This window comes from Diadema antillarum, unplaced genomic scaffold (genome assembly GCF_040938485.1).
Source record: "Diadema antillarum isolate AM-2024a unplaced genomic scaffold, OU_Dant_1.0 seq00000947_RagTag, whole genome shotgun sequence".
NCBI classification, from domain to species: Eukaryota; Metazoa; Echinodermata; class Echinoidea; order Diadematoida; family Diadematidae; genus Diadema; species Diadema antillarum.
In genome coordinates, this window is record NW_027271796.1 from 57,870 (window position 1) to 129,958 (window position 72,089).

At 39.1% G+C, this 72,089-nt stretch overlaps 2 protein-coding genes across 2 annotated transcripts; one reads left to right on the forward strand and one right to left on the reverse strand.

Moving 5' to 3' along the window:
- Positions 1-7,700: 7,700 nt before the first annotated feature.
- LOC139741723 (uncharacterized) lies at positions 7,701-19,421 on the reverse strand. The gene is made up of 4 exons (XM_071652309.1): positions 19,407-19,421; positions 17,430-17,567; positions 8,765-9,353; positions 7,701-8,095 (listed from the first exon to the last, which is right to left on the reverse strand). Exons 1-4 carry the CDS (start codon positions 19,419-19,421, stop codon positions 7,701-7,703), a joined length of 1,137 nt encoding a protein of 378 aa, XP_071508410.1.
- Positions 19,422-25,637: 6,216 nt separating this feature from the next.
- On the forward strand, positions 25,638-35,013 carry LOC139741724 (uncharacterized). The gene is made up of 9 exons (XM_071652310.1): positions 25,638-25,643; positions 26,260-26,469; positions 27,520-27,662; positions 28,521-28,787; positions 29,653-30,315; positions 30,791-31,103; positions 32,820-33,036; positions 33,842-34,009; positions 34,529-35,013. Exons 1-9 carry the CDS (start codon positions 25,638-25,640, stop codon positions 35,011-35,013), a joined length of 2,472 nt encoding a protein of 823 aa, XP_071508411.1.
- The last annotated feature ends 37,076 nt before the right edge of the window (positions 35,014-72,089 follow it).

Below are 72,089 nucleotides of genomic sequence, written 5' to 3' on the forward strand. Positions count from 1 at the left end.
CCCCCATTGGTTAAAGTGAGATCGTATTATCCGAGAGATGTTATCTGCCAAGTTTGCTGAAAATCTATTGAAGGGTTTTATAGATGAAGCTGAAAATGTAAACATTTTGCTCGATCCCCCCCCCGCAATGTTCACCCCAGGATCCGCCATAGGCAAACTTGACATTAAGTCATGAATGTCTTCATAGCACTACCTTAGCTCTATGCTTCATCATATGTATGGAATACATTCCATAGATATGAGACCCTGTGGCACCCCCGGGGAGGGGGATGCTCAATGAAATAAACTGAGATGTTATTACCCTTGAAAATGATACCTGCTGTAAAAGCTAAGAGAAAATCTGTCGAGGGGTTTTCTAATACAGTCAAACCTGTCTGTAGCGGCTACCCAAAGGAGACGAAAAAAAGTGACCATTATAGACAGGTGACCGCTGTAGACAGGTTCTTTAGCATGCATTTTTCGATCGGAGGGAATTTCTTTTTCTTTATGTCCTTCGAGGGACTTTATTTCATTCCATTTCTCTTTAAAAATCACAAAAAATTACAGGGAGAAACATGTAAGAACATAACAATAAGGGTATGAACAATTACTTACTTACTTATCCCTCGACCTCTGCGATCGTTGGGGAGGCATGGGGAATAGTAAGCGGTCGACCGTTTCCATCCGGCTCTATCTTGGGCTGCTATGAGGAGGTCTGCCAAGGGTAGAGCTGTCCATTCCTTCACATTGTCCAACCAGCTCTTTCTCTGTCTGCCACGGGAGCGTCCACCTTCTACAGTGCCCTGCATCACAGTCTTTGAGAGGCAGTCATGCCGAGTAACATGACCAAACCAGGCCAGCTTGCGTCTCTTGACCATTTGTAGGAGAGTCACTTGAGGTCCCACGAGGCTGGTGACCTTGTTTCGGACAAACTCGTTGGTTTTGCGTTCCCAGTAGTGTATGCCAAGCAGTCTTCTCAGGCATTTGCACTCAAAGGCTTGGATTCGCTTTTCTGACTCGGCCAGTATTGTCCAAGTCTCGCAGCCATAGAGGAGAATGGAGGTGATGAGAGACCTGAATAGCATGTACTTTGTTTTGAAGCATATGTTGCTCTTCCATATTCTGTTGAGTCTAGCCATCGCTGCTGTTGCTGCGGCTATCCTGGTTCGAATTTCCCCCGTACAGGTGCCGTCTTTGTAGATAGTTGATCCCAGGTATTCGAAGCTTGTTACCTCGTCTAAGGTCTCTCCATTCATAGTGATGTTTGCACTGATGTTGTTTGGGCTATTGACCATCACTTTGGACTTTTCTGTGCTCACTTCCATGCCATATGCCTCTGCTCTGTCCACTAGTCTGTTGGTGAGGTCCTGTAATTCTCTGTTGGTGCCCCCTATGAGGTCGATGTCATCTGCGAATCGAAGATTACTGACGGGTCTACCACCAATTGAGATTGAAGTACAGTGGTTCTGTAGAGTTTCCTGCATGATCTTCTCCAGGAACAGATTGAATAAGACAGGAGAGAGTAAACAACCCTGCCTCACGCCAACCGTTGTCTTGAAGAACTCTCCCAACTGGCCGTTCAAAAGCACTGAACTGCTAGAGTTAGCATAGAGAGCCTGAATAACCTGTACCAGTTCAGTTCAGTTCAGTTCAGTTTTTATTTCTGCATTTCAAAATCAATACAAATCAACAAATCAACAAAATACTTACATAGTCATTTACACAGCTAATATTCGTAACGTTTGGATCTTACATACATTTTCTTTTTTCAAGAACGAATATCATATATGAAAGGAAGCAATAGGAAATGATAAAAATGAAATGCAGGGGACCATCATCATAAGCTAAGCTTGACGAGGAAGATGGCCCCAGGTAAAGAGATACATAAAGAAAATCTTGCCACTCACTGAGTGGGGGGTAATTGTGCGAAGGGCACAATAAAGAGATACATAAAGAAAATCTTGCCACTCACTGAGTGGGAAGTAATTGTGCGAAGGACGTGCGGTGCAGTGCGGTGTGCATTGTGTTGGGATGAATCTTGGTTTGTACGTTGAGTGTTATTTTGTGTATCAGTGTGATGAGGTGAATGTTACTTCAGTTATGGCCGTGAACTCATTGTTTAGGGTGTTTGTTGACCAGGTGGTATGAATATTTATGTGTCAGAAGTATACTGGATTATGAGGGTGTTTTCCTTTTAGTTCTCGTTTGAAAATGTTCAACGACGTACATTGTTTTAAATTAGGGGGTAAAGAATTCCAAATATCTGGTCCATTATGTTTTAATGATTTTTGAGCTAAAATGATTCTGGGTTTTCGAGATGGTAATCGGACGACTGACGTGTTGGATATGAATGAACGGTGGAATTTGGAGTAAAGAAGCCATCAAAAATTTTTGGAAGACAATTAAATGTATATTTATACATAAAAACAGCAGTTTGAAAGGTGTGAAGATCCTCAATTTTCAATGTTTTTAGTTGACGAAATAGGGGATTGGATGGGGATAAGTAACGGGAATTGGTAATCAAACGTACAGCACGTTTTTGGAGGGTAAGAATTGGATTAATTTTAGTTGAGCCACAGTTTCCCCAAACGATATTGCAGTATGTGATATGTGGTAAGATCAATGCATTGTATAGAATAGTCAGGGAATTTTGAGAAATGAAGTTTTTCAGTCGATATAAAATTCCTACAGTTCTTGAGACAGACGTGTGGATATTATGAATGTGATCGTTCCAAGTTAAACTCGAGTCAATTGTGATTCCTAAAAAATTAGTAAATCTTACTTCAGTTAAGGATAATCCATCAATATTAATATTATAACTGCTGTTAATGTTCTGTGAAGCAGTAGGTTTGAAACGTATAAAATTTGTTTTAGAGACATTAAGGGATAATTTATTACATATAAACCATTGGGAGACTTTGTCTATTTCCGTGTTCAGAGTATTAAACAGTGTTTCGAGGTTCTCATGGGAGTAAAAAATATTAGTATCATCCGCAAAAAGTATAAATTTAAGAGTTTTTGATGTATTTATTATATCATTGATATATACAAGGAACAGTAGGGGGCCAAGAATTGATCCCTGGGGAACACCACATACAATATTAGAATTCGGAGATTTAGATGACTTAAATAGTACATATTGCTTTCTGTTGGATAAATAATCAATAATCCAAGAAAGTGCTAAACCGCGAATACCATATCTTTTTAATTTGTAAATTAATATATCATGATCTATGGTATCAAAAGCCTTTGATAAATCCATGAAAATTCCTATAAAGTGTTTTTTTATTTGCAAAAGATTCAGTAATCTTATCTAACAATTGAATTATAGCTAAATCGGTGGAATGGCCCTTTCTAAATCCAAACTGATTAGGAATAAGTAGGTCATTTACATGAAGAAAAATGTACAGGCGTTTATGAATAATTTTTTCCAGAATTTTAGAAATACTAGGTAATAACGATATTGGTCTATAATTTGTTAAAAGAGAAGGGTCGTCTTTTCTTTTGAAAATTGGAACTACTTTCGCAATTTTTAATGAGTTTGGGCATATTCCAGAAGACAGTGAAAGATTGAAAATGTAAGATAAAGGTGTGGTTATTTGTTTGATGATTTTCTTCAGTATATAAACACTTATTTCATCATGGCCACTGGATCTACTTGGCTTTAATCTGTTAACAATCTCCAGTATTTCATCCTCATCTGTTGGGGTAAAGAAAAGGGATTTGTCGCAGTTTGGTGGAAGAAATTCAGTAAAGTTTGAATGAACATGTTTGTTTTTTATTTTTGAAGCTAATTGGGGGCCAATATTTACGAAGTATGAGTTAAAAGCATCAGATATTTCATCAGGGTTTGTGAGTTCTTTGTTGTCATTATAAAAAACGGACGATGTTTCCTTATTATTTTTACCTGTAATTTCATATATAGTTTCCCATAAGCCATTTACGTTATCCTTTTGATTATCAAACTCATCGGAATAATACATTTTACGAGAAATACGAATCAAATTACTGAGTATATTTCTATACTTTTTGTAATCTGTAAAATGTTTTGTATTGTGGGTAGTAATCGCCAGTTTATACAATTTATTAAGGGTTTTTATTGAATTGATGATTCCCTTTGTAATCCAGGGGTGTTTGTTCTTTTTACGTATTTTTTTCTTAACTACAGGAATGTTTTTTTTTCGATAATGATATAAAAGTTTATCTAGGAAAATATCATAAGCTTTATCGGCGTTATTTTGAAGATACACTTCTTGCCATTCTTCCTTCATCAAGTCAAGATTAAGTAATTCAATATTCTCGTCTGATTCTTTTCTGTACATTATTGGCCTGGGTTTTGAAATACTTTTGACGTTTTCAGAATAACGAAGAATAATGAATGTCGGTAAATGATCAGATATATCATAATATAGATACCATTAATGAATTTATTTACTGAAAAGTTATTAGAAAAATATTATCCAACAAGGTTTTAGATGTTTGGGATATTCTTGTTGGGTTATCAATATGGGAATGGAAAGCATATGAAAAAAGAATAGTTTCTAATTTTACCGCTAAAGTATCTATTTTCGTCATGTCAATATTATAGTCGCCCATAATATAAATTTCCTTATTTTCTTGTGTAATCGTGTTGATGCATTCATCAAAATTTTCTAAAAACGTTTCGGTTTTATGATTTGGTGGCCTGTATATAACACCAATTATCTTATTTTTCATTTTATCATTGATGATTTCCACAAACAGGCTTTCCCAACCTTCAATATCAATATCAGTTCTTATTTCTCCTCGCAATTCGTAATATATATATAGGGCTACCCCTCCCCCTCTATTGTTCGTCTATACCAAACTCTCTCATGATCTTCCACAGGCCATCGTGCCAGACTCTATCGAAAGCCTTTTTGAAGTCGATGAAATTGTGGAAGAGGTCTCGCTGGTGCTGTAGATGCTTTTCGATCAGAACTCTGCAGTTAAAGATCTGCTCCACTGTGCTCCAGCCAGCTCTGAATTCTGCCTGTTCTTCTGCCAACAGCTCATCCGCTGTGGTAGTCAGTCGGTTGAGGATAACTCTGAGCATTACCTTGCTGGGGTGGCTAATGATGCTTATGGTCCTGTTATTTTGACACTGCCTTGGGTTACCCTTCTTTGGAAGTGGAATGATCAGGCACTGGGCCCATTCTCTTGGCCATCTTTTCTCCTCCCATATCTTCTGACATAGTGTTGTGAGGGCCTGAACTGTGGCTTCTCCTCCGCACTTTATAAGAGCTTAGTGGGGACGTTATCCACTCTCGGTGACTTCCCTGGTTTCAAACTGAGGATTGCCTTTTCTACCTCTTCCTTTATTACAAGGGGCTCATCTTCCTCATCATCTTTAATCTGTGTGTCTGCCTGAATACTGGTGTCTAGGTGAAGCTGGTAGTTGTAGAGGTCACTACAGTACTCAGTCCATCTTTTCAAAATTTCTTCGCTGTTTGTTAGGAGGTTACCATCTTTATCATCTATGACAGGACACTTTGGCTGGCTGGTTTTGGTCAGGGTCTTAAAGACCTAATAAAATGCTTGCAAAATGTTTGAATATGCAAGAGAAATGTAATATATATGTCATGATTATCAATGTAAATATGTTGTCAGTGTCATTCCGGTTTTTATCGCTTCTAGAAACTCCCCAAATATCACATTTTTTTAGGACCTCGTTGCAGCTTTTGCGAAAAAGATAGTCACGTGACCAACACCCCTGAACCGATTGATGACGTATAAGCACGGAGTTGTGCTTAGTTAGCAGACGCCGCTCAGCACAAGCACTTAGATTACTAGCTTGGTACACGCGCGTACACGTTAGCTAGCCCGGCCAGGCCCGGGCCCCGCGGGATGTGCGCTCCCGGTCGACACACTGACTGTCGACATGTACGCATTAGTACCACGTACATTATCACTAAGTTAGCTTGCACAAATACCTGGTACCTCGAGCATAATGTCTTCCCCTATATGGGTAAACTTCGACATTGATGATGATGATGATGATGATGAAGACTGCAGCTCTGACGACAGCGGAGAAGAAGAGGAGGCACATGAAGTTGAAGGGGAAGATGGGGAGGGAGAGGCAGCCGATGAACCTTACCGATATGAACCAGCTGCATCTCCCCCGCTGCCAGTGCAAGAGCGTATGAACATGGCACCAAGTCCGAGAATAGACCTCACGGAAACGATCGCCTGGGAAATACAGAGTGGTATGTCTGGTATGCCCCCATATAGTTTAACGTTAGAAAGGATATACTGTATTCTTATCTACATGATTGACATTATAAGTTGTAACTGTTTGTCTAGTAAGTAGTAGAACAGACCCAGCTCGCTCACAAAGTGAGCGGCTACTCCGGCCGCAGCAAGCGGGAGCGTCCCGGCCGTGGCCTGGCCCGTCGGCCGGCGCTAACAAGTTAAACTACTAGTAGTAGTCTAGCAGTCTACTAGTAGTGTAGTAGTCTACTAGTGGGTAGTCTACTAGTGCTACTACTAGTAGTAGAACTATTACCACTAGGTCTAGTAGACTAGTAAGTAGTAATAGCAGAATCTTTGGTAGTAGTACAGAGGCTACACTCTAACTGGTTAGGGGGATATGTTACAGGATGGGTCGTGGCTCAAAAAAAGAAAAGAAAAAAGGCCTAACCAGTTTCCATGGTCAGTTTCTGCAATTTTAATATATTGTTATCAGTAATTTAGATGCGTCATTTTCTAAGAAAAACGATACCAAGAATGATCGTCAATTTTGGTCGAGTAGTTTTTGTTTTATGCTACAAATCATATTGTGGAAGGAAACCCCACCGCCGTGCTTATCTACCGATGAACGCCACGGCGGGGCTGAATTCACGAGTAGGTCTAGGCCTATAAAGCAGGCGAGTCGCCGTAGTATTAGTACAGACACGCAGTGGTGGTGGGGCTATCGTGAAATAGGCCCAACCGCAGTGCGCGTGCACCGTACCCGTGCGTTTATAGCAAGCAAGGGTAGGTCCTATAGGGTTTAGGGTTAGGTAGGGTTGTATTTATGGTTAAATTGGCCGTTAAATTAGTCGAGGGACATATTAGGAAGTCATTTTCGCCGCATTCACGAGTATGACTGTGGAAGGCAGCCCCACAACCGTGCTTACCTACCGATGAACGCCACACGGTGGGGCTGAATTCACGAGTATTTAAACAGGCGAGTCGCCGTAGTATTAGTACAGACACGCAGTGGTGGGGCCTATTTCACGAGTTTGCCGAAAATAATGGATATCCAAGCGTACCACAGTTGTAATCTGTATTATTGGCAGTATTAAATTCGATACAATTCATTAAATATTCTTTTGTCTAAAGGCTTAGCCAATGACAATAGTGCAGCGCAGCACCTGCTATGCGCTCGCTAGCTCGCTCCCCCGCCAGCGCTAGCAGCCGGCCGGCTGTCGCTGCGCTGCGCTAGCATAGCCTTGCCGCATGCCAGCTCGCGCTGGCTATGGCTAGGCTGGTCGGACAATCAATATCGACGACTCCGTTCTTAGACGTCATCACAATTTAGAAGTGATAGTGCGCCGCATGCGGCGAAAGTATAGACAGTTTTCCAAAACCGAGGAAATTGCATCCATTATGTTAACAAATATAGAACAAAATTCAGAACAGTAAAAAACCCCGCACAACCATAGAATTACTTAGAATTTAACATTTAATATTATTTCGTTATTGAGAAAAAAATGTCTAAATCATTTTATTAGGTCTTTAAGAGTGTTGTAAGCCTCCTTGATGTTTCCTGCAGTCAGTCCTTTGTCTATGACTTTGCACTGGGCTTCAATCCAGTCCTCCTTGGCAGCTTTCACTTTCTTCCTGACCTCCCTATTCATCTCTCGGTACTGTATTCTTGCCTCATGGCTGGTGTGTTTAGCATGCCTCAGCTCTCGTCTCTTGTCACAGAGGTCAAGCACTTCCGTCGTGACCCAAGGTTTGGATCTCTTTTGCTGCTTCCCCAGCACTTCGTCAGCCGTTGTCAGTAACACTTCCTTGATATTACCAGCAAGAGTGTCTATGTCATTGTCGAGTACACTGAGTACTGCAAACTTTCCTCCAACTTGAGCTTTGAATATTTCCACAGCCTCTGGGTCTTGAAGTTTTTCAATTCAATTCAATTCAATTCAATTCAATTTATTTGCTCAATTCCACCAAGAAAACAAATTACAGAAATTGTAATACCTCGGTATTGGGTGAAGACAAGAAATCAATGATTACACAAACATGACAGATAGCTAAAAAGAGTTAACATATACTAGTACATGAGGTGGAAAAGATAGGAGTCCTGCTGAGAAGCAAAGCTTGTAAATTGCAGAAACTCGTATTTACAGATACAAAACAAAAAACACCAGATACACAAGACTGGAAAATTCAGCCTGAAAACTATGTACAATATATACATACAATATGCGAAAATGAAATAATTGTGGGGGGGGGGAAGCACACTAACGGATGTTAAAAGAGAAAAAATGTATTTAAACAGAATATGGGATTGAATAATGGGAAGAAAAAAAATAACTTGGACTTGGACACACAGTTACAGGGACAAGAGTAAAGAGGGTGAAATAAAGGCAATGACTTTCAAGATATCCAGTGCTTAACTAAGATGTAGCTCAGCATTAATCAATGAAAAAAAAAGTAAAACCAATAAAGCAGATTCTATCAAAAAGCCTACATATATCTAATTATTCATAAAGATGTGAATTTAACACTCAGCCCTATTTTTTGAGATCGAAGCAAATGCGAGGGCTATTCTTTTGACACTTCGAATTCAGCTTCAGCTTGATAGTTGTAAGCACAAGGTCGTGGTCGCTGCCAATGTCAGCACCTGGGAAGGTCCTCGTGTTTGCTTTGTTAATGCTGGACTTGAAGCGTTGTGGTACCAGAATGAAGTCTATCTGGTTGTGCACTTGACCATTTGGTGAGTGCCAGGTTACAGTTCTGGACCAGTTTTTGGGGTGCAGAGTGTTGGCCAGGGTTAGGCAGTGACTTTTGGCAAATTCCAGTAGCCTAATGCCTCTGTCATTAGTATCTCCCATGCCAAATCTCCCGACTGTCCCTGCCCAGTTCTCGTAAGCATCTGGGCCTACCTTGGCATTCCAGTATCCCTGAACCATCATGAGGTCTTTCCTTGGGACTTTTGCTATTGTGGCCTCCAGCTGGTCATAGAATTCCTCCACTTCCTCATCACCATGGCCTGAAGTTGGAGCATAGGCTTGGATAATAGTCAATTTGTGTGGTCTGGCTGAGATGCGAATGGAGATCAGCCTGCTGGAGATTGGGGTGCAGCTGATGACACTGCTGGAAATTTCTTTCCTAACAATAAATGCCACGCCGTGTTGATGTTTCCCCTCGTCCCCGGAGAACCAGATGAACAATTATCTGTCAAAATAATATAATCACATGAATTTCGAATCCTCCGTTAGTGAAAGTATACTTCAAATATTTTCTTAATACCTTCAAAAAAGATAATGAGTGTGACATCACCACGGGATAAAAAATGAATGGCCGCTGGCGGCGTCTTTTCTATCATTCCGCTTTTTCTTTTTTTTTTTTGAAACTGTATTTATTTATATTCCTTACTCTGATCACTGATCCGTCAGAACTAGGGCCGACACGTCGCGATGCCATGATCAGAGTCTGGATGTTTGTTCAGCGTAATGGGTTTGAAATATTTGAAGAATTAGATATGAATCGAAGCTCTTTGGTACCGTAGAATGGTGATATGTTCAGAAAATACGATTTCAGATGAAAGTTTGAATGGAATCTGCTATGCTCTGCCACCGAAACCGGAAGACAGTAAGCACACAGCCAGTACCCTTCGAATAGAAACACTGACAACTTGTGCCCAGACGCTGGATAATGGCATTTTCCTTTCTGCATTGTTGTTGGCCAATTTCGAAACCGTTCCAGAAATGTCAAGACCCTTGTGCCTGCCGAGGGGAGTATTATTTTGTTTCGTATGATTTAGATGAGAAAGAGGCCAAGCACACGTCAGGGTACACATCTTAGCGGCAGGGAAACGCTTGTCACTCTCACTACATTGGCTTTATTGAGTGGATCAAATCAAGTATCCTGGTCAAAATATTATAGTTCGAAAGACATCTGACAACCAAGACACCTATATACAGACATGCGTTCGTTGGCAATTATTTTCAGTTGTCTATACTGACGGGGTGTTTTGCTCCCTTTCGTATGTCTGTGAAGTGAAAATATGTCAGAAATAGGGATTGATACTGAAGGACTATTTTTACATCAAATGAATGGAAACAAAATCAGTTATAGCATGAAATTGTGTTTAACGATCAATATAACATAATGGTGGGACAGTCGAAACGACTTTTATTCGGCATGTCTTCTACCATGGCGCCCTCAACTAACCACTCGGGCTCACGTGATGCCAGTCATTTGCAGAAAAGTCCCTGTCGTTCCAGTTTAATAGGTGTGATTAAGATTTCTCTTATTCACTATCGTCGTCTCCCATTCAAAAGATGTTAGACATTGTTATTTTCTCCTGTATCAAGGATGTCCTCTTGTAAAACTGCATCCGAAAGCAATGAACTGCAATCTTAGCGCGTGACCCATCTAAATCTAGTACTTCCGAATACAACGACTTCAATGCACATGTCACTGAACTTTGAAATGACTTAAAGCTGAAACGGATCTCAGAGCTATTTGTCGTTCATTTATCACGTTTCCATTCCATAAAGTTAAGAAAGTCAATTTAACTGGCCATCACAGTGCGTGTCCTTGTTAGTGCTGATATCCTTGCAATGCAATATGGCTGCTTTGCAGATTTCCGCCTTTGGAGGATTAATAGACATTCATGACCACTATGAAACCCATAACTTCATTTCTCTCCTAGAGCATTAACTGCCCCAAGCCTCAGTCATCTTGTCTTTCTGCGTGAATTAATATGGCCTCAAGGCTCGCAGGGAGTAGCGAGCGTGACCAAGCATTGAGTGTCACACGGATGTGTGCACATTAGTTGTTTACCACGCGGGACTATTATCAAAATTAGATACATCTCATCCCATCCCTTCCCTTTCCAGTCAGTAATCTACTTTGACACTGAACATCGTACGAAAGAAAAAAAATTGATGATACACTAACGAAAGCCTTGAAATCAATAATGATCACGTTGCCGGCACCCACCTTTTATTACTAAAGTTAGAGATCATAGATCATTCAAACTGCTACATACATAAATAAATATATATATATATAAATAAAAAATATATATTATATATATATATATATATACATATATATATAAAATATATATAATACATATATATAGATATACATATATATATATATAAACACACACACACACACATATATATACATATATATATAACCAAAGAAAGGGAAAACTGACCAGAAACAAAATGTTTTCACTATATATATATATATATATATATATACATATATGTATATATGTTGAGAACTCACGTATTGGCTCCACGAAGAAATGAAGAAATATACTGGTAATGCATTTTTGGCCAAAAAAGAATGAGTTTATTCGACTCGAATTTTCAGCGGCCTCCGCCTTCTTCAGGAGTCTTGACAATGACGGTATTAAAACAAAGCAAAACAAAAATTGAACACGTAGAGCGCGCACTCAAATCCCCCCCCCCAAAAAAAAAAAAAAATTATAAAACTATGGATGTCACATTAAGGAGACACTTCATGCTTCAACGTTTTTAATTGATAATATCTCATTCAATCCATACTTAACTGCTGACAATGCTAAGTCATGGGCGTCACCAGGGGGGGGGGGGGGGGGGGGGGGGTGCGTTGGGTGCGAACGCACCCCCCCCCCCTTCAGATCCTTTTTTAAAAAAAAATTCAGTCTGCGAGCGACCTCAACGCCGTACGCTAAATAATTATTCTTTTCTATTTTTTTTCGTATTTTGCACCAGAGACAAAAAAAAAAAAAAAAATCGTCGGCAAAAACAATTCGCACCCCTGGTTCTGGCAGCACTGATTTTATACATATCTACTAGTATTCTACAGTGTTTACTATTTTAAATACGTACTGTACATCCGTACCATACGGAGCACTTATACACGTTTGCATGTACGTGTATGTAGGGTCTATGTACGTTACTTCTGACCAATCCATATTGCCAGCCCAAGAGCGACCCTTAGCCTCATTAAAAAAAAGAAAAAAAGAAAAAAAATGGAGGGGCAAGCATATCATTTTGCCCACCCCCCCCCCCCTTCCATAATTCCAGAGACGGGAAGATTTTCTTATCTTTTTTTTTTGACAGAAAAACAAAAAGTTACCACCATAAAAATATTGGAGGGGCAAGCATATTTTAATTCCCCCCCCCCCATAATTGATTATTCCCGAAATGAGAACATTTTCTTGCTTTTGAAAGAAAACAATAATGTTGCCCCCCTAAAAGTATTGGAAGGCAAGCGCATCATTTGCCCCACCCACATAATCATAATTCCCGCGATGAAAAGATTTTCTTGCTTTTTTGTTAGAATTAAAGAAATCTGTCCAATTATTTCACCCAAAAGCAGTGGCGTAACTACGGAGGGGGGGGGGGGGGGTGCGCCCCCTTCCCAATCCGCTGCTTAAAAAAAAAAAAAAACTTACCGAAATAGTAATTCAAATGTTAGTAAACTGCTTTTGAATGAAAGGGTGATCAAGAAATAAGATATTTTTCTATGATTTCTTTTAACCATAATTAAATAGGTATATAGTGTGAAACATTGTTCAAAATTAAAGCCCGGACTCGACAAAAGATTGTGATTCAGCGTGATTCCTGGTTGGCATTCTGCATATAAGCAGGATGTGCGCAGTATACCCAGTACATCTGAACGAAGAGTCGCTACAGTGTTGCGCAATGTGATGTAGAATGTACACCTTTGTACCTTACGCTTCGTTATATCAAAGCTAGATCATTGATTTTGCAGTGTTACTTTACATACTAGTCTATATAGAAATGTCTTGCATTGCCAATAAAAAGACTTGACCTGGGCTAATTCCTAACTTTTCCATGTATATAATACACACACACACACACAAACGCGCACAATTAGTTTAGGGGATGCTCTAAAGTGCAGATTTTGGACATCCTTCCCCGCTTGGTCACTTCGACAACCCCTCGCTGGTCATACCTCCCCCAGTCATGAACATAAACCCACACCCTTGACTACAAGTGGCGGATCCAGGGGGAGGGCGCACCGGGCGTCCCCCCCCCCCCTTTTAATTTCCAAAGCGAAAAAAAAAATAATACAGCTTCAAACGGCAGTTTTTGGACAGTAAAATGTCAAAATTTTCAAGCGTGCTCGCTCTGCTCGCTCGCATTTAGTCGTAATGCCATTTTCCTGAAGTTGCTGCCAGTAATTGCCGGCAGTTGCATCTGGTGCTCCCCCCCCCCCTTAATTTCCAAAGCGAAAAAATATAGCTACAATCGGCAGTTTGGGGACTGTGAGAATGCCAAAATTTTCAAGCTCGCTCGCTCCGCTCGTTCGCATTTAAATTCTCCTGATATTGCTGCCAGTAATTGCCAGCAGTTCCGCCAGGTAGGCCTACGCCCCCTTAATTTCGAAAGCAAAAAAGCTATAGCTTCAAATGGCAGTTTTTGGACTGTAAAATGTCAAAATTTTCAAGCTCGCTCGCATTTAATCTTTATGCCATTCTTCTGATGTTACTACCAGTAATTGTCAGCATTTGCGCCCGGTGCGCCCCCCCCCCCCCTTAATTTCCAAAGCGAAAAAAATATAGCTACAAACGGCAGTTTTTCTTACTGTAAAATGTCAAAATTTTCAAGCTCGCTCTCTTCGCTCGCTCACATTATTTAAGCGTTATGCAATTCACCTGATGTTGGTGCCAGTAATTGCCAGCAGTTCCGCCCGGTGCGCCCCCCCCCCCCCCGTAATTTCCAAGGCAAAAAATATGGCTACAAACGGCAGTTTTTGGACTGTAAAATGTCAAAATTTTCAAGCTCGCTCGCTCGCTCGCATTTAATTGTTAAGCAATTCTCCTGATGTTGCTGCCAGTAATTACCGGCAGTTGCGCCCGTTGCGCCCCAACCCTCCTTTATTTCCAAAGCGAAAAAATATGGCTCCAAATGGCAGTTTGGGGACTGTAAAATGTCAAAATTTCAAAGCTCGCTCTCTTCGCTCGCTCGCATTTAATTATTATGCCAATCACCTGATGTTGCTGCCAGTAATTGTGAGCAGTTGCGTCCGGTGCGCCCGCCCCCCTTCATTTACAAAGCAAAAAAATATGGCTACAAACGGCAGTTTTTGGACTGTAAAATGTCAAAATTTTCAAGCTCGCTCGCTCCGCTCGCTCGCATGTAGTCGTTATGCCATTCTCCTGATATCGCCAGTAATTTGTCGTATCACACCGTCATTCCATATCCATTTATAGGGGGTATCGTGTACCCCCTCCGGCACTTCCACACCCTCCCCCCACCCTTGCTCGCTCCCTCGCATACTAACTCCCCCCCCCCCCCTTCCCCAAGATGAAATCCTAGCTACGCCGGTGCCCTTTCCCCGCTTGGTTTCCCTCAAAAAACAGTAAAAGTCTAGGGATTGAGAGCTTCCTATATTCCAAATGTCTGTCCAAAAAATCTCGTAAACATTTAGTGTCAAAACGCACCCCCCTTGAAAAAAAGCTGGTGACGCCCCTGTAAGTACACACCTTCTGCACTGTCTGCTTTATGTGCTTATAATGGAATGCATAATACTGTATAATATAAAACATAAACCTAAATATAGGTTTTCCTGTCAATTTCATCGGCTTTGCATTCGATTTAACGATGCGATCATTCAAATTCGAGTGAATTTGAATGATCACTGAGATTAACATTCAAAAAGGTAATCTAGTTCGTTCAACTTAACCCTAACTAGGCCGGGGGGGGGGGCCTTGAAGGCCCCCCCCCCCCCTCCAACGTTCCGCGCGATGTATCGCAATGGCAAAAAAGGTATCGCCGCGACGTTTCATGACTTTTTTCTTTCGAGTTTCCCGCATCTTTTGACACCAAATTTGCGACGCCCAGGTGCGCGGTTCCGAAGTTACGCATAAATATGTACATGCATGTCAGACCAAAAATTGCTCAAAAAACGTTAATTCGTGTACAATTTCAATGCAAACTGTGCTTACAGGCAAATTTCATAAAAGCATGATTATTTTGGTGTTTTATTGATTAAAATCAATGAATAACATATTTTCTTGTTCGGAGCGATGTCGCGGACAAATTTCATCGAAAAAACAATGAAAACATAAAGTCGAAAAAGCAAAGAAATACATAAGAAATTCCAAAAAACAATAAAATAGTTAAGAATTTTTTCTGATATCACAATTTTTTTTATTACATTTGCTAAGGACACTAAAAAGAATATGTACACAAAAAATGTGCCTGTTTTGAGCTTTATTTTGTGATTTATACCAATTAGTCTGATTTTAGGCATCATCATGCATAAATTAGCATAATTTTGCATAAATGATGATTTTTTTGAGAAAAATAACTTCATGGTATTTTAGATTACATCATAGGCAATGTGTGTGCCAATTTTCGTCGCGATCGCGCGGTCGACGGCCGAGATCTGGAGGGGGGGGGGCCTGGGAGGCCCCCCCCCCCCGGCTCTATCAACTACCTAAATAGCCCGGCCTAGTTAGGGTTAAGGCATGCGATTTCATGAGTTTCTCAAATAAACGTGTAAAAAGGGGGTTCAAATTAAAATGCACGCGTGCAACGCATCCAAATTTGCATCAGCACCTCCGGGAAGACCTTTATCCGTACCGAGGAGTGGGGGGGGGGGGGGGGAGGGAGGGAGGAGATGATCGGCGATAGTCATCAAATACGAGCACAAATACAAGCCCAAAGTTTTACGCACACACGCGCTATGGGTACGTGCAAAAATTAAGTGAAATGAAAGAAATAAAATGGTAGTACGGATATATATATATGTACTTCTGTATATGTAGTATATGATAAAAACTTTATCATTTCAATGGGATTTCTGAATTGTTTGAATTAAGTCAGTTAAGACAATCATCCCAAGGGGCGTCGATCCCTTTTTATGATGGGGGAGGGGGTGGGGGGTAATATGCGAGGGAGCGGAGCGACCGAGGCGGTGGTGGAAGGGGGATATACCCCCTCTCACAAGAGGGAGATTTTGATTTGTCAGACCTGTAATTCAGTGATCTAGTGCACAAATTTGGTGAAATATTCGATTTTTCTTTCTATCAAAAACAGTAAGAAACTTTCATATTCAGGGAAATGTGCAGGGAGAGGAAGTAGGAGGGAGAATAGACGCCCTCACACACACCAGACATATTTTGTATTTTGCAGACCTGAAATTCAGATACAAGGTGCACACTTTTGGTGAGATATTTGATTTTGTTTTCAATAAAAAGAGTAAGAAATACAAACTACCATTCAGGAAAATGTGCAGGGGAGGATGTGGGAGGGGGAAACCCCACATGGGGGGGGGGGATATTTCTTTTTTTTTTCATTTTCAGACTTGAGTTCAGAGATCTAGTACACCCCTCTGGTGAAATATTCGAATATTGTTTCTATCAATAAAAAAAATTTATAAAAACTATACATATTCAGTGAAATGGACGGGGGCGGGGGTGGGGGGGTGTTGGGAGGGAGATGAGTGTTTGGAGGGAGTTACCACTTCCCAAACTACTGAGATTTTGAAATTTCAGACTTCAGATTTCAAATTCAGAGTTCTGTTGCATCCCTTGGGCGAAATATTCAATTCTTGTTTCCATCAATAAAAAAGTAAAGAATATATATTCACTGTTGGTCAAAAAGTGGAATAATTTTGCATTGAATAAATGTCGACAGTTTTGTTTGCATTTTAAAGGCTGTCTGTAGACGAACGGGTATGTCGTTGATTACGTAACGTTACCCCATTATTCAGGTGATATTTGAACATGAGGAATGTGCTATTACGTAATAAAGTTACCTTGTGCAGACTATAAAGCCCTGTGCAATTGAAATATTGCCATTTTTGCAGATTTTGCACCGTGTAAAGAAAGTTGATTTTTTTTTCCAAGTTCCTGTACTGCTTGCATTCAAAATCGGTACAGAGTCTCCCTAGTTGTAGACTATGCCTGGTCCAATGCCAACGGCAATGCGCGAGAGAGTGGTAGCACTGAGGCAGAAGGGCTTCAAGCAGACTCGTATAGGAGAAATCCTATGGATTTCACAGGGTGCAGTCTCTCAAATCCTTAAGCGTCATTGTGAGAAAGGAAACGTGCTATCACGGAAATCACCAGGACATCCCAGACTGACAAAAAGAATACTAGTAGATGATCGTCAGCTGTTGAATCTTAGCCGCAGAAACCGGAATTTACCGGTCGTCATCAACGCTTGTGGAGGAGACATCATGGAATCAACGTCTCAAGATCAACAGTCAATCGCAGATTGATACAACATGGCTACCGAGCACGACGATTGGAGAGATGTCCACGCCTGACGGTTCGCCACAAGGTAGTTCGTCTCCTTTGGGCCAGGCAGCACAGGACGCTTCAACTGGGACATTGGCAACACGTTATCTTCGTGGACGAGAGCCGGTTCATCCTTGACCGTAGAGATGGGAGAAAGCGAGTTCGTCGGTTAGCTGGGGAAAGTCTTCGGGATGACTGTGTCCAAGAGACAACCCAAGGTGGAGGAGGCTCAGTGATGGTCTGGGCTGGAATCCATTACGGAGGAAAAACGCCACTAGTAGTGCCGGATGGTAACGTAAACGCCGCTGTCTACAGGGAGATATTGGAGTGCCACTGCCTTCCATAATGCAAGATGTGTGTATGGGTTCAATTTCCGACTGCAGGATGATAACGCTAGACCGCACAGGGAAGCTGTAGTTAGGGAATTCCTACAGGCAGAGGGGGTTGAACAGTTGCCATGGCCAGCTTGTTCGCCAGATATGAACCCCATAGAACATGCATGGGATGCTCAAGGCCGATCCCGCACTACTGAGATTTTACATTTTCAGAACTGAAATTTAGAGATGTGGTGCACAATTTTCGTGAAACATTCAATGTTTCTGCTAATAGAAAAATTATATATATATATATATATATATATATAGGGGCCTTTCTGTATTGAGGGAAATGTGCGGGGGAGAGTGTCGGAAGGGGGACAGCCCCTTCTATCACGAGGGTGATTTTGCATTTTCAGAACTGAAATGTAGTTATGTAGCGCACACTTTTTATGAAATGTTAGATGTTGCTTCTAGTGAAAAGGTATGGAAAATATGAACTAGTATTCAGGGAAATGTAGGAATGAGGGTGTGGAAGGGGGTTATCTTCCTCCCACACGACGGAGATTTTTTCATTTTCAGACTTGAAATTCAGATCTCGCGCACTCCTTTGGTAAAATATTCGATTTTTGTTTCTTTCAAAAAGGGAGAGAATATATATCATATTCAGGGAATGTGCGGGGAGTGTGGGAGGGAGATACCCCTTGCACAAGAGGAAGATTTTGCATTTTCAGACTGGAAGTTCACAGATCTGGTGCACCCATTAGTGAGATATTCGATTTTTGTTTCTATTAAAATGTAAGAAAAATATATATTCAGGGAAATGTGCGGAGGCACCGACACCCACGAGTCATACAGCCCACGAGTTATACAGCCCACAAGTCATACAGCTCACGAGTCATACAACCTACAAGTCATACAGCCCACTAGATATACAGCCGTTGAGTTCGACACGAAGTGAAGAAAGCCCACGAGTTATTCAGCCCATGAGTTCGACATTAGGCAAATAAATTCCATGAGTTCGACACTAGCAAACAAGGCCCACGAGACCGACACTACACCAACAAAGCCGATGGATGTAGTGCCTACATCATGTTGTAACATTGTAAAATTAGTCTGAACTTGCTTTTCTTTTTTGTACTTAATGATTACTGTTTATAATGATGTTGTTTAGTGACCTATTACTACGTTTTGGGTGACCCACGTAATACAAGCCATGCTCTTTAGTGGATCACTCTTTTTCATCATTTTCGGTCAACCCTTCAAAGTATACATTGATGTTCTTGATTATTCTGATTTTTTTATGTTCATATCAAGTTTACGGTTTATATTGCATTATGTATTTTCTTTTTCAAACTGATCATAAAGTAATTGTGTAATGCATGCTTTGTATTTTGCTGTACTTTTTGTTTGATGTCGGATGGAAAATAAATGAAACTGATTTTTACCTTTTTGAGTAGAGTAATATTACAAACACAAGCCACATATTGAGGATACATGACTGCGATATTAAAAGTTTTCATCAATTGAACTTCATACATTCTTATAGTTACAGAGACGAATTGGTTCTCTAAAACTTCCTAGCAGTCGGTATAGGATATCTAATGTCATTTTGTACTTAACAAGTGGAGCAAGAGAGAAAAGGGAAAAAATCTTACATCCTGCCCATACATCTTCGAGCTAGAAATGGGGAAAGCCTATTAAAATCAGCACGATGTCATTATGAAAGACCTAAACTTGAAGCCATACACTGTTCTTGTTATTTTCTCCCTACCCCCTTTTTTTTTCGTTAGTGCAAAACCCTGTATACAGATACACATTTTGACTATTAATGGTCTCGTGAGCCTCTTTTGCGTAATGCTTGGTCTCGTGGGCTTTGTTTGTGTAGTGTCGATCTCATGGGCTTTATTTTCATATACTGTCGCACTCATGCATAGGCTGAATGACTCGTGGGCTGTTTAACTCGTGGGCTGTCAGACTCATGGACCTATTTTCGATGTCGATTTCGTGGGTCGTATGACTCGTGGGTGTCGATGTCGTGGGATGAAAGAAATACACACATTACAGTTAGAATTAACTGATTAAATAAAAGTTTGAAGTGAAAATGAAATTATGTAATCCAATGTATCACAGTGAGTGAAAAACGGACGCGTATGAAACGCGTAGAAACTTGTTCATGTTGACTGATTTCGAACACTCAAAGTGCAATGTTGTGTTCCTATAACTGAAATTGAAATTTGTTCTTGAAATTAAATGTTTAAACGTTTATTCAGCTGCCGCGAAACTGAATGCCCAAACTTTGACTCGTTAAATGGAATGATTTTCTTTCTAAATTGAACGAAACAGAATCCAAAAATAATGCGTGATCAAAATCGCTTGAATTTGAATGATTTTTCATTAATTCGAATGTAAATCTAATGAAATTGGGCTGGAAACTTATATTAGTTGTTGTTGTTTTATAGAAAGAAAGAAGAAAGAGAAAAAAAACTTATATTAGCCTACAATTAAGTGAGTGAATGTTGTCTGATGATAGAATGACAGAAATGTGTTTTCTAGTGATAATGATCGGAGTGAGTGATGTCTGAAGTTCGCACCTTTACCTTTAAATCGAAGGCACCGGAATAATAATTGAAACTGTGTGTCCTTCGGCAAAAGTATGGCAGGAGAAGTAAGTGGAACGTATACGCGGTACAGCCGACTAGTACTGTGCGAACGGGGAATTTACGCGGGAACTAAACTAAAAAATGTCATGATTTTGGCGATTTGTGTGATTTACGAACTTTATTTTTCATTCAACTGAGCTCAAATAATTTATAAATTGATTTTTTGCTCCCGATTACTTGAAAGATTTGTCTCATATTACATGGCTAACTTCAGTCTGTGCGTGCGCAGGCCGTAGGGCTACTACGCCGCGATCACTCTTGTTTAGTCCTACAGAGCAGATTGTTTTTAGCGACGACAGGAAAGTCGACAACTTCACTTATGCCTCCCGACTTGCGATTTGGTTCCAATTAGCGTGAGCAAGTGGACATGAGTCATAAAATATTTCTTGTGATTTTGGTGCAATTTGGTTACGTGAATTTTGAGATATCTACATGGATACGGAAGTACTCTAGCACTATGCCTAGCGTTTACACCAGCGCCTGGATCGCGAAGCGGCGGCACTGTTTGTATCTACGTGGTCAGGCCACTCTTCCGAGGTATGGGTCCTACTAAATAGATCTAAGTTAGTCCATGGTGTTAATACGACCACCATGAGATTTATCTCGACTACAAAAACATTGAAAATCCATAAAGCAGATACCTTACCTGCAAAATTCAGCACAGAAACAACAGGGCCTGCAGGACAAGGGCCTAGATCTAGCGGCAACGCTAGACCGTGGAGTCTGGACTTTCGTCTGGACTTTCTTCAAGTTCTGGCAGCAGGGGTATGTATTGCATACTAAACGTTTACGCTGTGCCTATTGAGCGCTGTGCACGTACAGCTGTCGACGGGGCGGCGAGTAGAATCTTCTCGGTCCTTGACTGCTCACTAGTCCTAGTCCTAGTTCTAGTCTAGAGTCTATATGTACTGGATGCTGTTTTCTTCTAACTAGGCGTAAACCGTGATTGCCGTTGACTATTTTTTGGATTTAGATTTTAAGAATCACTCAGTCCTCATCTTCGTTAGATAGTTTGAACTGTGATGTCGAACCATTATCGCTATCATCAATGCATAGTTAGTGCAACGTTACTAGTACTTACACACAGTTTTCTATGGGCAGCACGTTCGGACAATGATGCCAATTTCATTTTGCATATCTGGAATATTCCCCACGAATTTTATCTAAATAAAAATCTTTTGAAGAGATTCCTTCTAAAAATTAATAAATATTGTTTAACATGTTTATTTCAGCTCCATGTTGCAATTTTACTAAATAACAGTTTTTGCAGTACTTCGTGTGAGATTTCATCAGTAAATTGACATGTGTAGTTCGTTTTGCTAAAGTCGGAGGTTGGCACCTGTGTGTGACGTATGCAAAATTGTGTGGATCGTTCCTTGGCTTGCTCGTTTTCATTTTTTTCAAAAAATCATTACCGGCTTATCCTGGGTTTTAGAATCCTCTCTTTCCAGTTGTAGGCATCAAAAAATGTAGATTAGAATTATCAGACAAGTAGAAAATGTCAATACAGGTTTCTTTTCACAGATCCTACCTCTGCTTCGAATTTGGAGCATGCATAAGATAAGAATCAATACAATCATTTTCGCTTTGTATATAACTACAAAGCGAAAATGACTGCTATAAGTGTTGGAGGTGATATTTTATTGCGAGTGTTCTATCAAAGACAAAATGCACAAACTGTGTTTGCGGTCAAAAGAATAGTGACAGTGTGTAAGATTTACAAATTTTATTTAGTTTTTTTTTTTTCAGGTATCAAGATCACCTTTTCAGTCCCTCATTTGCCTTCGTGTAAAAAAGGGGGACGATATACCAGGTTCGGTGTAAAAATGTCAGAAGTAAAAATACCAGGGGTAAAATCTCAGCCGTATGTCAAGAGTTAAATTCATTGTAAACAGTTCAAGGAAACGAAACTACAAAGTTGAGGAATATTTGGGAAGTATGTTTACAAATATGATTCTCAATATTCTGAGGGTCTTTTTTTAAGTCTGTGGCGTAAATCTCCCCTGAACACACACACACACACACACACACACATGCATGCACAAAATCCGCATAAACACACAAATAGAAAAATACAGTATAGATTATGCAGACATGGTGCGCTCTTCCGAAACAGTTTATTACAAAGACGAAATAAAACAAAAACGCATTGCAGTCAGTTGATCTACCAACGCATATCGAAACAAGAAACAAAGAATATCTAATGTTCTTGACTAAACAACAACAGCGGTCTATAGTGATCACACTCTCTCCGCTGCGTAGATTGAAAATGAAATTGGTATAATACAGTAAACCTCGCATGAGTCGAAGCTCTCGGGACTGACAAAAATGCGTCGACTTAAGTGAACTTCGACTCTCGCGAGAGTCGATTTTTTTTCGACTCACAGTTATGTGCATGTATTATAGTACATTTGCATGCATGTGTGTTTGTGTGTGCGTGCGTGTGTGTGTTTGCATTCAAATTTGTCTGTTCTTGAAGATAATGTTCTTATTTTGTTCTAAATTGAACATGGAATTTGTATCAATACAAGTACTAGTAGTTAAACGTAGTTCTGAGAATGTCTGCGCTAATGTGGCAATGTGCATGTGCTATCGTATGTCCATGGTGCAACATAGGTAGCCATCTCTGTCAACCTACCCTGAGAGACAAACACTCTCCCAGGCCCATCCCACCTCCACTGAACAAAACTATACAGCCAGCCGGGCACGCACAAACAAGCTCCGCCCACTTGGCCTGTCACTAAAATATTAAAGCAGCGATTGGTTGACCAAGGAGTTCTGGCTTGACATGGATAAAGTATGGATGTGCCCAGTGTATGGATAAAGTATGGATGGATGTGCTGTGTGTATACATGTATACATGTGCATGTATTCGACATGCGTGCTGAGCGGTACGGTGAGTGTGCATGCTTATACCTGCAGCAGGCCGCGCCTTTTTTTTCCGTACTACAGCGAGGCAGAAAACCAATGGGGCTCATTAATATTCATGAAAAAGTTTGGCTTGAAAGTAGATGCGCATGCGTACAAGCGACGTACGTACGCAAATTAGGCTAGTTGACGCTATACTAGTATACGATACGCTAGCTAGCTAGCTAAGCTGAATTTCTCGCAGCCAAGATGGACGACTGCACTGATCAATGTGAAATTCCCGTGAAGTTACAGGTATGTATGCAAGAAAGTACATGTATATTTCATTGCCATGAAACATTCTTGGGATTATAACAATGCTTTATTCAGTGTCTAAAGGGGATTCTTTGTTTGACGTCATTAAGATTAAAGAATAAGTTTCTGTAATGTTGGTCGGATGTCAGCTCAAAATAGATTGGCATGGCCCCATGGGCATGGCAATGTCAATCAATGATTCAAATGACGGTGTCACATCTATCGTAGATCGAAGTGTGTTTAAGCCCCCTGCGCCCACGTTAGACAGTGGTAGACTTAAAAAAAAGGGACTGTACAGTACTGGTTGAGGTGGGGATTCATGTTTTGAACATTCCTAAGTGAGATAATGAGAAACCTCTTATGAAATATGAAAGAATATGTAATTTCAAGAAGGATTCAACGTTTATTTGGTGAAAATTGGTTTTCAAATGGCCGAGATATGTCCAAAAAAGTGATAGATCTAGGGCCTAAATAATAGAATATTAAAACTAACAAAAAGGTGACAGGCCACGCCTTTTATTAGGAGGCCGATCTCTTTGTTTCACCTTGTTTTTGGATATCTCGGCCATTTCAAAACCGATTTTCAGCAAATAGACTCTTGATACCCCTTAGATTTGCATGCTCTTTGACATCTCATGTGAGTCATAGAACCTTTCTAGAGTGGTTTCTGAATATCTCGCAAAACGTTAAATGCTATCAAATCCTCACTTCGACTAGAACTGAGGGCCTACACACCCTTCAAGGGCGCCTTCAAGGTCTATTTTACTCCCATCATGCCATATGTTTCACTTAATATGAAATATATGTAAAGATGAAAAGAAAGAACAGTTCTGATCAGTGTTTCATCTTAATAAATTAAACTTTTAAACCTATCGACAACGCTAGATTGCAGTTTTGTCATGAGAGAGTGAATGATGAAATTAAATGAGTACGGTATGACTAAGTATTAGTAAGAGAGACTGAACTCAAGATGGATCTAAGGTTAACACTGTTAGAGTGAAAGTGAAGAGAAACTAGACACTAGTACTTTAGTAACAGTAACTTAGAGAACCTTAACTGGTTGTGAGATCTAAAATGTCTCTAGACCAGACCAGATTAGATATCTAACATTAGGACTAGTGCTATGTAGGCCTAATGTTAGTTAGACTACCTACGCTAGGGTGTACATGATGTAGTCAGTAGTGTCTAGACCTATTTAAGTAAAGTAAGACAAAGTCTATATCTACATTAGATGGTCGTCAGTAGACTCTAGTCTAACAATGTAGGCCTAGTTATAAATCCAACTCCCAGATAGTGTGGAGACTGAGCTTTGACAAAAGTAAGAAAAGATGTAGATCTCGATCTAGAGTCTTAAGTCGTTTTAAATCAAGGGGGGAACAGGTTTTTCTCAAATTTGAATAGATGTAGCAATTACTAGCATAGGTCTATGTTAGACACCGTCTTGGTGCTCTATGATTATTACCCTTGCTTTACTTTAGGCTATAGCTGCTAATGATACTCTACGAGCATTTCAAGGAATAAGTTCCTGGTAGGTTGCCTTTTGATTTACCACCTCACCTCTGTGGAAAGTGTAGATTAATTTTTTGCCAAAGGAGACAGTGCCGCGGGCGTTGGAATTCGAACCCCGGTGGTTCATCACAGTCTGAGGACTTATTCACCGATCCACAACACCTCAATAACTGATTGATTTGAACATTATTATTTCTTCAATGAAAACTACAGGTTATATTTGTATCTCCTCGCCTCCTTCAAAAATTGTGGGTAAATATATATGCACGGTTGCACCACCCCCCTCCCTTCCTATGCGCCACCATGAGATTTTAGTACCGGTACCCATTTTAAGATTTACCTCTGCTCTGAAAGCGCAGATAAGTATGCTTCAAAGAATAACTACCACTCTCTACTGAAAGTTTTGCCTGCAGTTTTCAAGCAGTTGGGATCAATATTAAATTATTCTTTGTTGAAACAAATTTTAGTCTTAATGCAAATACATTGTCGTGTTTAGGGGTCTCTATTAGACCCATTTTAGAATATGAGCAGAGGAAGTTAGACTTGGGTATGAAGATGCAGGTAACTTACAAAAATCATTCACTGTTGACTGTGTGAATCCATGTATCCCCACTTTTTATGGAAGGGGAGGAGGTGATGGTTGTATTCTAGTAGTATACTCCCCCCGCACGTGCACTTTTCAAAGAAAAAATAAAGTCAGTAATATTTGAAACAAGTTCATTGTAGTGGATCTAAGTCGGGCAAGGCATTGTTGATGTCGGTGCAAAATATTTTCACCCAGACACTTTAATTGACGACTGTCCAGTAAATTCATTACTGATTCCCCACAAATGAGGTATCAAATAAAAGGGGAATACTCTATCTAAACTGTAATGCAAGAATTATGACATATTCTATCATATTTGTAATATCAGCATTTAAAATGCAAAAGGGTTACTGTTTCAGCATGTATAGATGAATTGGTACAATTGGTTTTTTACTCACTTTCCAACAACAGCTGTTGTGCACTCAACCCAAACAGCAAATTTAAACAAATGTTACCAAACAAAATTACACTATCCATACATGCTAAGAAATATTTTGTTAATATCATGTTGGTTTTTTTTTAATTCTCAATTAAGAAAGTCAATTTTTTTTTTGATTCACTGTATTTATTGTGCATTTATCATTATATCAGGAAATTTTGCCTGGGGGGTACCAGTACCATCTTTGTAACATCATTGAGGAAATTCCTGGACCCAACTACTCTTTTGTTGGTTCTTTGAGAGTCAATATTTCGACTGAAGAGGAAGCAAAGCAGTGGGTCATTGCCTTTGAGAAGTCTTCACTCTGTACATGGCGAGTGTTGAGAACCTTCAAGACTTGTGGAAGATATGTCACATTCAAAGTAAGCTAATTTCCAATTGCCCACACTTTCAGTATGTACACTGTAATCAGGAATGCAACAGATCAATTTACATGTAGACCTGTTTGTAAGCTAGGATGTATCTAATCAAAAAGGCCATCATAATTATGCAGATATTGTTGAAGGAAAAAGTGCTTGTACTAACAACTTTAACTAATCAATGACATGTTCCTTTTTTGGAAGGGGGGGGGGGGTAGATATAAATTTAGTATCAGATGCCTATCTGTATGTCTGATTTTCATATTTTTTTACGTTAATCTTTGATTGTCACTTATAAATAAATCATAATTGTTCATTATATATTTTTGCCCAGGTATGAATTGATGAATAAATAGATGTCTCTTGTTTTCTTTTGTTTAATGAATTTCAGGATGGAAATATCATGCATGTGTAATTCATTGTCGAGTGCTCTACATATGTTCAGTTCTGTTAAGTTGAGCTGATCATTTACTAGCACAGAGATTATCACACAGGTTAACTTTGCTTCCTTAAATATATCATTCAACTTAACTTGATATTTTAAATTATGGCATATCAAGCAATCTTACCACATAATATTTCAGCTAAAATTTTATTTAGACATTTTGTTTTAAAGGTGGATTTGAAAAATCACATTTTCATTCAATACTTTTGCAGCCTGACGCTATTTTTTCTTTTACCAATATCATTCTATTACATCGTGAATATAGTTTGATACATGAAGTTTTAAATAGTTCTAATTGTGTAATGGTTTCCATTGTATGTAATCATTCCTGTTTGTAATGTCCATTTTATGTAAATATTGCACTATTTCATACAGATAAACCGAAGTGAATTGAATCGAATGGAATGGTCATAGTCTACTTTTAAGGTTATACTTTTCAATGTTCCAGCACCCTGCTCTAAAATGAGCTTAATGACTATTTAAGGAATAACTTTGCAATTAACTGAGTTCACTTTTGCGTCTGTGAGCAAAGAATTAGTAACTTCAACTATTTAAAAAAAAATCTCATATTCTGTATTAATTATTATTTTCAAAATTATTCCTCACAGAAATCGTATAGGTGCCACCACAACACTAGACCAAGTCCTGGTGCAAATGCTAACCGGAAAACACAGTCCAAGAATACCAGCTGTCCAACAACCTTCACTGTCACTGTAAAAAACACTGTGCCAGTCACGAACAAGCTCTCAAGGTACGTCCTATTTTACATTTTAATGAGGAATAATGGTTATGATAATAAAGCAGGCTTGCTTGAGTGCTATTATGCACATTTCTTATCTTTCCCAAATCTTTTTTTAATTTCAAAAATCACAATTTTACGAAGAACATAGTTCTGTTCACCAAAATGACTCTTATAGAATACAACTCCAATTACTTAACTTTTATAATAAACAGTCATTTTCGGTACTAAGAGGGTCTATTCAAAACCTAAATTGGCACAAAGCAAAGAGGAAAAGTTTGTCATGACAAGTAAAGGACCACTATTCGTTAGGTTTATGGATAGCTGCATGTCCCTTATGAATATTTGTCCGAATGAATATCGATCTTATGTCAATATTACCCCCAAAATGAGCCTTTGGAATTTAACCTGAATGAACAAATGGAAGTAAAACACAATTGTTCTTACAAACTGTTCAGTGCAGTATGGTATCTATTGGGGGGGGGGGGGAGGAAAGAGTGTGTATTATTCCTTGATAGTCGAGTCCCTATTTTCAAAGAATTTATTTCATTTGTCCCTATTACTTACTGGCAGGTATACAAATTGTAGAGAATAAACATAATGAGAGGATAAGTAAAGGAGGATTTTTTGAGGAAGCTCCCTCTTCAAATTGTAATATTTGATAGAAAGCTTATAAAGTTATCTCTCAGTTAACTTCATCCTATTTGTTTCTTATATCTCGGTTAATCATTTCTGTAGGTGTTGAAGTGCTATATATCTGACCTATTTTAACCAAGTCCTCCTTTCATTATTTATGCATGCATATATACAGAAAAATTTGTTTCTGTTTCCATTCCCCCCCCCCCCCAAAAAAAAAAAAAAACCATTCAGAAACAAGACAGATGTCCATCTGCAAGGATTCCCAACAGTGATTTTGTTTAATTACAACCACAACCACAACCTTCAATGCGCTGGTGCGCTTAAATACAGGGACGTATCCCAGGAGACCAAAGACACACTCATCGACCTCTTCCATAGGAAGTATGGTCCTACTGCAGCTCTAGAAGCTCTCAAGTATGAACTTCAGGTGAAACATCCAAATTACTACAAAGTAGCAGCTGATAGATCTGTGTGTCCAGACATACAGTATTGCTGTAGGTGAGTATATGGAATTTAAAGGGAACGCAAACCCAACAAGCAATGTGGATTGATTGAAAGCAGTAACATTAGTATAACACATCAGTGAAAGTTTGAGGAAAATCGGGCAATCGATGCAAAAGTTATGAATTTTTAAAGTTTTGGTGTTGGAACTGATGGGTAAGGAGACTACTAGAGGTAATGTCGTATGAGTGGACTACAATATCAAGAAAATATAAATGAAATCAATAAAAATTCATTTTTCATAGAAATTACATATTCCATCGACTTGATACTGACATACGTATCTTAGGGGTAGCACTTATTCCCCCTTTATGAAAGCTGTTAGTCAAGTACTCTTTCATTGTGCTAGAAAATTGAATTTTTGTAGAATTCCTCTTATATTTTCTTTATATTGTTGTCCACTCATACGTCATAACCTCTAGTAGTCTCGTCATCCAGCAGTTCCAACACCAAAATTAGAAAAATTCATAAGTTTTGCATCGATTGTCCAATTTTCCTCACACTGTCACTGATGTGTTCTAACTAATATTAATGCTTTAATTTACTCAATCCACATTGCTCTTTGGGTTTGCGTTAACCATTAAAATATGAAGTGAGCGTATAGCAGTAGACCTTCAGACTCAGCTCTTGGGCATATGGGAGTGACAATATTCTGATGAGATTTTGGGGTCAAAGGTCAAAGAGGTCATTGTATACAAGAAAATGGCTATCTTGAGAAATCTAGAAATCAGTTAACAAATCAACTTTTTGAAAAACTAACATGAATGTGTAATATGATTCTGATCTAGCAATGGCAGAGGCATTAATTTTGTCTGCCGGTGGTTGAGAATTCATCTAGTTTATCTTCCTATTCTTCTTTCAGACTCTATCAGAAGATCTTCAAAGCAAACTACGGCGAAAGTAATGATGGAGAGGGCATGGTGAGGAGCCTGCAAGATCTTGCCAAGCAGTTTAATGCTGCAAGTGGCAAAATGGCTGTGGACATTACGGAAGACAATCAAGTTATTGCAGCTATTTGTACTCCCCTGATGCAAAGGGTCCATAGGCTACACAAATACTCCGGTGAGCTCTGCTTCATGGACGCATCAAGCAACATGGACAGACACAATTGCAAGGTGTTCATGTTGCTTACTCACTCGTGCGTTGGTGGTCTACCTATTGGTGTCCTTATTACCACAGCTGAGACACAACCGACCATCACTGCGGCTTTGCGACTCTTCACCACTATCCTGCCATCCGGGTCCTTCAGTGGAAGGGGTGTCGTCGGTCCCCAACTCTTCATAACGGATGACTGCATGGCAGAGCGCCGTGCTCTCCAGGATGTTTTTCCTCAGTCAACCTTGCTCCTCTGCTCCTTCCATCTGTTGCAGGCCACTTGGAGATGGCTGTGGAGTGCTGCTCACAACATTCCTCTCAAAGACAGGCCAGAACATCTACGACACATGAGGAGGATGATATTTGCCACATCATCACAAGAAGCTGATGAATTATTTGCATCCAGCATGGCTGATCCAGAGCTCCACAAGTAAGTGACTGCTATTTTCTATTTCTAAAAAAAAGCAATCTTATGGTTAGTTTTGAGGGAATGGTCATCAATTCAGGGACATTTATATTTGAAATAAATCAATCAAGATAGAATGGGAATGTTGGAGTCAACTAACATACCGGCTTTATATCAACATAAAAACAGAGTATGATGAAGATGAAACTAAACATAATACTATCAGGAATTAAAATTAGCACTGAATAAATTGATTCAAATTACAAGACTCCTCAACTGGCTGCCACAAAGTGAGAAACGAGAACTACCAGCAATGACTAGGAATGAAAACATCCAAACAAAAGGAAACATTATACAGTCACTTTTTTTTTGCTGCCTGCCATGCTTCCACCACATCTATTCTTTTTAGATTAATTGGGATTAAGATAAATCAAGTGATGATCACCATAAAGGAAATTATTTTCAAATTTTTCACATATCTTGTCATTTCTATTTCAAGGTCCTTTAAGGATTATCTTCAGAGTGCTTACTCTAGAAAGTCTCAGTGGGCCTGCTTGTACAGAACTGAATTACCTCTGCGAGGTAATTTGACCAACAATTACTGTGAGTCAGCGATGAGACTGCTCAAGGACAGAGTTCTTTCAAGAACGAAGGCCTTCAATATTGCACAACTGGCCGACTTCCTCTCAAGCCATCTCCAAGACTATTACGAGCGGAGAATCTTGGACGTTGCCAATGGGCGCTTGGGTGATGTCCTCAGCAGCAAGAGTATGGTCAATCCAGTTGGCATTTCCAAACAGCATGTCACCAGAGTATGTATATGCACATTACCTTCATTAAGTGTTTTAATATCTCACTCATGGATCATGTGCTTAAGGGAGAGAACAATAGAGGTGTAGAGGATCAGTGGATAAGTCTCCAGACTGTGAACCATAAGATCTGGGGTTCAAACCCCCGCAGCACTAAAAGCATTTGCCACTCTTCACCCAGTGGGGTGTCTGTTCGTAAAGTTACGCATGATTTTACAAATGACTAAAATTTCACAAGCCAAATGGGATGCCCAAATTATTTTTAACTGCATCGACTTAAAAGTTGAACTGTGTAGATGAAGATTGACATTCCCATTATAACAAACATTCTTAATGCAAAGTGTATTTTTTTTTTGCCATAATTCAATTGAGGTTATCGAAAATACAGTCACACTTTGTTGAAACATCAGGAAAAACTTCTGGCACTTCATATTCAAGTCATTCATAAAGTCAGGCGTAGCTTTACGAACAGCTCATGAATGCCCCCCATGTGGGTATCCAGTAGGATGCGAACGATATTGTGTATGAATTTGTCAGCGCTATCATGCAGCAGCTAGCCAAGGAATGCTCCCTGGTGAGTGAAAGTTATGCACTGCCAAAGTGCGGTTTAAAATGCATTGACCAGGGTAACAATATGCTCTTCATGTAAAGATGCATTGAGCATCCCCTGGGATGCATACGTGCGCAACAATAAGATAATGCAGTTTTATTTTGTTACAATTATTAATCTGAAAGCTAGGGTATTGATCAGCTTTTCTTAAAGGACAAGTTCACCTTAATAAACATAAGGTTTGAGAGAAAGTAGCAATATTAGTAGAACACATCATTGAAAGTTTGAGGAAAAATCAGACAATCCGTTCAAAAGTTATGAATTTTTGAAGTTTTTGTGCAGTAACCGCTGGATGAGAAGACTACTGCAGTGTACGATGTCACATGCGTACAACAATATAAGGAAAATATAAAGAGAATTTTACAAAATTCCATCTTTTGAAAAAAGTACACATTCCCCTGACTCGTTACCGACAAATGTTATGGGTAATATTATTCCCCCTGCCTTTAGAAAGAGGCAAGTCAAGTGCTCTTTTATTATGCGAAAAAAGTGAAAATATGATGAATTTTCTTATACATTTTCTTTATACTGTTGTACGCAAATGACTCACAAGCTGTGGTAGTCTCCTCATCCAGCGGTTCCAACACAAAAATTTTAAAAATTCATAACTTTTGCATCGATTGTCCAATTTTCCTCAAACTTTCACTGATGTGTTCTACTAATATTGTTGCATTCTCTCAATCCTTATGTTTATGAAGGTGAACTTGTCCTTTAAGCTATCTGTATCAGGCACTTTAAGCAAATGTAGTATCAGAGTGAACTGTAATAAAGAAAGACCTTTTGACCATATAGAAACTACACCTGAAACCACTGCAATTGCCCATTGGTTAACAGGTGTTGTGTCATAGCCAGCCCATGATGTTTCCACTATGCATGTCTTATCTCCATGATTCATGTCAACAACTTTGGTAAATTATATCACCTTAATCCTTTGGTCCATGTGATCAAAGTGTATTCGTCAATATAGGGAGTGATCCAAAACATTAATCATTTAAAAGTTTAACATTCAATCATTTATCTATTGCTGTTCTTTTGCCTACTATAAAATTGTTTGGGACAAGCCAAAAATGTTTATCACAATAATTTTTATTTTGAATTTTCCATTGTAGATTTCAGAAACAGACTTCAAAGTTCTAAGCCAGAGCAAAGCTGACACTGAATACCACATCGACATGCAAGTTGGATGCTGCTCATGCTACAAGGGACGAACAGGAGGGCCCTGTAAACATCAGGCTGCAGTTGTCAAGTACCATTCAGCTCCATCACTCAACTTTGTGCCTTTGGCAGATGTTAAAGCGAAAGAGCTGTTGTACAGAATTGCTACAGGTATATATGAAAATGATATGTGCTTATATAGCACCTAACACTTAGTAAGAATTCTCTAGGTACTAGTATTTACTAACATAATATGCTACATAATTATTTACGCGAGTGTCTCCTACATTGTATGTACTGTATTGGTACATCTGACACTATAGCACATCTCCCAAATGCTAATTGTCCATACAATTACATTATCACAATCTAGATCCCTATGTCATATCAAACACAGTGAGTATCCGCTTTTATAAACAAAAAACACAAACCCAGAAACGAATTAATGAGTATAAAAGTGATCAGTTATAATAGTGAAAAGTAAGACACTGCATATAATGATATAAGCAAATACATGGGTAGATAAAGGATTGAATAGATAAAGTAACATGAGTGAAATATAAAGACATAGATTGGTTGGTCATCTGGAGCTTGTTCACATGTTCAATGAATTCTAGGTGCTTTTCCCATAATACAAGATGTTACTTGAATTATTTTTATTGAATATCATTCATTCTGTTTGTCTTTGCATTTGTATGAGGTGACTCTCCTGAACCAGGTTGGTTTGCAGGATTGCAAGGATTGCAAACTGAGGCTGCAACCGAGACCTCCAACATGTCAGAGGTAACCCCACCATCTCCAGCACTTGTACCCCAAGACGCACAAGAGCAGTCTTCCACCAAAGATAGCACAGCAACAAGTCCAACAGCAGGTATGCGCACTTCATATTTTAACTTGTAGGAATATATTTGATATTACTATTATTATCATTGTTGTTATCACTAACATTGTTATCTGTCTGTCTTTGCATTTGTAGGAGGTGACTCTCCTGAACCAGGTCGGTTTGCAGGATTGCAAACTGAGGCAGCAACCGAGACCTCCAACATGTCAGAGGTAACTCCACCATTGCCTCCAGCACATGTTCCCCAAGACTCACAAGAGCAGTCTTCCACCGATGATAGCACAGCAACAAGTTCAACAGCAGGTATGTGCACTTCATATTTTAACTTCTAGCAATGTATTTATTATTACTATTATTATTGCTGTTGTTGTTCTTGTTGTAATATAGTATTATTATTATCATTACTAATATTATTATTATTATTACTGTAATTATTATTATTATCATCATCATTATTGTCATTAAAAGTCTCATTATATATTACCATTATTAAATACCATAGGAAAAAAGTACTACCTGATTGATATCTATTTGTTCAGTTTGGGTTATTGTGGTCATTCAAGGTGCAATACTCAGTGAAATAATTTGCAGCAAATGACACATATTTCTGTTGACTCTTTAAAGTAATATAAACCTCATTTCACTCTTACAATGTAGTCACATGGTCGCATGAATCTATGTGGCCGTTCTTCTGTTTATATTCTTCTCTCATAGATATGATCGCGTTACTCCATTACTGCTTTGTTATTTCCATCACAGTGCCATTAACCCTTTATAAATTTTTTAGAAGTTATATAACAAATGTTTCTTTTCCATCCACAGTTACTGATGTTAAAGCCCAACTAAAATCCGAGATTTTTGATGCGATAACTGCAAAAATTGATCTCTATCCAACTGAGTTTGTACCAGCCGCTGAGGCAATGCTGAAACAATGTCGACAGATGAAGACTGATAGTCAGTGGGTGTCAGCAATGAATACATTCGGAAAATATTCTGGTGTTGCTGCAGCCTTCAACAGGGTGTCTGGAAAGAAAAGGTCTCTACAGCTCACATCTTCTCAGATCGGCGTGCAGCCAACAGCCACTGCAAGAAGAAGGCCGCACATGGGCCGTGGTAAACGCCATCTTGGCTGTGGCCGGCCCTCTAAAAAGTCTGGATTAAGTGATGAACATGGGTATGCGAGGCAGCAGGTCCATGGATCCAGCACAGTTCTACCAGTACCGAGGAAAAAGAGGTGTGCCCCACACAGTTTGGGATATTGTGTGGACATGAACATTTCCCTGGGGAAAACTCATAGTACAAAATAAAGGCAAGCCAATTTTGCCATCTCTTAGGGTCTTTGACATCTCATAGAGTGGTTTCTGAATATCCCGCAAAACGTAAAAAGCTAAATCCTCACCTCGACCAGAACTGTACACACCCTTTATGGTCAAAGTTCATAGACAGGGGTTAACAAACTCTTAGGGGCCAATGTTTTTCTTTTAGAGTGCGTTTCGATTATGGCTCATAACTCTTGATCTACTTGTATGCTATGAAATTGTACCATTTTTGTCAACCATATGACATTTTCACAATTATTGAAATATACTGTCCCGTGTTCTTTTTTTAGCCAATTTTCTTTATGAATAATTCTTATTATGCCTCCGCCACGAAGTGGTGCCGGAGGCATTATATTTTCGGGTTGTCCGTCCGTCCTTCCGTTCGTCTGTCCTTCCATCCGTCCTTCCATCCGTCTGTCCTTCCGTCTGTCCGTCCTTGCCTCCGCCACGAAGTGGTGCCAGAGGCATTATGTTTTAGGGTTGTCCTTCCGTCCGTCCGTAATGAATTTTGTGGACAGCGTAACTATCAAAACCTTTTGAGGTATCCTAATGAAACTTGGCATGAATGTGTATTAGGAGGTGAAGTTGTGTCTATCAACTTTTGGGTGCACGTGCTCAAGGTCAAAGGTCAAAAGGTGAAGGTCAAATACATAAAATTTCTCTATTTCCACCATATGTATGCAATGCCTGAAGATACTTTCTTGAAACTTACTTTGTACATGTATTACCCAATTAGGATTCTCTGGTGAAAGTTTGGGTCATGAGGTCAAAGATCAAAGGTCAAAAGGTCAAGTAAAAGTATTAAAAGTTCACTTTTTTTTCTCCGTACCTTGGAAATTGTTCAAGGTATCTTCATGGAACATAGTATATATACATGTACTGACTGGCAGTGAGAGAATTTAGGGTTCATGAGGTGAAAGGTCAAGGGCAATACTTCAAAAATTTTACTTTTTCCCTCATGTTTATGCAATGCCAGCAGGATTATTTTTTTCTTACACTTGGTGTATGCATGTACAACCTAATTGTAGAGATTCTCTGGAAAGATTTTTTCCTCTTTTTTTTGCCTCAAAGGTCAAAAGGTCAAAGATTAAGTGAAAGTGCTGAACTAATTTTTTCCTCCATATCTCGGAAGTGGCTCAAGTTATCTTGAAACTTACTACATATTTATTCATGTTCTGCCTGACAGTGATTATCTTATGAATTTTAGGGTCAAAGGCCAGATGAAAACGGTAAGAATTTACTATTCAATACAGAAATTGCACTTTTTCTCCATACCTTTAAAATTACTCAATTGGATGCATAAACGTATGAACGGGTCAAGTCAAGTTAAAGTCCTTAAATCCCCAAATACATTCTCTCCTATTCATCCAATCAAACCTAGGTCAAGGAAGGTGAACATTCAACACATTTGTGACAAACTTGTCATTTTAATATTTGGCCAATTTTGTGAAAATGTAATCACACATTGTCCACATGTACTATAGACCTATTAGGAGAATCATGCATTATGGCGGAGGCATACCAGTCGCCATAGCGACATTTCTAGTTTTACATTTGTTGTACTAACACTTTGTCTTGATTCCACTTTTTATAACAATCAAAGTTAGATTTCTAAAAATGTGTTGTGGTACGTTTGTGGGCGAGACACATTTCGGCACTGAATTGCCTTGTATAATATTGCAGGTAGACCCTACAAATGTAGAACTGCTTACATCTTACTTGCCAGCTATGCAACTTGGCTTTTGGTTTGTTAGAGTGTCCACTATAGGAATCAAGATATTTGAAGAGCTCAGTTACGAAAGGTACCACATCCATTTTCCATCAAAATCCACTTTTTGGTCTTGATGTGCTCATTTTTAGGACCTTTTTACACCTATACTAAGAAAAAGCTGAATTTCCAACCAGAAAGTGTTTAAAAATTAGATTTAAAAATCAGTTGGGATTCAAAAGGTAGATACATCCATTTTAGTTGGGTTTCAAAAGGTACTACACGCGTACTACATCCACTCCAATGACATCATCGGAAAATTGACCAATCAGAGAGCAGCATTGACTTGACCCTCTCCCATTGTCTACCGACTTACTCTGTAAACGATAGAAGTTGGCTTTTGGCGTTTTGGCTTTCTATTAAAATCACCACGCAAATCTGACAAATATCTTGAAAAAAATTAACTCATCACATTTTGATGAAGTACGTAATGGAGGATAATGAAGGAGAACTCATTGACAAAACAAAACATCCCAAGAAAAGGATCAGGAATTAAAAGCAGTAGACAAGGGCAAAGGAGAAACAGCAGAGAGGCTGGACAAAATTACGCGACTTTCATGTAGTCCCACGTACTGCATTTACTGTTAGTTACCGGTACTGTACGTTACTGCTAGGGTGTTGAGTTTGCACCATAAATTGTCCCCATAATTAAGTACAAACACTTTGTAGATATGAACTATACCTTATAGAAATGGACAGTTGTGTGACAACTACAAGTAGTCTGAAAGCAAAGTTACTTTGTTAGATGTATACAACGGCAAGGAATTCTGACATCCCTACCAGCAGCGCTTTACCTGTGAGTATGCTGTGCTATTCCATACGTGCATAATAAAGTACCAGGGCTGGCAAAGTACGTAATAGCATAAAGCTTTGAACACTAGATTCGTATTCGTTCTTGTAAATGACACATTTTACTTATACAATGTCACAGAGGTAATACCAAATGTGTGTTTAGTATAGGCAGCAATAGTACTCCTCGACGGTCTTCATTTTATCAGCTTTTAGATTATCAGATTCATCTTTCCTGATAAAGAACATACCGGAATGAAATTCATGTACGCATTCAATTACAGCGTTAAGAAAGTACAGCACATTCAGATAGGTGAAAGTGTCTGTAGAGGATACGTTGCACATATATATGCGAAGTTCATGTAATACAGTGTAACATGAGCAATGAGTTGGGCGTGAGGGCGTTTGCGTTCTGATATCACTTAGAGTTCTTATTTCTATATGAAGATGGATACTGTAAAATTATAACTATATGTGCTTTGTAAGAAGCGAATAAAGAATATAATAATAATAATAAGATGCATACTATTTGGATGATTATGGGAGTTTTAATGTCCTATATAAAAGGGGACAAAATTACTGCCAGTATTACAGTACATGTACATTTATTAGTAAAGTGCATGGATATGCTTTATTATGAAGAGTTTATGTGGATGTTGTGATTATAAAGGCAGGCCAGTAAACATGTTTATTTCTCAGATTTATTTAGTTCTTATGAAATTAAGGAACAGTGCTAGAGAATATTTATTTGGATTTGTCAAAGCATAGAAAGAACCTCAGAATATTACAGAATAAAGGTGTGATCATTTCTCTTGGTTTAAACAAAGTAATGACAGGTCAAGATTGCAATACACTGTACCTTTTCTGAGGTAATCTTTATTTGAATTTTTGGGAAGAAACATAATCAGTTCATGATGAAAGAAGAGTTATAACAATGGAGACATATATGACTAAACAAATGTTTATATGCATGTTTACATTAAATTGCAGATTGAACCTGCATTGCAGATGTTACACAGTATCTTTATTGGTTTGTGTGGTTATGTCATCAGTGGTGTCAGGGGTAATATATGCCACACTTAGGCTTTTATACCTAAAACACATTTCCACTCTCCGTCTTAATTCGTTTGAGATCAATTATCAATGTAATGATTTTTTAAATTGGTGAGAAAGAATATTTTCACTTTGGCGCTTAAGCATAAGATTTTTAAAATTATTATTAGACATGTTTAATTTAACTGGTTGGTAGTTTGTACTGTTACAGTAGCAGATATCTCACCAAAAAGTAACACAGGCATATTTCACAGAATAATTATTTTGAATTAACAAATATTTTTTTCCTCATATGCACATTTGATTAATTTATTTGCCGGTGTTATATCAACACTAAATGACTTCCAAATTACAATTTGCATGGCCATGAAGGTTAAAGTATTCTTTGATTGATAGAATTTTCCTTCACTTGTCTTCTATTCTGTATTGAAAGTGAAACGTGACATGTGATGTGATTATAATCTTTCCACAATGCCTCTTTCTTACATTCTTTTCTTTTTTTTACACTCTAAAATAGACCTGGGCCCCTTTTCATAAAAAGTTGATATGATAGCAACTCTTGCTGGAATTTCAATTGTCATGATAACGACAAGAATCCAGCTTCCTGATGGACTGTTGCTATTGCAAGTTGCCATTCCAGTAAGAGTTGCCATCCTAAACATCTTTTATGAAATGGGGCCCTGTTGATGTATTTCAATTTATGCATGTTTCTCGTCAGAATCCTTAGTTGCCAACTATGTAGTGCACATGCTATGCATAATGGCATCTCCATGGATGGAATCTATTTTGCATTCAATACTTGTTGCTATGTCAGGCAAGCCTCGGGCAAGCTTTTGAGTCGTCAAGAGAAACTTTTGTTCAAGAGGTATGCATAAAATTAGTAAACAGGGAGGTCTATTAGACCAATACATGCATTCATTTTATTATAGGACTATGCAAGGAGAGTCACGAGTTCAAAGTGAGAGACGGGGGAGAAAGAAGGGGGATCAGAGGTTAAAGGGTTGGCGCGGAAAGCAGGAAAGAGAGAGGAGGGCGGAGAGAGAGATTTTTTTTTTCAATTCAATTTTATTTATTCCACATTCTAACAAGTATAAAAAAAACCCACAAATACACGGTACAAGGACATAACATATTGCACATTAGGTTTACATAGGAAACAAAAGGAATGATGCAAACAGATATAGTTACCATGTGTGGGAATCAGAAAAAAGACCATAGGACTTATCAAGGCCGATTCCCTTACAAATGAAGAGGCTACAAATTGCAGTCAAAGATATACATTCTAAGAATAAATCTATGCCATTCAAAATTGTACGCAAAATTGCAAGAAGAAAGGACAAAATACAAGCAAAAGACAAAACAAAACGAAAAGGCAAATATCCCAAGAATTATTCAGCTGCACTTTGCATTAAAACATTCTATATCTGCTTTTAAAAGATGATAGATGTAGGACATTCTTTGATCACAACAGGTAACTCATTGACTTAGCTCCAATATATCTAATTGTAGTCTTTGAAAACTTATATTGGTAAAAGGGTGAACATATGTTATCAGCACATTTAATTGTGTTATAACTATGAACTACACTATTTTGAACAAATAACTTATGGAAGGTTACAGGTAAAACGCCTTTAAAATTCGAAAACATAAATATGGCCACTTGTAATCGCACTATTTGATCAATTTTTAAAACTTTCATTTACTTGAATAATGTTGCAGTGTGCTCAAAAGGGCTTACGTCACAGACTATTCTTATTGCACGCTGTTGTAATGATAACACACGGTTTAACAATGAAGTGTGACCCCATACTATTGCACAATATATCAAATGGGGGAAATCATTGTGTGATATATGGTTAAAAGATTTTCTTTTTTGAAGGAAGTGCATATTTCAAATAACTCATATCACCTACAATTCTGCTTATTTTGATGCAAACATCATTTATATGGTCTTTCCATGTTAAGCCATCATCAATTATCACGCCAAGACATTTGTGGGGATGACGAATAGCTATTTGCATGACGAATGTGTATGTGTGTGTATGTTTCATGATTATAATTATACATTTTCACGTTGCTATGTCATTGCACAAATCATGTTTTGTTAGGCATACATATAGCCTCCCTGTGCCCTGTTTCATAAAGCTGATGTGCTGTACTTTGATCAGAATTTCCATAATATCAGCACAAGAACTGATCACCACTCGCCCGTATGTTGTTCGCAACTTTACAAACGGCTTTTATGAAACACCCCCCGAGTTTCATACAGCCATGCTATTCCGATGCTCGAGCACCATTCATGTATATTCATAAGCAACAGGAGTTTCCGTAAAGATAGTGCGCATGTGCAAAGATTGCTTCTCATGAATATTAATGAGCCCCATTGGTTTTCTGCCTCGCTGTAGTACGGAAAAAAAAGGCGCCAGCAGGCCAGGGACGGGGTTCTGCGACATGCCGATTGTTTTTGTTCTCCTCTAAATGTAATGAGAATGCCAGACAAATCTTCTTCGGCTCAAGTGATGTAAACTACGCGTATTTTGTACAAAAGGGACTGAATGTTTTACTTCGACACAGCCGAAATTCGACTCTCGTACTTCGGCTTATGCAAATATTTCTTGAGAAAATACATAGGGAAAAATCGGGACTTTTTATTTTGCTTCGAGTTAAGTGATTTTCGACTCACTCGACGTCGACTTATCCGAGGTTTACTGTACTTGGAACGAAATTGAACGTTTATCCGGCTGACGCGAAATAGAATGCCAACTTTGACTTGTTAAACTGAATGAATTTTTCTCTAAATTGAACGAAACAGAATCTAAAAAGAATGCCATAAAACGAAATTGAAAGCTCAAAAAATTGAAATGAACTGCGAGAGTAGAGCAGTGACCAAAATCGCTTGAATTTGAACGCCTTTTCACTAATTTGCATGTAAATCTGATGAAATTGGGCGGGAAAAATATTTAGGGAATTACGTTTTTAATTTATGGTACTCAGTATTCTGGATTCAGCGGCTTAAATCCCTCCTAAACACACACACACACACACACACACACACACATACACCCATAATCCGAATAAATACATGAATAGAAAAAAATATACAGTTGTTTATGCAGACATGGTGCACTGTCTCAAAACACTTTATTACAAAGTTCATATAAAACAAAAGCACATTGTAGTCAGTTGACAGACCAACGCATATCGAAATAAGAAAAAAAGAATAACTAATGTTATTGACTAAACAATAACAGCGGTACTGATCACACTCTCTCGGGTCACGGCTGACGCAAAACTGTAAAATAATCCAGATTCAAGACTAGAAGGATTGCGGATGGAAAACTCATAATTGGGGCCTGAGCATCGCGCGCGAACTCTTGCTTTTACTAGTTTGCAGAGTCCAAGGGTTATTTCTAGGGTTTGTTAATCAGAAAATGAATGGTGGCGGCACACCGTCCCGAAGTTGACATAAGATGACAATACGTATATGAAATTTTCAATTTCGAGTGAAGTTGGTCCCGAACATGGTCAAAAGCCAATCAACAGCACAGACGGTCACACGATGGCAACCGCACCACACATAAAGGCTACACAAAGATGTGAATCTTTATTAATGAAGTTTACCAGAAGGACACACGAAGGAAACACATAGCAACACGAAGATTTTGCTGCCGCTCACGTAGCTACTGCTGGAGTCTGAGACACTACACCGGCGGTCGCAAGATGACTCAAGATGCATTCATGAATGACGCGATGATCAGAACCGAATTCAAAAATTTCCTATCATCATGTGTCTATACATTTGCTTCATTTTGGGACAGTGTGACGCCATTCGTTATTCCAAAGGTTCCTGAATCAAAAAAAAAAAAATAAAATAAAAATGAGATGGTTCATTATTCCGAAAAGGATAAAAATATAAGAAATTACGAAACTTTTTCAGATCAACGAACCTTCCTTTTATCATTTCCGGATTTACGAACTTTTTTTTTTGTGTGGCCATTTTTTAGATTAAAGAACCTTCTAAAAAACGAACCTTATTTCTTAGGCTCTGACATAATTACCTCTGAGATTATCTCTCACGTTTTTACCTGGCATCGTATATATAACCATGGAGCTAATAATGGGCTTCCCCTCAAGTTAAGAGGTTGTGCATGGGGGAAGGGACTTATAATTTATGTTCTCTTTGATCTTTTTATATAGTTGTTCTAGCTAAAATCCGTCAATATAGCATCCTCAAGACAATACTTGTCGTCTGTGGGCAATTTGTTTTTGGGTTGTTTTTTTTTTTTTTTGGGGGGGGGGGAGGGGGGAAGAAACCCCCAGATTCAGGAATCTTTAAAAATATTGTTCTCCCCAAACCAGAAGTGATTGGGCTCATTAAATGCTACGACTAGGTACAGTGATGACTGTAGTTTCAAGTTTGTTCATGACGGATCCAAGGGTGCACCCCCCTCCCCTTGGGGCTCTGCAGGGGATTCACATTGAGACCTAAATCTAAACTTTTCATCTTCTTCTTGAAAACAGTTGGTCTTCATTGGTAGGTAATTATCGCTACGGTGAAAGAATATTAATTTTGTACAATTATTGGGCACCCATCTTGGGACCCCTAGAGTACAATTTGGGAGCCTCAAGGGGGTCTAGGAACACTACCCCCTGGAAAACCACCCTCCGGATAACTACCACAAGGATAATTACCCCCCAGGACTATTCTTTCCTAGGGCAACTACCCGCCGGACAACTACCCCCTAGGGTAATTATCCTCCAGGGCAATTACCCCCTAGGACAACTACCTCCCGGACAACTACCCTCCTAGGGCAATCACCCCCCTGGGCGATTCCCCCATAGAACAACTACCCCACGGATAACTACCCCCAGAATGACTACCCCTGGAAAACTACCCCCGGATAGCTAGCCCCTGGGTAACTACCCCCTAGATAACTACCCCCAGGATAATTACCCCCTGGATAACTGCCCCCCGGATAGCTACCCTCTGGGTAACTACCCCCCCCCCCTGGATAACTACCCCCCGGATAACTACCCCCCTGACAACTACTCCCGGGATAACTACCCCAATAACTAACCGCCGGATAACTACCCCCCCCCCCCCCCCGAAAAAATAACAATCGGATAACTACAGTCGGGATAACTACTACCGGCATTAGTACCCCTGGCATAACAACTAGTGTACTACCTAATAATCAATATAGGTTTTCCCGCCCAATTTCGTCAGATTTGCATTCGAATTAATTACAAGACATTCAAATTAAGGGATTTTTGTCACTGCTGTACTCTTACGATTCATTCTAATTCTTCGAGTATTAAATTTCATTTCATGTCATTCCTTTTTAGGCTTTTAGATTTTATTTCATTCAATTTAGAGAGAAATTCATTCAATTTAACGGCTCAAAGTTGGCATTTAATTTCGCTCCAGCTGGATAGACGTTCAAATTCGCACCAAATACTAGTTTCAATTTCATTTATAGGCACACAACTTCGACCTTCGAACGTTCAAATTCAATTAAATAATAAAATATATTAAATTATTCTATGCAATTCTTACGAATATTCTTACGATGGTGAATGGCAAATTCATTAACGTTCAGTGTATCATTTCAATTTCAACATCTCTTTTTCATGTTTTTTTTTATTCGCCTAGTTTCACTTTTTCCCCATCAAAATGGATATTGCATTGGGATAATTATTCATAATTTCGATTTTCAGTCTCTCAGTCTCTTCAGCCGTCGATCTGTTGACGCGCCAGGCACCTTTGCATGTACGTCTGAGAGTGGTTGTACCATTTTTCAAACAGATGGAGAATTTACAAAGAATATGAGCAGCAAAGAAAACCACTGCCCAGATGCTGTAAATGTTTGCCTATTCGTTAATTTGAATTCCTTAATGTTCATCGCAGCTGTGCTGGTGCGAATTTGAAAGCGTTTCACGTGCATTTTTAATTTGAACGCCCTGTTGACACGTTTATGTGACAAAATCAGGAATTAAAATGCTGATGAAATCAAATTGAGTAAACTACTTAGCTTTTTGAATGTTGATCTCGGTGATCATTCAAATTCGCTCGAAAGTGAATGCTCGCATCTTTAGATCGAATGCAAATCTGATGAAATTGGGCGGGAAAACCTATATTACCCTGGGGAATTACCACTGCAATCTTCACCTTTCCCAGTGCAAATACCCTCCAGGGCAATCCCAGGGCTAGCCCCGAACAACTTACCTCCAGGGTTATTCCCGAAGCTTCGTTATTTCAAAGATTCATTATTCAGAAGGTTCGTTAATCGAAAATGTGATAAGGTTTGTTATTCCGAAGGCTCATTAATCCGAAAATGCAATATGGTTCGTTATTCCGAAGGTTTGTTAATCCGAAAATGAAACAAAGCTCGTTATTCGGAAGGTTCGTTACAGACCCTATTTCATTTCGGATCAACGAACCTTCTGAATAACGAACCCTATTTCATTTTCGGATAAACCAGCCTTCAGAATAGCGAACCCTATTTCATCTTCGGATTTACGAACCTTCAGAATAACGCCACATTAATGTTTGGATTAACGAACCTCTAGGTATAGGGACTTTGTGTGTATCGGATTAACGAACCTTCGGAATAACGAACAGCATCCCACGATTATGTTCAGCTATAGGCCCACATTTATTACATTTATTTAATAAAGTAATGAATACATTACTGTATCTCTTTTGACAAAAGAGATTTTCGATGCGATTTTCTGTTTATACCGCAACACTCATTTCAGTATTGCCCTGCGGCATCATTTTTCACTAACCACTAGATTATAGCTACCACAGCATATTATTTCCATTCATAATTGCCCCTTTCTAAAATTAGGCCCCAAACAATCACCTCTCCGCCAATTAATTTGCCACAAGAAACTTACCCCTTCCATTGTCATTTTCTAACATCGTTTGTTATTTCAGTCTAAAAACTCATATTCTGTGTATTAAGCATCAACAACATTTAATTTGAAAACTAGAACCATCAAAATTTTTTACACAATTTGCTGTAATCACACTCTAGGACAGATCAGGGCACCATTGCATGAGTTTTCAGCTCTGCCAAGTTGTTAATTTCTGACAATTTCAGTAATATTCTGCTTTCTGATTTGTTAAGAAGCTCAAATCACCTTGTTACTATGGACGTACAAGGCATACCGTTACTGGTAATTGTCAGAGACTGACAACTTTCAAAATTTTCAAATTCACATTTAGATTCAAATTCATTTCCTTTTTCGACAATAAGAATAACGTTAAATATTTTACATCTCACTTTCTGCAGTGATAGAAATCTTATAGACAAAACAATGTGAATTTTACAGAGTATGCCATGCTTGTAAACCTGCAGTAAAGACACATTGTAATGCCTGAGTAAACTTTTTAGGCCTGAAAGCCTTTCGTGAAGCGTTGCCTATAAATCCTTTCAGAAGCTATGGCTGTATGTCATAATATATGGTGAGGGCATGATTTTCAGTAAAATCAACTCTCATTCTCTTATTTTCATAGTCTTATGTGTTACACCCGTAACTGATAAAACGCAAAAAGAGAGAATGACGACAGTGCAAGAAAAAAAAAAGTGCCTTTGAATGTATATGCGCCGAAGCGCTTTTCCTTCAGAATATAGCATTATACACCTAGATGAATTACAACCCATGCGCGTATATGCGGAGGTACATCGTATAGAATCACAATGATGCAATACACCCACACACATACACATACACACACACACAAACACACACGCATTATAAAATGTATATGTATAATACATATACATATATATATATATATATATATAGGTAGGTATGTACGTATCACACCAGCTTGATTATCAATATGTAGAGATGTTCGTAGTAATAAGATTTTGAGACATGCTGAACGTGTCATGTTGGTTTGTATGAGACGACATTTAGTATCCAACATGGGGTCAGTAACATAAGACTTGTGAAACGACTTGCATGTTTGCAAATGTGTGCAATTCAACAAGAAAATGCAATACAAGAAAAACAGTTGTACCTAAAAATCGTATCATCAAGTAGAAACTAATATGAAATTTATATAGAATTGAACAAGAAAAACAAAAGAAACGACCCAAAATGAAAACGTATACTATAATACATTATGCAAGTGCTGAAACTCGAATTTGAATGCATATGCAAAAAAAAAAAAAAGTTTTCATTCATTTTCATTCACAAAACGACCAATCAGATATCATGAATGGGGAAAGGCAGAATTGTCGACGTTAACTTAAAAAGATATTACTTTTCAAAGGTTTAATCGGAGTAAGAGAATCCTTTTCAACATTAATAATAAAATGGAAAGAAAATATTCAAAACAACAATTGGTTAATTGATTAATTTGGTTAAAAAAAAATAGCAGTAGGGCCACTAGAACGGTTTATACACAAGAGCCGGCAACGGAAAACAAAAGCGGTAGAATTCGTCAAAAGGACATGATTATACGAAGAAGTAAAGCACAAAGATCTCACATAAATGCATAAAGAACCGATCAATATAAACTCCTAAGCAGATAAATGAATGTACTTCGAATACTGTCAAATGGTGCAGGAAGAGTGTATGGATACATGTAAGTGATCATACTTTTTCTTTTCTTTTCTTTTTGAAATGAGGATCAAAGAGATAAAGCCTTACATCTCTTGATCGCTCTGCTATTTTTCTTCACAGATAGGTTTTAAGTTTGGATTTAAATATTTTGTGTAAATGACAGTTGCTCTATCTGAATAGGTAGCTGATTCCACAATTTTGGTCCTATAACGGAGAAAGCACAATCACCCCATCCATATTTTCCTCTGGATTTTTGGAGTAACAACACATCTGATGGTGAACGTAGACTTCATGTCGAATTATTGTATTTGGGAATAGAGAATAGAGTAGGTATACGGGGAAAAGGAAATGAACCGAATGGGTAGTTATCCGGGGGATAGTTATCCAGGGGGTAGTTATCCGGGGGGTAGTTATCCAGGGGGTAGTTATACAGGGGGTAGTTTTCCGGGTGGTAGTTTTCCGGGTGGTAGTTATCCAGGGGGTAGATATCCGCGTGGTAGTTATCTGGGTGGTAGTTTTCCGGGTGGTAGTTATCTGGGTGGTAGTTATCCGGGTGGTAGTTATCCGGGGGGTAGTTATCTAGGGGGTAATTTTCCGGAGGTAGTCATATGGGTGGTAGTTATCCGGGTGGTAGTTATCCCGGGGGTAGTTACCCGGTGGGTAGTTATCCGGTGGGTAGTTGTCCTAGGGGGAATTGCCCTGGGGATGATTGCCCTAAGAGGGTAGTCGTCCTGGGGATAGTTGGCCTAGGGGGTAATTGCCCTGGGGGTAATTATCCTTGTGGTAGTTATCCGGAGGGTGGTTGCCCAGAGGGTAAGTGCCCGGATACGGCCTCAAGGGCACAATGCCCCGGGGAGGGGGCAAAGCCTCCAAATGTAAGAAATCTTTACGAATATCTTCTCTGCTACCAGAGGGGATAAGCTAAGTTATATAGTGCTGTGAGTAATCATTAGATTTGTGAATGTCGTTTCAAGTTTGTCCATGGCAGGGTATAGGCTGGGAGGTGGGGGTTTCAAGTTAGGGCCCAATGTTCACATTTCAAATTGCTTTTTGGAAATGTATGGTCAGATTTTTAACAGACTTAACAGCTGTTATTCCTAGAGTGTAGATATATATATATATATATTTTTTTTTTTTTTGGGGGGGGGGGGGGGGGGAGGGGGACAAAGGCGCCAATAAGAAATCTTTACAAATTTTCTTCATTAAGTTGAGTTAGTGCTGTGAGTACGCAGTTTCAAGTCTGTTCATGGTACTTCAGGGGATTGGCCGGGAAGGGGGGGGGGGGGGACTAAATTAGGACCTAATTTCCCATTTTCCTCACCTTAATAACACATGGTCAAATTTGTTGTCAACAAACTTGGCAGGCATTATCACTTGTGTGATAATATGTATTTGATAAAAGTACCCCTAAACCCCCTTAAAAGAGAAGGTTAAAAAATGTTTAAAACAGGAATACTCTGAATAAATGAGTTGTTGAATGTACTTTCAAGGTTATTCATGGTAGATCCAGGAGTCCTGTGGGGACGGAATTGGGGGCCTGTTTTTACAGTGTGATTTTTTTTTTCTTAAACTGCATAGTCAAATTTCCTAAATACACTGTAGGTCCCTACCTGCTTGTGCCTATTTCGGCTCATTCATCACTTGTATGGGATTGCCATAACTTGACAAAGATGTAGGTATGAACATGAAAGAAGAATATTAAAGGAGGTGTAAGATCAATGTTGTCAGCAACAAGTCTTCAATAACATAACACAGGAAAGACCTAATTTATTGCCTTTTGTTCGTTCCAGTCTTTGCGCTACATACGTAGTTTTGTTGGAACTGTACAAGGAAATGCACGTGTACATGTTGTATTGGCCGTAAAGAGCCAGAGTTGTATGACCCCAGTGCTAGTCAGTTTCTGACGACATCAATCGGAATGCGTAAGATGATTTGAATTGTGTGTGTTTAAAGCTAATGCATGTTCTGCTGGCGTATGTTGTTGACGGCGCGTTGACACCAGCGAGAATTACTCTGCAGCTTTTCACACGCGTGTTGCATAAACCCATTTGACGGGTTTTTGATACACATTCTGGACGACGGATGTACACGATTTTGGAGACAGTGGAACTCCATACCAATAGGATGAGAGCATGACGGGGTTGTCATCGTAGGTCCACGTAGCGGCAACTGACAGTCACAGGTGATGTATTGAGGGTCATCAATCACGGGACTGTGATAACAGCGAGGTGAAGTTTGTTTCTCGATCGAAGAGAACTTGTCGTAAATCAAAATGCAAACTAGAACCCAATGTCAATAGTAATGTGGGAAGTGTAACATAGGATGGAAGACATTGAAGAGCATTGCTATTGAGCCAAATGAGTAATATATTGGACGAGTTTGTGTCCGCACTCTTTCTGGCCTGAGAAACGTCGGTACTGAAATGGCTCGTCAAACCGTCTTTATTGTCTTTGACAGTCGATCTTCGTGGAGATATAATCATGGCAAACTGGTAACGTCATGTACCACTCAATCTCCATTTTATATTCTCGAGAGATAAAAGTCGATCCTTGCGACTGGCGCAGCAATTCCGTGGTATTGTAAAGCATTAATTATCTGACACTATAGTCTAGCAGTCAGAAAGGGTCCCCGTGCACCCCCCCCCCCTAAAACAAAATTCTACGATATGTTCGAAGATCGTCAGAACCTGTATTTTCCGAATCCGGTTGTCGCCAGCGGAAAAAAAGGTTGCGCGCGCGTCTAATTTGCATATTTCTAAGATGGCCGCCGCCCGTTGCTAGGAGACGGATTATTTATAACTTTAGTTAAGAATATAAAATTACCATAAAAATGGCATCATTTTGAAGAGAATTAAATTTTCTACAAGTTGATACCCCATTTGATGGGATAAATAGTTGATGTCTTGAAATACTAAGGAAGGAATTATGTTTTTTAACATTTTTCCCCCAAAATACGAAATTCGGTAATAATGTTCTTTTCCATACATTTAATATGCGTTTACAAATAACATTTGAATTTTCCTAAAATTATCCCCCAAACATAACTATTATCATGTGAAAACGGCTTTATAATACACCAATTTCTTTCAAAGTTACACGACATTAAAGGGGATATGGTTCAATAGGTTTTACAGCAATATTTATGGGTTATAATGTCTCCGCGCGCAATTGCGTAGGTTCTGTTTGTGGGGTTTGTTGATGATCACTGCTATCTCTTGATTAAATCTCATCGAAATCGGTGAAGCAAGAAAGAAAAATTTACATTTTCTATTTATTTAAAAAATGTGGGTTTTTTTTTTCTATTCTGTGTTACCAAACTCAATTCATTCAGCTTCCCATATCAACAGTTTTTTGTCTTTTTAGTTTCCCTCAAAGAACGTGGAATTAATCACAACTTATATGGCATTAAAAAGTTAAAGAAAAAATTCAATATGACAGTTTTCTCTATCTGGAAGATTAAAGTGAATAAATCTTATGCTGATAGCGCTGATAAATAAAGAACTTGTTAAATGGCATTTCAGAGTGTAAAATGAAACATGGCTATCTTATTTTTTTTTCATAACAAAATGAAGGGAAGTATCTGTGTAGTTAATGACGGTCGATATTGGGTTACACCATAAAATCTTCAGAAAGGGTCCCCGTGCACCTCCCCCCCCCCCCCAAAAAAAAAACAACAACAACAACAACAACAACAACAAAACAACAACAACAACAACAACAAACAAAATTCAAAGAAAAAAAATCTATGAGATGTTCGAAGATCGTCAGAATCTGTATTTTGCTAATCCGGTTGTCGCCAGCGGAAAAAAAGGTTGCGCGTGCGTCTAATTTGCATACTTCTAAGATGGTCGCCACCCGTTGGTAGGAGACGGATTATTTTTGAATAACTTTAGTTAAGAATATCCAATTACCATAAAAATGATATCGTATTAAAGAGAATCAAATTTCCTACAAGTTGATACCCCGTTTTATGGAATAAATATTTGTTGTCATGAAATACTAAGGAAGGAATTTTTTTTTTTTTACATTTTTCCCAAGAAATACGGAATTCAGCAATTTTTTTTCCATACATTTAATTTCTGTTCACAAATAACATTGGAGTTTTCCTTAAGTTAAACCCCATAAATAAGTATCATGTGAAAGCGGATATTCAATACACAAATTCCTTTAAAAGTTACACGACATTAAAGGGAAAAGGTTTAATACGGTTATACAGAAATTTAAAGATAATGTTGACGCCCGTACTTGCGTAACGCGTGTAATGATATAATGATTATTGCAAGTATGAGACCCTATCACCTCTTACATGCAAATTATAGATTAAATATCATTTAATCTCGTGGAATATGAAAGAAAATTAGATTTTCTACTCGCTATCACCTTTGATCCACTCAGCTTCACTTTTAGTTTACGTCTTTTTTCATCAAATAGAGCATGTAGAGTGAAGGCCTTACGAGAGGTGTAATTCCATGACGGCCGAAACGGGCTTATCGGCATATGGGTTTTCAACATATTGAAATTAATCAAACTTCTCTTCATCAAATCTTATTCATCTGATCATCTTCACACACATACTCACACCTTCAGTATCACACACAAGCATTCATATGGGGAAATGAATAAGCTCAGTCGTGAATTTCGTGAATTTATTGAATACGCCATTAATGCATTCATGGAACATCAAACTCGAATGTTTTATCTATACGATGTCGAAATAAGAGATACATGTATACCGCACAAGCGAAATAATTCTCATCATGCTCTAGCATGAAATCAATTTATCTTTACTGGGTGTATGACGAGATCGCACATACGTGTTCTCATTCTTTGGTGGTTCGCCTGGTGGTTTTTATATATATTGCTCATACGTTTATTATTGGCAAGAAACTAATAGATAGATTACAAATACCAAGGAATGGCATTGATAAAAACGAATAGTTGCAAGTCAAATCCAGCCGCTTTCACATTCTGTTTTTTTCTTATATAAAAAGTGATTTCATGCACTTAATTTTATTACATGGGTTGATTTAAATGCAATACAATGTAAACTTGCTTGTCACAAAATCCGTTTGGAGTGACTGATAATCAGTATTATACAAAAATGAGAGAGAGAAAATGTTCTGATTAAGTAAACCTTAATGCATGGATCTATATAAAACATGAGGGAAATGTCAGAGGGAACCTTAACCATGCATGTATGCATGTGTGTATGTATGTACGTATAACTGTGTGTATATGATATATAAATATGTATATAAACATATATACATATATATATATATATATATATATATATATATATATCGTGCGTGGTGCCTCGTTGTTGGTTGCATTGACTGAAAGAAATTAGACTAAGGCGGACGTTGCTCTCGATCTTGAGTCTCCCTTTTATTCAGTCAAGTTTTCGGCCAGTCATCAGACCTTCCTCAGGATCTACCAATAGAATAGTTATTATCTGAATAACCTGATCCTGACATCATGTCATAATATGTACTGCAATTATGTATGTGGGTGTGTGTGTGTGTATGTGTGTGACGCAATGCAAATAGACATATGAATATATATGTATGATTTTGTTTGCAATTATTATGTTCAGAATTATGAGAAAATATGGTTATTATATTTTAGCATATACATATATATCTATAGTGTGATGATGCTGATATTCCTACCGTACGCCTCTGTCATCTTAAGTGGAATTATAGTTGAGACAATGTAGATACTGTGCGACATAATTTTGTTATATTATGTGGCAAGAGCATGAAGATTGTTTCAGTACGGTATATAAAATAATGTGTATTATTGTATATTTTTGTGTTATGTACCTAGGAACAAGTGGCAACACACTATCCACTCTCTATCCACTCTCTATCTGTACCCGGGTTCCATGCCTGCTATTTTGATTGTTGGTAAATCAGCTATAGGGGTTAAGGACCACGAGAATGTTCATTGTATCGTAATTGTTAACAATCCTTTATCTGCACTGACACGACTGACACACTTGTAACACTGAACCTAATTCTTTATCTACCCCACTCCTGCCTGACATGCACCACCGCACACAAACCTTCCCCCAATATCACATGATCACTACATCCCGCCACAAGACAGCCACAAGAGATCCAGGCAACTCAAACCGTCTGCTTAGCAGGTAATTATTTTATTTAGTTTATTTATGATATATGTTTGATAATTTTTATTGTATGATATGGTTGTATGCTACATATACTCATTATATACTCATTTACAGTTATACATTGTTGAAATGTATTGCAAAGTGTCAAAAAATATTGCCAAGTATGCCATGTAACTATTAACTCATGCTCAACTTATTTTTAATATATTGTGTGTATGACTCCAGATTTGTTATGCTCAAAAACATATATTTCGTTTCACAAACAGATATTAAAGCTGAGGAAGACCACGGTCGAAAGCTTCACAACTCTGCCGGTTTCATGCGACATCTTCTGTTATCTACATTGTCTCAACTATATATATATATATATATATCACGTTTATATTCATGCAAGTTTGTATGAGTTTGTGTTGTGTGTGTTTGTGTTTAAGGGTGTATGTGTTTGACTAATGTGTTAAACATTAGATATATTCAGAGTGTAAATGTTTATCCACAACGAATACAATATATGCATGTTTTCCACAGAAATTAGGCATCTATTATAATTCAGTTGAATTTGCTAAAAATGAGTTGAAATGCATTTGCTATAAGGGCTTTTGACGTGCGATTCGCTTTGTAGTGCGCATGTAAGTTCCGCTGGAATAACAACTCATGCATGAATTAAATACACCATCCAATGTTTTCAGATATCCATGCTCTACTCGTCCACCGATCGTGTTTAGATAGCGTATATGAATGTGCATGATCGATATATACCCAACAGATTATTGACATTGCACGTTAAACACTTTCACTAGGTTCCCATTGTCGCGCGACTCGATATGCTAATAATGTACTATCTAACACGAATCGATTCTTAGTCTACGAGTGGTCGTGGTGATCTTATCATGGCTTATCACATCTTGAGGTCTATGGTGGTAATCGTGTTGATCGTAGAAGAATTATTGGACTGTTCGAAAATTACTACGATCATCACAATGTCTTTGACTGACATCAAGATTTGATTATCTGATGATCAGCACGATTAGTCCCCGATTAGGACAAAAATTCACTTTTCTAGCATTATGAAAGGGCACTTGCCTAACCGCTTTCAGAAAGCAGGGGGAATAATTGCTACCCTTAACATATGTCAGCATCAAGTTGATGGAATTTGTGGTTTTCATGAAAAATGAATATTTGTGAAAATTTCTTTATATTTCCTTTACATTGTTCATAAATTTAATTCATAAATTCATAAATAAATTCGTAACTTTGGCATCAATTGTCCGATTTTCTTCAAGCTCTCACCAATGTGTTCTACTAATGTTGCGGCTTTCACTCAATCCACATTGCTCTTTGGGTTTACCTTCCCTTTAAAGGACAAGTCCACCTTCATATACATAAGGATTGAGAGAATGCAGTAGTATTAGAACACATCAGTGAAAGTTTGAGGAAAATTTGGACAATCCGTTCAAAAGTTACGAATATTTTAAGTATCTGCGCAGTCACTGCCGGAAGAGAAGACTACTACTGTGTATGATGTCACGTGCATACAACTATATAATGAAAATAAAAAGAGAATTTCACAAAACTTTACCTTTTGAATAAAGTGCACATTTCTTCGACTTGTTACTGACGTATATTAAGGGTAATATTATTCCCCCAGCCTTCTGAAATCATCTACCCAAAATATTTTATTCTTTATTTCATCGTAACAGCCACGTACATAATTATCCCACTAGACAATCTAAAGAATTTCATCTTCCCTTAGTTAGAACTGTACACACTCAAAATACATTTGTTTATACCGGACCCAGATTTTGGAATAGCTTAGATAATGATCTAAAAGAATCTGTGAAGTTAATTACATTTAAGTATAAACTCAAAAAATATTTGTTTTCTAAATATACCAGTTAATTCTGTTCAATGAAAAAACCCGTCATGTTTCACTTTTCCTTGAGATTTTGTAGTGTGTCCACAGACCTTTTCCATCCCTCTCCTTTTCCTTCTCTATTCTTCCCTGCTCCTTTTTCCTCGTTCTTCGTTGTCCAGTATCTGTCTGAGTGCATTTCCTCAAATTCTGTTGTTTCTGTGTATTGTGTTATTGTTGTTGTTGTTGTCGTCGTTATGTTTTTTTGTGGCCGATGGCATATCTTCCTTTCCGTTCAATTTTCCTGGCACACCTGGCCCCATAGTGTCTGCGCCACAAATGTGATATGTTACATAGTTTATACGTTTGCATCCTAAAATCCTAGTAAGTATTGTTCATAGTATCAACATCATTATATCAATGAGTAAAATGTACAATAGTATATAGAGAATTTAAAATGAATATGTCTTATTGGTATAACAAATTGGTGCTGTTGTTGTTTTGTTCCAGTGTTCCACGTTTTACAAGCATGGCTTTTTTAGTGGAACACTGTTTTCCATCATTGTGATTATTTACTATTTTTGTTGCCATGACAAAGTGCATTGTTTCTTTTTTACGACATCATTCGTGTATAATATACTTTATATTGTATCGAAAAAAATCCTTCATCGGACGAGTGTAAGAGAAATGAAAAAAAAATTGTATCACTTTGGATTATGTCAACTTTTTCTTTTCTTTTCTTTGTGATGATGGAAATAAATAAACTATTGAACTATTGAACTATTAAAGAGAGAGGTCGAGTGTTCTTTTGTTATGCGAGAAAAATGGAAATATGTTGAATTTTCTTTCTTCTTTCTTTATATCGTTGTACTTATGTGACATCACAAGCTATAGTAGTCTTTTCATCCAGCCGTGACTGAGCAGATATTTCAAAAATTCGTAACCTTTGAACGGATTGTCCGATTTTGCTCAAACTCTCACTGATGTGTTCTATTAATATTGCTGCATTCACTTAACCCACATGTCTATGAAGGTGAACTTGTCCTTTAAACAAAAAGTTTGATACAGATGATGAATCCCGATGGTGTGATGGAGAAGTATATTTTATCTTCCACAATCACTTGTTACCAAATTAAAATTAAGCGTTTTATCTAACTCCAGCTCTAATAAGAGTTATGTAGGAGTCCCGTAGGATTTTTTTAACGTGTGTGTGTGGGGGGGGGGGGGGATCCCGTACGTAATTTGAGAAAACGGACCTTGGATGTATGTGAAAATGTCGCACTACTTTTTTTCTATAACAAATATGGAATGTCTTACCACTGATGTATACAATTTAAATGTTTGTCATTACTATGTCATAGAATAATACGTGATAAAATAATGCCAGCGGGTGAGTAAGCGCTTCAGAAATTGTTTATTTTCATGTCACACACAGAATTATGGCATTTCGTTTCTAACTTACAACAGTAAGTGACTCATTTATAGGTAGATACATTTCTGTTGAATGTCTCAAACCGTCAGCACTTACCCCGTGCATAAGATAATCAATGCACGTTTAGGTTATCTCATCCTTTTCTATCATCAGAGCATCGTCATCAAGGACGCCGGAAGCTTTTAAATGCCCTATAAACGCGACTTTTGTACTCTGTTTTCACAAAAAATCCCTACCCTGGGAGGGGGGGGGGGGGTATTCCCCCTCTCACACCCTCCCCCGGTCGGTCGCTCGGCTCCCTCGCCGAGGATCTCAAACCGTCACATAAATGTACTCCCGTATGTTATAATCATAGTCCTTCGCACTAATTTTTTTTCCACTATGTTTAATTTCCTAGAAATTTGCTTTTAAGTGCTCTATAAACGCGACTTTTGTACTCTGCTTTTACAAGAAGTAACTACCGTGGGAGGTGGAATCCCCCCCCCCCCCCCCCCTCTGATCCAACACCCTACCCGTATACTGAATTCAGTGTTTCTGGGGAAAAATGATTCTTTCCTGAATATTCCATGACAACAACTATTTATTCCATAAAAGGGGGTACCAACTTGTAGGATATTTAATTTTCTTTGATATAATATAATTTTTATGGTAATTGGATATTCTTAACTAAAGTTATTAAACAATAATCCGTCTCCTAGCAACGGGCGGCGGCCATCTTAGAAATATGCAAATAAGACGCACGCGCAACCCTTTTTTCCGCTGGCGACAACCGGATTCTAAAAATACAGGTTCTGACGATCTTCGAACATATCGTAGAAGTTTGTTTTAGGGGGGGGGGGGGGCGGTGTACGGGGACCCTTTCTGGCTGCTAGCCTACTAAGTTCTTCAGATATTGTTTCAAATCCTAAAGTCAGGTAGATGATAGGAAGACAGTATGGTGGAAGGGAAAAATGTTTAATTTTCTATACTGCATGCAAAGTTAATGGATGTGAACTAAAGTTTTGATTTAAAAATTATTCAAGTAGGACCTATTACACGTGTATGCACAGACATCGCTTGGCTGAATTTCCTTCTCTTCTGGAAAGTGAAGTGAAATTTAAGTCGATCTTGATCGTTAAGTAAAATAAGCGCTCTGATTAAATAAGAAACACATAGGCCTACAGATATCTGATAATGTTGGCAGGCATTTTTAATCAATCTAAACACAACTTCTTGACGTGTATGTCGTACATACACTACTTCTAGACTATTTTCATATCAAGCGTGTAGAAAAGAAAAATAGTCGTGATGATGTTGAAAGTTGTTTAACACGTGAAGCCAAATTGTTTCTCTCAATCATGATTTGAACTCTGTTCACTGTGTGTGTGTATGTATGTATGTATGTATGTGTGTGTGTGTGTGTGTTGTGTGAGCATGTGTGTGTGTGTGTGGGTGGGTGTTTTGCATACGTGCAGGGGGGTCGTCAGTGCCTTAACGAGTACTGTAGCCGACAGAACGTGAGCAGCTTGAACGGTTGGCGCCAGAGAGCATCGACCAACTTGGCATAGAAAGCGTTGTATTCAATCACGACGTGCATCTCGGCAGGGATTCAGTCAGGGGCCACGGAACCGGGATGGGGGTGGTGGGAAGGGGGGTTAAAGCCCAAACAAAGTTCTGGTACGCCTGCAAAAGTTGTCAAATTTCGCTCCCAAATGTGAACGTATGCTTAGGAAATGTGCAGGATAACGATGTTATTACAAGATATTCGATGGGTAACGACGAAAATGCGAAATATTAACCAAAAAGGTTCACTCTCAGTATGGTTGGGTGTTCATAATACCGGCCACCTAACGTTTTTCTATCAATAGAAACGTGAAAAATCTCACAATTTGCCTGAAATTTTACTCACGTGTGGAGAAAATACTCCGGATTCACAAGCGCGCACTGAAAATGCGATCTGAGGTACGCGCTCTAGATGGCGGCTTCGAACGCGTGGGGTGTCATTTTTTCCGCACTCAGTTGCCCTGCTCATTTCAACCGACCACCCTGACAATACGTATAAAGGGCACTTAAATGCGTTTTTTTTCGACAGGCCGCTGTTTTTTTCTAGCCGTCATTTTTTCCCCAATAATATTTGAATATATTTTGAATCCTTCGATATTACTTTTGAAGGACTGTTTGATGAATTTGAATTGATTTTCATTAGGAAACTTTTCATCGTAATTGAATTAAAATTAGATGAGTCGGTTTGTTTTTTCACATTCATTTCTCGTTTCTGCTTCAACTCGTACGGTCGTAGCGGGCGACAAAATAATTATGTCAATGTGTATGTGTAACGTGTGTGCACGATCGTACAAGCGGCGGTGACAATTTTGCGGTCAAAATCGTCAAATTTATTACGGAAGGATACTCTACATCTAACAACGAGTCAGCAAAGGTAGGCCACTGCCGGCCTAGTGGTATGGTTGGGGCACCACCTATCGGCAGGGCACCTTCCCATCGGCACCCTGCGTATCATGGCTGTTTGCGTACACTGTAAAAAACATCGGTGTTAGATTTAACACCACGGGTGTTAAATCTAACACCGATCAAACTTCAATAAAGGACCACACCCACAGGTGTTAAAAATGCACTGTGATGGTGTTGAAAAGTGTTCACCTGACACTTCGTGGTGTTAATTTGACACTGTACCTGGTGTTATTTTGACACTGTACTGGTGTTAATTCAAAAATGACACCACGTGGTGTTGATTTGATATTTGCTGGTGTTAATATCAATGGTTGAACACCCGTCCAGCTTCAATAAGGGACCACACCAGCTGGTGTTACTTTGGTGTAAATTTATTTTCACATTTTTTCAAAAATCTAGTATTTTAATGTAAAATTCTTGATCGTCTTGTTTAAATTAAAAATCAACAAGAAGTGCAGTTACTAAGAAACTCTTCAAAAAACAGTTTAAAATTTGGAAATGACACCCGTAGGTGTTAATTTAACACCATAAATGAGCACCGAAAATTTAACACCAGCTCGGTGTTCACTATTCAACATCGGACTTTTTGCAGTGTATAGAACGAAAAAGTACGCGCGGGATTAAGTGTCATTAGCTATAAAAACAATAAAAACTAAGAAACGAAAATCAAACTCAAACAAACCAAGCTAAAAATCACACATCCGCTCAGTAACGACGCATGGCTGTGAAATTCACGTGTATTACCTATGGCCTGTGAAATTCACGTGTATTACCTATGCTGTGAAATTCACGTGTATACCTATGGAGGGGAGGGGGTGCCGATCGCAAGGTTCCCTTTTTAGCTGCGCGAAGAAAAACAAAACGCACGCACTAAAATTGCGCTATTTTAAAACGGAGATTCATAATCAACGAGACGGTCACGACATTCAAAACTGTAGTATTTATGGCATATTTGAGGTAAGAATTAGGCGGATTTGTATTATATTTTTAGAATAAACAAGCTACAGATCCTTAGGGTGACGATACGTGGTACCCCCAACCCTATGTAGTTACACGATAAATCTTATTCGATTTTGCTAAATTTCGTTAATTTAGAGGGAATACTTATTTGTTTTCGCCTCATTTTACTCGATAGCGTAGCCCAGTGAAGAATCGAACACCGTTGCGCGTAGTCCCATGCGTACATTTTCTTTCTGTACGCGCAATGCCATTATAATGCGCGGTCGGTCGTTATGCACCCGGTCGTTGGGTTGCACACCTACCATACTTACCCGAACGGGGTCAGGCTAAACTCGGACTCGGGGATAACTCGGCTTCGCTTTGACGGCGGGATGAGTTGTAATGGTTGTCCCTCTGATTGTACAGTGTTGTCCTATGGGAGCGGCCTGTATAAACTAGCGCTTCGTGTTCTGGCTACTCGCAGTAATGGTCCGAGTTCTTACAACGCGCGCATCAAAAACCTCTTTTGCGCGCATGCAAAATTAGTGTGCGCCTATCAAGCACTTCTAAAACAACCAAAGGCGCTTGATAAACAACAACAAAAACTCCAAAGACCGCGCGTCTCAGCAACTGAGGATCGCGCGCTGTCATTTTTGTTTTGTTTTGTACAGGATTACGTTAGCACGCACTTTCCTGTCCATTCAGTGAATAGGCCCGTAGAGATTCTCATTTGGTACTGAGTATTATGCAGCGGCCAGTAGAATGTGGCGATCACTTACTGCGTGTGAATTGTCTGAAGTAGGGTCGAATTTTTCCCGAGACCGAGTTAGTCTGGAGCCTTCTGGAATAAAAGTCGGTTTTCCTACTATTATTATTTTTCTCAAAATACTCCAAACCGACTCATCATTCCGGCAAACGTGTCAGCCAGGTAAGTTTCTTAGTGGACTCTTTCGATATATTGCAAGCAAAAATGAAATGGTGCTAGACGGGTTCTCAAGCACTTACCGAAACTTAGTTTTCACTTTAAGGGGGGCCTGCAAACAACCCCCCCCCCTTTTGACTCTTTACAAAAACGCGGAAAAATGAACAAAGATATGAAAATAAACCCATAATAGTCCAGGCTAGAAGGCACCCAACCTTGTTTTTTGATATATACAATGTTTTTTGATGGTTTCTTGTCAATTCGAGGGTGCTGATTCCAAATCCGATTGATGCCACTCGCGTAACCTTGAGCATTTTCGGCAAAATGCAAAAATCCAAAATGGCCGCCAGATATGCTAATTCGGCCGTGATAAACATAATGTGCATTTTTTATGACAAATTATTCCACCAAACTTTGTACATTTCTGTTCCTAGAGTTACTCCATCTGCACTTGCAAGATAATTTTCATTTCATATAGGTTCATTTAGTATTTAAAGCTCTTTTTTTTATTCAAAATGGCCGCCATTCCTATGCTTATGTACTATATGAATGGCAAAACATAATGCATGGAATATAGAACAAATTTACTGTATTTCCAGTCCCGTACCTACGCTGTCATAAAGTGTTGCCTGTGTAATACAAATATGTTGGGTGTCACTTACAATATACAGGGTCTACATGTATATTTGAGCATTTAGCATTCATAAACCTTACTATGTTTAACACAATTTCTTATCTATTTCATTTTGTCTCAGTAACGAATATAAGTTCACTGAACGTCTCGCAAGAAATAAATATACCATCATATTCTACACGCAGGTTGAATATAAAAATGTAATACTAACACAATATATCAAGAAGCCTAGATGCATGGTACTAGTATTTATCAAATAATGTTGAAAATGGAGGGGAAGCTAGAAAGCAAAGCTTTTCATAATCAATACATTCCCCTAAAACCATAAACAAAGTACAGAAAAATCCTATACAGGAAGTGCAGAGATACATAGTTTCAGACAAAAACATACCGGACATTAATGACACAACTAAAAACCCTTCACATTGTAGATTTTTTTTTTCCAGCAAGGAGTTGGGGGGGGGGGGCGAGTTTGAAATGGATCATAACCTCCATCACTTTGGTATGATATAATTTAGAAGTACCGCCTTGATATTATAGAGCAAACTTGATTTTCTTCTTGAATCAAAACAACGACAAAAACTGCTGAAGGCATAAACGAAACTGTCTAAACGCAATACCGTACAAATTATTCATTAAACATCAACCAAGGAGCAATGTGAGATACTCTTTCAGTTCTCTCACAGTTCCCAAGTGTTGATAATATATACACTTTGACATCATGATCTCATTCAGTCTTGTCTTAAAACTAAAACTGTCATTTTTATTGTCTTTAAAGAACCCTTTAATTGGATGTTTGGCAGCAGGTGACATCAGCCCCAAATTTGCAGAATTCTCAGGCTAAAGACGCATATTAGTCCTGCAATTCCTTTAATTGCAACCACATCTGGTGATGTTCAGCACTTCCTCAGGGGTCAGAGGGCGATTATTTGCCATAGAAACAGAATGAAGACATGAAGACTAATCGCTTGATCACCACCAGTTGAAGCCCTATGGCTTTGTTGCCAGGACAGTGTTGTAGGTAACTTAGGTGGTGTCAGAGATGACATCAGACCAGCATCTTCACCAACCGGTTTTGGGGTGAAAGCTTTCTAGTTACGGGAGGGAATATAGGCTTGTGGGATTTCAGACGCATTGATGGCAGATTGTTCAATGGGGCATTTCATGAAGCGTTTTGTCAGATCTTTTCTTTTTGACTAACTGTTATAAGCTACTAAAATCCTTGCATCTGATTGGTTGAGAGCAAATTTGTCAGACAAATTTATCAGACAAAACGCTTCAAGAAATGCCCCCATTCTATCGCGTTTGGAAGGTCAGGATATGCGTTGACAGCACTGGTGACACTTGCCATCCTTTCCTTCCAGCGCGAGGGAGAGTGATCGGGTACCAGTGAAGGAGGATAAACTTCCTTACCCTATGCTTGGAAGGCTTGCCACAGAGGGCTACCTTGAACATAGCATTGGCAAGGTGGTTACTAAGATGTAAGGCATGGGTCGGATGATAATCTTATAAAGGTTGGGGCAAAGTCTCCAGAACGCGAAGAACTCCTCTATTGTCTTGAGATGGGTCAGTACTCGGCTCATGCCATCTAAGGACTTTCTATGAGACGCAAAGGCAAGATCATCTGGAAACTTCCTACGTGAAGGGAATGTTATGTCACCATGTATATGGTAAAAGAGCTCTACGAGGAGTTAGTTTACAGCCACCATTAAGGAGGCCATCATTCAGAGTCCTAATACTGCTGGTCTGGTTACCTAGAGCAATCCTGAATCTGCAAGTGCTCAGAGACTCCAACCCTAAGTAGTACCTTCTGATCTGGAGATTCTCCCGCTTGAAACCCCTAGCAAACGGGAGACTCCAACTTGATGTGCGCGAAGTTCCCTGCGGCCGGGGTCCAGGGCCCGCTTGGGCTCTGGAAGCTCTAATAGGGTTCTTAATGTTCTCTTGTGCTATATCTAAGGCTTATTTTTCAACATACGAACACACAAAGTAAGAAATCATTTCAAGTGGGAGACACAGAGCCAGGGCAGGAGAAATTAAATCTCAAGCGGGAGAACGAGAGATTTTGCAAAACGGGGGCGGGAGATCTCCCGTCGAAAGCTGGAGAGTTGGAGTCTCTGAGTGCTGAAGATTAAAGACAAGCAGTGTGAAGTTGTTATAACACTGCTTTCAGAATGAGGCAGCACTGTACAGATCACAGAGTCTCCCTTGACATCATTATGCGCAAACACATTCACTCAGAAAAAAAAAAATGGTGGTAGAATTCATCTACCATATATCTGGGTTAACATGAAAAACTTTTGGGCATTGCTTTCATTTCAGAGATTTCACAACAGGAAGTGAGGTGGTCCCTTTTTTCCACTTTCGCCTGCCTCATGTTTTTTCTCGGGTGAGGGGACTGAAAAGTTTGTATAATATCGCTTTTAGATAATGTAGAACAGGACAGGTAATTGGAAATTTCATTGTGTCATCATCTAGAATTCAGCCTTTTAATTCAGTAAATCAGCGTGAATATTATGATGTTGAACATCTCAAGGCAAGTAAGTATCAAATTGTTCATGTTATTGTCTAATAATTCCTGATAAACGATCTTGATCTTGGCGTCAATTCAAGCTTTGGTGGGTTTTTCCAAATTTTTTGGGAAGAAGTCAGATTGAGGTAGCAAATCTGGATGTTTGCATCAAAGAATAAAACAGCTTTTGTTAGTAACAATCCTCTGATATATAATCAGCACACAAATTGATAAACAGTGTACCCGGGTGACAGAATTTTTTTTTTTCCATGTACACTTTGGCGTTCATAATTATTGTGCATGGGTATATGAGTGGCATCCATTTTGAATTTTTGTATTAAGAAGAATATAATAATCCTAAAAACAATACATTTTCTGTTTGTTTGCTTGTTTGTTTGCTTGTTTTGCTAGTGGCACTCATCAGATTTGCATGGCACATGCAAAATTTGATAAAAGCGTAGGTATGTGACTGAAAATTCGCCTTCTATTTCTATGCATATTTTTTGCCGTTCATATAGTACATGAGTACAGGAGTGGCGGCCATTTTGGATTGAAAATAAGCTTAAAATACTTAATGAACCTCTTCAAATGAAAAATTTCTTGCAAATGCAAGTAGAATTACTCAAGGAATAAAAATTTTAAAAACTTTGATGGAATAATTGGTCATAAAATTGACATAACTGGGATTATCATGGCCAAATTAGCAGATCAGGCGGCCATTTTGGATTTTTGCATTTTGGAGAAAATGCTCAAGGTTACGCGAGTGGCATCAATCGGATTTGGAATCAGCACCCTCGAATTGACAAGAAACCATCCAAAAACATTGTATATATCAAAAAACAAGGTTAGGTGCACTTTCTATGGAGCCTAGCCTGGACTATAACTCACGAGATTCTTCCCGTCGAAACATGGGGAAAGGTATAGTCAGGTATCCTATTACCGAACGGTATCCTATTACCGAACGCGTACTTTGTCAATGGAGCGCGTACAACAACTCGAATACGCATTCATTGCACTACGCGCTGTTATCTCACAGGGGAAGCCAGTGCCGAAAATTGCTAAACTGCAGCAAAAAACAAAACAAAACGTAATTTACCTCAAATTTACGTAATAATTGCTAAAATTTCGATGTTCGTTGTCCTGCGTTAATAAACATTGACCGAAAATGCAATGTACAATTTTCCCCATACAGAGGGCGCACGTTCGGTAATACAATACGATTTGCGTCGGTAAAAAGAGACAATTTTTGTGGAAGGGTTATTTGAAATACGGATTTTTAGCTCACCTGAGCCAAAGGCTCAAGTGAGCTATTGCGATCGCCCTTCGTCCGGCGTCCGTCGTGCGTCGTGCGTCGTGCGTCGTCCGTCGTCCGTCGTCCGTCGTCCGTCGTGCGTCGTCCGTCGTGCGTCGTGCGTAAACTTTTTACATTTTCATCTTCTTCTTGAAAACCCCAAGACCGATTTTCATCAAACTTGGCAGGTAGCATCCCTAGGGGGTTAGGAACTCAATTTGTTAAAATGGGCACCATGCCCCACCCAGGGGGCCCCCAGGGGGGCCCAAACCCCCCAAAATTAAGGAATCTGTAAAAATCTTCTTCTCTAGAACCAGAAGTGATAGAGCTAAGTTAATACTATGAGTTAGTACATTGATGACTGTAGTTTCAAGTTTGTTCATGGCAGAATCAGGGGTGCCCCCCTTGGGACCCAGGGGAGGGGGGTGGGGAAGGGTTCTAATGGGGCCTAAATTGTACATTTTCATCTTCTTCTTGAGAACCCCATGACCCATTTTCACCAAACTTGGCAGGTAGCATCCCTAGGGGGTTAGGAACTCAATTTGTTAAAATGGGCACCATGCCCCACCTAGGGGGCCCCCAGGGGGCCCAAACCCCCCAAAATTAAGGAATCCGCAAAAATCTTCTTCTCTAGAACCAGAAGTGATAGAGCTAAGTTAATACTATGAGTTAGTACATTGATGACTGTAGTTTCAAGTTTGTTCATGGCAGAATCAGGGGTGCCCCCCTTGGGACCCAGGGGAGGGGGTGAGGAGGGGTCCTAATGGGGCCTAAATTGTACATTTTTATCTTATTCTTGAAAACCCCATGACCCATTTTCACCAAACTTGGCAGGTAGCATCCCTAGGGGGTTAGGATCTCAATTTGTTAAAATGGGCACCATGCCCAACCCAGGGGGCCCCCAGGGGTCCCAAACCCCCCAAATGAAGGAATCTTTATAAATCTTCTCTAGAATCAGAAGTTATAGAGCTGAGATAATATTATGAGTGAGTACATTAATGACTGTAGTTTGAAGTTTGTTCATAGGAGATCCAGGGGTGCCCCTCTTGGGTAGGGGGGGGGGGTGGTTGGAAGGGTCCAAATGGGGGCCTGAATTGTACATTTTCATCTTCTTCCTGAAAACCTCATGATGGATTTTTGTCAAACTTGGCAGGTAGCATCCCTAGGGGGTCAGGATCTCAATTTATCAAAATGGGCACCATGCCCCGCCCAGAGGGCCCCAGGGGGCCCCAATCCCCCCAAATTAAGGAATCTTTAAAAAATTGGGCCCTTATTGTACATTTTCATCTTCTACTTGAGAATGCCTGGTCAAATTTTAATTTAGATTAGTGACTGCGTGAAAGGTGAACTTGCGATACTCAGGTGAGCGCTAGACCCGCGGGTCTCTTGTTTCTAGAAGTTGGCTTATTTTTCAAGTATTTTCGTTACAGCTAAAGTCATCAGCATTTCAATTATCTATAAGGATATTTGTGGCTGAATTATTGCATAATGTTGCCCGTTTGGAACAATAAAACAAAAATCGTTCGGTAACAGGATACACCTCCATACTATTGGCCTTCGGCTCCCGTCCCGCATCCCCCCCCCCCCCCACGCACACTAAAACAAACAAACCAACCAACTAACCAACAAACAAACAAACAAAACGTTTTGCGGGCCTGCATCTGGCATGGCTTTGTGAGCGAACATAGTCGGGTGCACGTCTCTCCCACGAGTCATACAGACCACGAGTCATAAAACTCACGAGTCATACAGCCCATGAGTTCGACACTAAGCTAATAAGGCTCACGAGACCGACACATTAACAGTCAGTCGTCACGCCGTGATACTATGCAAATTAGGGATAATGAGGTTCCGTGTGCCAGTGTTTACTCGATGCGCATGACCGTCTCGCGAATTTGAGGTTTCACGGGATTTTGCGAGACTCTGTACAAGCTCCAATACAGTTGCCATGCTGTTAGCGCTAGTGTATACGATTTCGACATGGTGGGGTGAGTCCAATTACCCGTTTCGTTCCCTTCATTTTGATGTAAAATTTGTCCATACTTAAAAATATTTTCAATGTTTAATCTCTCGTTAAATTTACCTTATATTTTGCTAGTAGTTTTGATGTATTCGAAACATAAACCTCTATTTTGCTGGATCCTGGCTGGTATAAAACTTCATACTCTAATTTTTTTTTTCAATTCGGCAGAGGAAGCACGTACAGATACTTTTTTTAAAAGTCGAAAAGATGCAATATCTGTAAGTTACTTAAAAATTCGTACAAAAACTGACTAAAAAGAGACTTGCACCGGAAGTTGCGATCGCCGAAGTCAAGATTTTTCCTACATATGGCGCGAAGCTTGGCGTGTCCTTGAAAGTATTTTCTCACGACGTCAAGAATGTGTAGTCCCATACGTTGCAAATTTTGTAGTAAATGTTACTAACATGAACAAGACTAGAGTAACGTCTAACATTTTTAACAAAACTCAAAAGAAGTAAGAGTAAAACAGTCGATTGCCTGATTGTGTAGTCAAATATATTCACTAATGTTTGTTGCTGTGTGAGGGGAGTGTTTGTTCATGTTCCTTCTCCCTTTCTCTCTCTCTGAGATGTGTGTGTGTGTGTGTGTGTTTTTTTTTTTTTTTTGGGGGGGGGGTTGTTTGCATTCATCATAATATAGAGCTGCCAACATTGAAATGCAATTATCTGGGAGATTGTTCAATGACATGCTTCTGATTCTATGCTGGTTCATAATTGTTCATTTCCAGAGAGTATTCTGTGGAATCGGGAGTCCCCCCCCCCCCCCCCAAAAAAAAAAAGAAAAGGGAAAATTAACATTTTCAATAATCACCCTGAAAAGAAAACGAAACTGCTTGCTTCATGAATCCAGGCCTTCGGGATCTAGAATGATAATAATAATAATGATAATAATAATAATAATAATAATGAAAATAATATAATAATAATGATAATAATAATAATAATAATAATAAAAACATGTGGCATGATTATTAGTTCATCAGATTATTTAAGATTAAAATTCATGCAAATCACCAGTAGTCACCAGCTGCAGCTTCCAAGTTCCATTAAAAAAAAAATAATTAAAATAAAAAATATATGGATAAATCATAATCTAGCGGACATATCATCAAAACCAGAAATATAATTTGAAGGAGTGAGAATGTCCAAGGAAAAAAACAGTCCATGACGAGAACGCCTCGTCTAAATTGAACACACCGTTTTGAATGTTTACACAAGAGAAGCTGTTTTAATCCTATACTGCCATACCCAGCATTACCAACGGTTAGCTCTGTCATGACAGAGACCCCCCCCCCCCCCCCCTTCTTTGTTTTTATCTCAGTCTGGCAAGTGTAAAATGACTGTATGCATGGGTGGACGCACACATTAGTGTGCTTTGCCGCATATTGCTGTTGCTATGTTGTCATGAGTATTCTCTCTGCCATTTCTACAATCATGCCGGGGAGGTGTGAAGAGACTTCCCCACCTCCAAGAATATGATATCTTTACACAATTCAGGTTTTAGACCTTGCAATCCCCTAAAACAGTGTTGAATCAATCCCTAGACTAGAGTGGTAAAGAATTAACTGTGAAGTATTCTTGCAGAGAAAAAAAAATCCTACACAAATTCAGCGAAGGCGACGGATCCAGCCCCGTGCAACCGGCGTTATTGTGGAGGGGGTGTGTCTCGAACTCGGCGAAGGAAATCCGGGCAAACGGATCAGGCAGCGGCTGAACAGGAGACACCTGTGGAGTCTCGACCCGGTGATTGTGTGAGCTTATCTGGACGAAGCTCCACTATACCCTTAACAGCCGTAGTTGGGCCTTGGACACCCCAGTTGTGGCATCACTGCTAGACAAGGCTCTGCAGCGTCTGGTCTGTCTGGTGGCAAGACAGGGTATGGCAGCTTCACTTCTTGTGAGCCTGCCTGTACATACGCTGGCTGCTGCAAACTTAACTATGCCGGGAAACAATAGCTGTCAAACACCTGCATGTGGGATGCCTCCAACCCGACTGAATTCATATGCAAATTCTACTTCCTCCCAGACTGGAGGGTATTTAAATTAGATTTAAATCAACTCCTTACAGTGACGTCTGACCTCGTGTTGTATCTGTCGAACTCGTGGGCTGTTTTTACCTAGTGTCGAACTCATGGGCTTTATTTACTTAGTGTCGAACTCATGGGCTGTATAACTCGTGAAATGTATGACTCATGGACCTGTTTCCGATGTCGAATTTGTGGGCTGTATGACTCGTGTGTGTCGGTCTTGTGGAATGACCCCACATAGTCAGAAGGCGTTTCACGACAGGAAGACTTTTATAACTCTGCAGTAAAGAAAGACTGCACTAAGGCCTGCAGACTGTGCCATCCACCACTTTCTGTGTTGCGTGGCTCGACAAGAATTAAATCTCTCACAACACTGCCAACAAAAATAGGAATTCATCGACAAACTCTTCATTACCCTTTGCCGACATGACATCATAAAGACGCCCAAATACTTTTTGATACTGTTAATAAAGAATTAATTCTTTAAACAATTGGATTCAAGCGAATAAATGATTATCGTTGAATATAAAAAAAAAAACTCTCATTACCTGTTATTCAGTAATTCTTCAGAATTTTTTTTCAGGTCAAATTGTTTTTAATCAAACACTTATACGTCGTGTACATTCAACAAAATTCCTGGGGCTTTTTATTGACGATCATTTGAATTGGAACACTCAACTTGTTTATTTGAATAAACTGATTTCAAGAAATACGGGGGTTATATATATAGATTTAAGCGATTTTTTCCACCGAAAATACTTTTGATGTTATATTCAACAATGATTTTGCCACATTTAGATTATGGAATATTAGTGTGGGGAAGCTCAGCTAAGATGAATATTGATAAGTTATTGGTTACTCAAAAGAATTTTAAGAATTTTAAGATGTATTTATGGATGTAATTTGTACGCACATACTGATTCACTTTTCTAGTAAAATTTTTAAAATAGATGATTTGTATTCAACGAATTTATGAATTTTGATGTATAATTTGAATAATTGTGTTTTGCCTGAAGTTTTGGAGTTTTTATTTAAGAAAAGTAAATAAATACATAGGTATCCAACACGACAGAGTGATATGCTCCATACCGAAAACTAGATTACGAATACTGCAGAATATACTTTTATTTACAATGGCCCCAAACTTTAGATAATGAAATACGACGAACTCCCGGTTGGTATTCCTTGAAACGTAAGCTTAAAAATAAACTTCTTTTGCAATACTCTGGTGATAATATGAATTAATATGATTTAGCAGATGATTTGAAATTATCAATACTGATATAGATTATTCGGCATGATTGCAGAACAGGTTCACATGGTTTTATTTTTAATTCTTTTCTTTCATATTTCTTTCCTCTTGCAGCTGCAGGTACCGTCATTGATACTGTCCCTATGACAGTCTTGTTGGTGTTTCCTTCTCTTCTTCTTTCATTCTCTTCTCCTTGTTGTGTGTGTGTGTGTGTGTGTGCACGCACGCTTGTCCATGTGCATTTGCGTGTGCATGTGTGTGAGTGTAAAGGCCGTTTCACACCTTTCCGGGCAAGCCTTGCGTGCGACTTGCGAAGAACACTTTTTACTACATACAGATGACCCGCACATGACAGTACCTAGCACGTATCTCACCCGTGGTCGCCCGGAGGTGCGCAGGCAAAACGTTTACCCGCAACAAAGTTTAGGCCCTGTCACACCTTACCGGGCAAGCTACGCGGGCTTGTTGCGTGTTGGGATTTTCCAGCATACTGGACAATTTCTGAGGGCGAACAAGGATTTGGGCGAGTTTTGCATGTGTCTTACCGTTGGTACTTGCTGGACGCCTTCTACGTAAGTTCTACTTGCGGGTATCCTGTGTGACATGTGTGCCAGGCGCGTGGGGCGAACAACTTAGTGAAGGAATTCCTCTAAAGGAATGGCAGAAGTCCCACAGAATGTCATTATCTTGGCCGCATGCGGGGACTGCGAAGTACCTGCGTGGGAGTTGCCCGCGAGGTGCAGCCGCTAAGAGCCTTCTACTAGCGTTCTGCGTGGACCTCTGCGGAAAATCCCCGCGACTCACCCGGAAAAAGTTTTGGTCATGCTCAAAACTTGGCTGCGGGTAAATCGGACCTGCGTGCGCATCTCCTGGCAACTACGGGCAAGATACGCGCTAGGTACTGTCAGGTGTGGACCAACTGCGGAGAGCTCCAGGTAGCAAATTTGTTTCCCCGCAGGTCAACTCGCAAAACTTCCCCAGATACGGTATGATAAGCCTTGAGCATGCTCAAAACTTGTTCCGAGTGAGTCATGGGGGTTCGCTCGCAGAGGTACACGCAGAACACCAGTAGGAGACCCTTACCGGCAACACCTCGCAGGCAACTCCAATGCAGGTACTTCGAAGTACCCGTTAGTCGCTTGTAACAGAAAACGGATCAGTTCCAAAGCTCTCACGCAGGTCACACGGAATACACGCAAGTAGAAGGTAAGCAGCACGCGTCTAGCAGGTAAGACACAAGTGCGAAACTCGCAAACATTCTTGTCCTCCCGCAGAAGACTCTCCTGCGTGCTGGAAAATCCCTACTCGCAACAAGCCCGCGTAGCTTGCCCGGAAAGGTGTGACACGGCCTTACAACATGTGTTTGACTCTCTTTCGGGGAACCTACTCTCACAAGCATCTGCTTCCATGT

What these genes read in the sequence shown, in the direction of transcription:
- LOC139741723 (XM_071652309.1), bottom strand. An exon ending in CTCTCCAATCGTCGTGCTCG is followed by an intron (nt 9,354 to 17,429) that starts GTAGCCATGTTG and finishes TCCGGGGACGAG; the next exon opens with GGGAAACATCAACACGGCGT. An exon ending in GCTGAAGCTGAATTCGAAGT is followed by an intron (nt 8,096 to 8,764) that starts GTCAAAAGAATA and finishes AAAAACTTCAAG; the next exon opens with ACCCAGAGGCTGTGGAAATA.
- LOC139741724 (XM_071652310.1), top strand. An exon ending in CCAAACAGCATGTCACCAGA is followed by an intron (nt 31,104 to 32,819) that starts GTATGTATATGC and finishes TTTCCATTGTAG; the next exon opens with ATTTCAGAAACAGACTTCAA. An exon ending in GTTGTACAGAATTGCTACAG is followed by an intron (nt 33,037 to 33,841) that starts GTATATATGAAA and finishes TTGCATTTGTAG; the next exon opens with GAGGTGACTCTCCTGAACCA.